The sequence below is a fragment of the Pagrus pagrus genome (genome assembly GCF_965226575.1).
Source record: "Pagrus pagrus genome assembly, chromosome: 18".
NCBI classification, from domain to species: Eukaryota; Metazoa; Chordata; class Actinopteri; order Spariformes; family Sparidae; genus Pagrus; species Pagrus pagrus.
In genome coordinates this window covers 26934610-27006698 of record NC_140202.1, presented here as the reverse complement: position 1 = coordinate 27006698, position 72089 = coordinate 26934610, and the positions used below count along the sequence as shown (strand labels likewise).

The window sequence follows — 72089 nt, the reverse complement described above, 5'->3', positions numbered from 1 at the left end:
AATGTCAGCCGATGTTTTGCAGATTCGTCAGGTTAATAATGTGTAATGTCCCTTTCCCCAAGATAAAACCACTGATACGTTCACATTTCCCTCCGTCACATAATGTCACTTCTAGATTATGTTTCATTTCATGTTCACGTTACATGTCGATGACCGTTGTCCTTTTCTTCTCCCCTCTTCTCCTCCTCCGTCCATCCTCTCTCCTCCTCTTTTACCTCCTGTTCCTGTCACTTTTGTTTCTTTTGATTTTCTCCGTCTCCCTCACTCTTCGTCTCGTATTCGTGTCGCCCTCCTCCTCCTCTCCGTCCCTCCCTGCTGCCCCCTCCTGCAGCTGATGATCAGTGTTGACAGTGATACCGTGGTTGGGTTGTGACCTGCAGCAGAGGTCTGCTTCCTCATGCTTGGCTAAGTGTGTGTTCGTGTTGTGTATGTGTGTGTCACAGTGTGTGTTCAGAGTTTAACCCCCCGGCGGCGGTGGCGGCGGCGTTCAGCCGGCTGCTGTGGACTGGGGTCGGTGCAGGTCAGGACGGAGGCGACTGATACCTCAGCTTCCTCTCCACCTCCATCTCCACATCGCTTACACTGTTTACTGTATCTTCCTCCTTCTTCTCCTCCACGTCCTTCCCTTCTTTCTTTCCTCTCCTCTCCGTTCTCTGTTTCCTCTCATCATCGATGATTCTCTACCCTCTTTCATTTTTTCCCTCTTTCCCATCTTTCCATCATCCTCTCATCCTTTGCTTTCCCATTTTCTCCATGTCTTTCTTTTCTCTCTCCACCTTTTCACCATCATGTTTATCTTCCTCCCTCCTCCCCTTCCTTCCTCCATCTTTCTTTTCCTCACCCTTCAATTATTATTCTCGTTATTACTCCATCCAAATCTCTCTCGCTCTCTCTCTTCTCGCCACCATTTTTCCTCTCCTCCTCCTCTCCTCCTCTGGTCCGGGTCATGTCGGCTCACCTCCCCGGGGTGCTGGTTATGTAAGAGCTTAGCGTGCTGATGTGATGTGAGGGGAAGTGGTTAGGCGGCCGTGCTGCTCAGACCCCCACTGCTTAACACACACACACACACACACACACACACACACACAAACACACACATGCACACACGCACACATGCACGCGCACACTCCTGCAAGCAAGAGCTGCATGCAAGCTGGCATTTCAGCGCGAGTTCGGCTGCTGCTCATCTTCTTATCTGTGTGATGAGGAAGCAGAACATGTGAGCAGCTCTCACGCACGCACACACACACACACACACACACACATGCACGCACACGCACGCACGCACACTCCTGGTTTTAACACCTTTTTACCATCATGATGTTAAATTTTAATTAAATTTCACCAGTTATCTCACTTTGCAGCACCATTTCCATTATGACACCTCATATATTTGTATTTTACACGATTATGTACCTTTTCTGTAGCTTCTCAGATGATATTTCTACTTTTCTTCACTTGCAAAATTGTGTTTTAACTCGACAGACATCATATTGACCGCTGCACACATTTTCTTCCAGAATAAGGTCCTGTTGGACTCACTGGAAGGGACGGGACTTCATCTCCTCCATAAACCAAATCTCCGTCATGAATTTGCCGTGTGGAGTTTTTAATGATGGGTTACTTTTGAGAGGAACCCTGCTGAAAACGTCCCTGAGCAACTTCCCGTGCCTGCTGCTGTGGCTTCCCCCCGCTCATTAATATTTAAAACGGGTCAAATACAGTTAAGGGACACAATAAATCACATTGATCCGGTATGAATTATCTCCTCTGTGTCTGCTTCTTACCTCCAGGCTTGAATCAAAACTGTTTCTTAGAACAGCTAACACACTTTGAATTTTAATCTGCTGCAGTTTGGTCGTCTTTGTCTCATCAGCACGCTGCAAAAGATGCTTTTTAAAATCTTTGCACCATAAAGTCTCCCATTTCTCGGATCCTCGGGTCCACTGCAGCACTCAAACCCTAAAAACCTGGCGCTGCCGGCGTCACGCGGACCCTCCTGAGCTGCACGTTTTTCTTTTAAATCACACGAACGAGACGCACTCACATGTGTGGAAGAAGGAAGCAAATAGTGGAAACCATGACTGCGGCTGCCTGGCGACCATACGGCCTCGATCCCACTCTAATAGGCCTATTAGTCACAGAAACAGACTGTGAGTGATTATGAGCAATCAGGCTGTACAGAGAAGGACCACTAAAGGGGGGATGGGGGGGGAGCGAGGAGGGTGAGGAGGGTGAGGAGGGCGAACAGAGAGAATAGGAGACGAAGAGAAAGAAGAGGAGAGAGAGAATCAAGATGGCAGCAGGTAGAAGAGGAAGGAAGGAAATGTGGAAGAGCAGAGGGTCCCCGAGCGGCCATTATCGCTCTGCACAAAAAAGGTTAATTAAGTCATTCAGGGAGGTAAAATAAAAAAAAAAAAACAGGAAACACGGAGCGGGCTGGACGGGCTCTCAGCGCCCCTCCATACGTCAGGCAAATCTAATGAAAGCGGGCCGGACGCTCCGATTCAGAAGGAGGACAAAGCTAATAGGCTGCACGGCTAAAGACGCTCATTTGTCAGCATCAGCGCGGCAGAGCGATATAGATCCATCCATCATGTGCATGCATGTGTGTGTGTGTGTGGTTAAACCCAATGCAATATGGCTGCGGTCGCCATGGCTACGGCGAACGCAGCTCGGGGGTTGGTTCTCATTAAGGAGTTAATTACCTGCTGTGAAATATTTTTCACCTTCGGCTGGCGAGGTCGCCGTCGGGAGGCGTCGCAAGAGCCGAGCTGCTGTTTCCACCGTCAGAGAGGCGACAAAATAAAATGTTTGTTTACTAATATTTTCAAAATAAAGTGAGACGGTGTGAATGTTAGATATCGTGAGATGAAATGTGAAACGGTGATTTGTGTAAATCTTTATATTCCTACGTTAAATAAAGGAAGTGTTATTTATTCATGCGCTGTGTTTATGCGTGTGTTTACAGTTACATAATTATTCATTGCAAATGTAAATATTTTAGACGTTGTTTCATATTCACCACTTTAAGACTGTGCATCTACAAACATTAATCAATAATGCATGTATGCACACATTTCATTTACCCTTTGACCTCCAGTTAACAGGAAGCCCCGCAGAGATCAGCCACCGCTCACATCACGTTTTCTAGTCAGGAAACAACATCATGATAAATGTAGACATTGACAACGAGGCTGCAAACCAAACTAAATGTTTAACCCCGTTAAAGCAAAAACAATATTTACATTTCTTACTGTATCGTCTTCCTCTGTGCCACAGAGCTCCAGACACCATTAAAAACACATCAGTGAGCCACACACCGTCCTGCTGCTACAAATACTCACCAGATTATTACGCCACTGAAAATAGTTCCACATGTGCAGACGTATGATGTGATGTTTGGCTTTTGAAATGGTGTTTTTTATGTGAAACTCTAAACTAGTGACCCACCTTTCAAAGATTTGCATGAATGAATCAAAGCACCCTGAGTCACAGCTTCCTCTCCAACTTTTTGTTTGCATTTATTTCTGGCTGATTTGAATACGTACGGTGCGAACACGCTGCTGTGTGCTGTGACAGTTTACAGCATGAGAGACTGTGAAAATTAAAGTTGCTGTAGGTGTTATTTCCTTATTAAAGTAACTATTAAAAGGCTCTGTGTTCCAACAGTAATCACCTCCTCCTGCTCATGCAGAAACGAGCTGGTGTCCCTGCTCACCTTGTCCAATCAGGACAGAGAGCTCCATGAAGAGGCGGTACCTACCTGCCTAGGTGAACAAAGAAAAAGCTCCCAGTGGAGAGGACGGAGAACAGGAAGTTAACTAAAACGATGCTGACAGCAACCTTAATGTTGTCATGTTCTCGTGTTTCCTGTTTTATTGTGAAATTTTGCCCTCATGTGTCGCGTCATGCTTTTCAGTTCCTTTTCCCTCACCTGTCCTTTTCCCGCCTCACTCCACCTGTACCTGGTCCCCTCGTTAGTGTGTCTGTATATAGTCTTTGTTCTCCCTCGTGTCTTTGTCAGCTGTGTTCCTCCCGTGATGCCGCCCTGTGTGTCCTCGCGTCTCCCCGTTGTATGTTTCTGGTTTTTGTTCCTTGCGTTTTCATTGATTTGTACTTTGCTTTTGTTTCTTTCGTCCTCTTGACTCGTCTTGGTTTTTGTTTCACTCAGCTTTTGTTGAATAAAACTCGCCCTTTGTTCCCCGCGCCTGCCTCCCCTTATTCTGGATTTGAAGGCAACAGCACGTTTCAAACACGTTGGGACAAAAGACTGTGACAGTTGTGAAATGCTCCAGAAACTCCTGTTTGGATCCCTCCACATGTAAACCGGTTCATTGGCATCGTGACTGAGGTCTAACGAAGCCTCCCAGCTCTCCTTGACACAGGATTGTACCTGCTCACCCTTTAACCTTCATCTAACAGGCAGTTAACTGAGTAAGAGTTTGTTCATCTGATCTACCTGCTCAGGAAAACAACATCAGACCAAACCTGACAGCTTGAACAGGACAATAAAGTGAAAACCCCTCATGTGACGTTAGCGCTCTCGTCCTCTCTCTAACAGATTGAGGTGTTTAGCGCGATGCGTCCCCGTTTCTTCTGAATGGCTCTCTAACCGCCGCCGCTCGTCCTCTCCCTCATCACTCGTGCTGTATCACGGTGAGGCGGTAAGTAGGCAGCAAATAATCACTGTAAACATGATCACAATAATAATGATGGTAATTGCCTCTGCTAACGCTGCCAGCAGCTCTCTAAAGCCCTGTTTGTTTTCTGATCCCTCTTCACAGGAGTCATTTTGGTCTAATGGTCCGTTTAATCTCTCCCTCTTTCTCTCGTTCTCCTCCCTCCATCTCGTTCCCTCCTTCTCTTTGTCTGAAATGGAGCGTGCGACACGCTAAATGGAGATAATAGAGGCTCCATTTTGCAGCTAAGAGGGTAATTTGCTAACTCTTTGAAAACATAATTCTCATAACGGCATAACAGAGCCGTTTGTTCCTTTGTCGCTCCATTTGTCCTGAGTCTAATTCAATAGGCCTTTCGCTGTTATTTCGCCTCTTTTTAAGGCTCGTTTTCAACTTTAAAAAGTTCCTAAATGTGACTTCAAGCATCTGAAAACGCTAACACCTCCAAACTGTGACCGATCCTGAGAAATCAAGATGTGTTTAAAGACGAGAACGACAAATAAATCCCCGTTTATTCAATGTGACAACGGATAAACAACTTTTAAAGCTTGGAAACTCTCAACAAATATAGATAGGGACACATACATTTGCTTTTATGTGTCAGATATTAATACTTTGCTCTGGTTTAAGGTTATTTAAAAGTCACTCCGTAAACAAAAAAGTACATAAAACATCTTGGAAACCAACAATAACCTGCGATATCCTCTGAAATACGACGTCTGAACCTGTAACTCTTCTGTTCAGCCTCTTGTTTATAAAAAGAAAGCACCGTGGAAGTCAAGGTGAAAGCTGCAACCTCATTATCTGTTCAGCCACCTCGCTAATGAACATCAGGTGAGGTGGTAAAAGGTTTGTGTGTTAAGATTCTGATTGGACGGATGCTTAATTACCTGTAACGAGCATTAATGTTTGTTTGCACCTGCACCTTCACTCCACGTAGGGTCTCGTTTGATAATTGTTGATGATGATTAACAGCTGACATGTTTGTGGACATTAATCAACTAATCGCAGAACCAGGCTCAGTATAAATCATCGTCTGATGGTTTTTGCAGATTTAATAGCATAAAATAAGAAACACCTAATCACCATTAACCCTTTCACTCCGAGCTGAGAGGAGAAAACAGGTCGGTTTGAGCTCTGTTTCCTTCCTCCTTTTACTCCTTTCTTCCTTGTCTCCTCTCCTCTCCTGTCGCATCGTCTCTTCCTTGTTTCCAGTTTTTCATGCTGTTTACGAGGTTTATTTTCAGAAGGTGGGTCATCTCAGCTTTAATGAGTTGTTATTGCTAAACTGCTCTCTGCTCCCGGCAGTCGTTCAAGTGGACAGACTGTTAAACCAAACTCCACTCTGAAAGCAGGTGTTTTATGGACGGGCCGTGTTTCATCATCACGAGGACTCTTCAGATCTGCTTCGATCCAACAGGCACGATCGGCACACGTCATTTACCCAGCGAGTAAACGGCTCCACCGAGCAGAGACGCCAACAAAACATGTCAATTTAATGTCTTTGTTGAGCGCTCAGAAGACGTCCACTGAAGTCAGTAAATCAGAAGTGAAAGTGAAAGTTTTACGACATCATCCTTGTACTTGTCCCTGTGGAGCTTCATCTTTAACTCACTTGTGTTGTTAAATGGTCACTTAGAGGTGCTGATCACAAGTTTTCATCACGTGAGTGCATTTCGATCGATTTATGATTTTTGGGTTTGGTTCAAGGCACTGAGCCCTGACCACTGGTGTTATTAAGCATTTAAGCTTCATTACATAAAAATCTATTGGAACGGCTGAATAAATGAAAACCACTCCATAATGTGCACGATTCACTTGTTGGTTTCTAAATGTCTTCACGCGTCTGTCGACTGACTGTCTGGATTTCCACCAACATGCCGCTCTGACTTGATGAAACTGAGACCTGAGCTGTGAGGCTGAAGCCCGGTTTCCAGAACGGTCTTTCTAATATTCTGCAGACACACCGAGGTGTTGGAGCAAAGCTACCGGGCCACTGACAGACTGTCAGGCTGGTTTCTGCTTTTTCCCCCAGGAGGAAACTTGTTCCTGAGTCAAATTAGATCCGCAGACATCTTCTCAGCTCTCCCTCTTCCTCGCTGTGCGTTCGGCTGAGCCTGCGCTACATCTAAGACCTCAGAAGACGAGTCGTGGGAACGGCAGAGCCGAGGAAAACGTGCGGCGCTCTGTCACAGATGGCGCCGCCAAATGCATCTGAGGACATCATGCTCTGCTGAGGGAGCGTCAAATTGAATTTGTTGGAGGAAAACAGGTGTGCTGAGTTAGGTGCTGTCGTTTTAATGTGGATTTCTGTCTCGCACACACACATTTATACTCGTGAGCGCACACACACACACACACACACACACACACACACACACACACACACACACACACACACACACACACACACGTATAGTTGTCATCAATCTACCCAAAGTCTCTCCTCCTTATTTTTAAGGAGACGTAGCGAGACGAAACAAAGACGTAAGAAGACGTGAACAGACAGAGAGGGAGGCTGGAACGGGGAGAAAAGGCGTGTTAGTGTCTCGTATCTGCAGAGATTTTCTTATGTTCTCTCTTTGTTGCTGCTCGGGACGCTTTACCAACCCAACATGTGGCTATTTGACGTCCTGGGAATGCGACTCAACAATCAACTTGTGGTGCGTTCAGGAGCAGCTGGCTCTGCCCTCTATAAGTCTTGTCTGAGGGGCAAGGGGGTAAAAATTGAAAGTTTCCTTTCCTGTAGAAGCAGAAAATAATGGAAATGTGTCGCCCGTCTTTCTTCAACTTTCTTGTCATTCATGCTGACAGGCTGTCATGTAGCACGCAGCTGAAGTCATCAGTGTGAAGCTGAAGAAACAGATGGCGGATGATGCCACTCAGCACAAAAACATATGGGGGGGAAGAAACCTGCTCTCACCGAGCTGATCGACTCGCAGATAAGATGAGATGATCCTTTATTGATAAAAGATAAGATAACAGACACTCTGCAGCTACTGAGTTTAATAAAATATAGTTACAGGCTGTGAAAAATGATAACTTTCATTATTGATTCAGGTACTTTTCAGAAAATAATGAATTTAGTCAAAATGTCAAAGCTAATATTAATCTAACGGCACCGGAGCCCAGAGGGCGGGCCTCTGAGCGCTCGGTCCACCCACGCAGGTGTTTTGAGTTATTCTGGCTGATTAGAACTTCTCAGCACCGTCTGGGACAATTAACTCAACCTGAGCAGCTCTAATCAGCCGGAGTAACTCAAAACACCTGCGTGGGTGTGCAGAGCCTTTATATTCTTCTTCTGAGCAACAGTCCAAAGAAAAAATGCATCTGGAAGTGGAAAATCAAGTCAACCGAACACCTGAGGAAGACATTTTTCTTTCTGTTTTTTCTCAACCCAGTCGCCAGGATTGGCTGAAAATGTTGGCATTGTACATTTCTTTGCAATTATATGTTTGATTTTATGTTCTGACAAAGTTTAGGCACAAAGGCCACTTGGTTAGTGTTTGCAAAACATCATGGTTTGGCTTAAAATGCCTGTTGGGTCACCACGCTCACGGAGGGAGATGATGATGGTTTTGATCGTCATAAAAAGGCTGGAAATGTCCACAGCTCTCCTTAAAAAACACCTAGAACAGATGGAAATGTCTCCAGGTGTCATTGAAAAGTTCCAGTGTTGTGACTTGTTGGCTGTGTTTGCTCCACCTGCACCTCCTGATGTGAATGTCAGCTAATAAGCACATGATGCGAGCGTGATATGTGTCGTTTGCGGCACGCGTCAACCTCAGATGTATCTGCGGTTTGCAGAAACATTAGCTGCTAACATTAAACCCTGGCGACTCGGCTGGATGTGTTTGAACGCTGAGGGGGAAAAAGCCAGTAAGCGTACGATGGATTAAACTCCATCTCCATTTATACTGAAGCAAACACGAGAGGAAGCCAGTGTTTTTTAACTCGTTCCATCTGTAAGAGGCAAAGTAATGAAATCTGTTTTTCAACGTAAGAGGGGAACAACAGGGAAAGCCTCAGAAGCACGTGTAATTAATTCACAAATAAATTTAATTAGCCGATTAAGAAAAGAAGGAGAGGAGAGAAGACGTGCACACACATCCTCGCTGCGCCTCACACACCGTGTTGGTATTCAGGAGCTCCAGCAGCCGGTTCAATACGTGTCAAGATTAGCACGCTCCCGTGAGTCGGCCAATCACGATTCACGGTACATGACTTGCCAAACTGAATCACCCAATCCTGAACGGGAGACGAGCCTGAGTGATGAAGCCGCGGTTGGAGTCTGACACATGTGTGTGTGTGTGTGTGTGTGTGTGTGTTTCTGTCTCACGCTTCCTGTTTGTGTTGTGTTTTTGTTTTCTATTAAAATGTGAATAAAAACACATTTTCTTTCTTCCTGCATGTGTGAGTGTGAATATTTTGTGTGTATTTCCTGGCTTGTGTTTTGTGTGTGTGTGTAACATCTCCTGTGTGTGTGTGTGTGTGTTTGTGTGTGTGTGTGCAGCCTATATCTTACCGCTGTCTGGCTACAGATGGGATGTGTCACATGCTGAGCGGACAGGCGTAGTGAGGCGGAGGAGGCGATGGATGGGTGGATTGATGGAGGTGGGGGAGGGTGGTTGGAGGTGGTTGGAGGGGGAGGTGTGGGGTGATGTGAGATGGGGGAGGGGAGGAGGGAGGGGAGGAGGGAGGGGAGGGTGGTCATTTTAACGTGAGTCAGCTTTCCTCTGACCTTCACCATACGACTGATGTCTGAAGTAGCCGGAGGAGGTCCGCTTCAAAAGGCGTTATGAATATTCAGCGCTTCCTCTCTCCTTCCTCCACCAGGCAATCCATCATTCATAAACATGCCTTCACAGCCGGATGGAGGTGTGTGTGTGTGTGTGTGTGTGTGTGTGTGTGTGTGTGTGTGTGTTTCCTATTTTTGTCAAATGCACTCATCGTACATGAGTATAAAATATTCCCTGGCAGGGGTAGTGAAGGATTCAGGTCATTTACTTTTAGGATAATTCTGTTATATTAAAGAAGTCATTTATCCGGCAGTTTAGTAAAAATGTACAATAATTCACTTTTAACTTGATGGTTGTTGACAGAACTGTCTGCCCAACATTTACATATCACATGTCATGGTTCATATCAGGCTATTTATTGTATTTACACTTCTGCAAAAAGCACCATATCACATTCAGGTTATATGTTAATTAACTGATTGCATGTCGGGAGGTGGAGTGGACTGTGGGTATTTCTGACGAGGGACGGCGAGGTTTCAACTTTTGTAAAGGTGACACTCCTGGAGATTTTGAAGTAGACCGTGTTTGTGGCCACAGGAGCGGGTGTTTTTAACGAGTCCTCAGCACATCTGCGACCAAAACACGATGTTTTCTGACTCTAGCGAAGAGGTATCTGTGCTTAAACTTAACCCTTTGTGAAAACAGAGAAATGGCAGCTTTTTTCTTTAAGTAAACTTATTTGCAAAGTAGCTCATCGCTGACTTCGGTCAGCCAGCACCACCAACGCACTCCCAGAGACTCGTGTACTGAGCACTAATGTGTGAGGAGGTGGAGGTTGGTTGGCAGTCGACCAAACCACTGTGAAACAACTGAATTATAAACTGACACTAACTGTTTCTTCTACTTTGTCCTTCTTCTTTAAATCCTACCTGCAGAACAGGAAGCCGAAGATAAAAAACCTCCCAGCGAGGATCCTGACTTCATCCTTTAAATATCTTATTACATAACCCTAAACTGCGTGGGGAAGGAGTAAAAGTATAAGCGGTAGGAACTGATTTTAATGTGATGTTGGGTCCATTTGTCAGCAGTAACTCTGCAGAACAGCGCCAGCGTACAGGTGCACCGGTGTGAAGGCGCGTGTGCGTGTGTGCGTCTGTATTTACATTTTTCTTTCACAGCACCGAGCCGCTGCAGACGTATTAGCTCAGTAAATCTTTGTACACAAACAGACTAAAAGCTAAATCTGTCCTGTCATCACGGTAAACAGAGCAGGAGGAGCTGAAACACGGCCGCTGCAAGACAAAACTATAACACCGATTCAAACAGAACAACAGCGACCCGTACCTCCAGATAAAAAGGTTCTGTTTCACTTCACACAGCTGAACATGCAGGTAGACGGCACCACTTATCAGACAATATGTGCCTCCAGGAACAGGTAATGGTGTTCATTTCTCATTCCAGGGGACCGAATACATCAACACATTATCGTGTTTTTACCTCGTGTGTTAGAGACGATGATGTGTGGATGTGATGTCAGATATTCACAGAAGGAAACAGACAGTTTCACTCGGTGCACCACAGTTAATGTACGCAAGTCTTTCAGTCAGGTCAGTCAAATGTGTCTACAGGCAAACAAATAAAACAAATAAAACCAAACAATTAGAGAATAAACTTTAACTTTAACTTACTTTAACCTCTGCTTTACACCTTCCTGTTGAGGTGGCGTGGCGTGGCCCGACATGACAAAAATAAAGAGGCAAGTTAGCTAAAGCGACGACAACGCTTACAGCAGCTATAAACAAGGAAAATACATTTTTTCATCATCATCCGTCACTTTGGACGGATCCAAACTGTTTCCCCATGTTTACAACTATTTCCTATGCTGAGCTCAACTCACAGAAAGCGGGTTGATGTCGATCTTCTTATCTAACTTATCAAAGCTTATGTCCCAAAATCTTCCAGCTATACGTTCATTTAATTTATATGAAACAAAGACGAACAGTGAGGCTGAAAAGACATTTGACGAAGAGGAATTAAAGTGCAACCGAGAGAAACGATGACAATCTGAGGTTTGAGGACTGAAACAATTCTTCAGTAGGATATTTCTGCTTGTCTGAACAAAAACGTGCGCTGACGGCGAAGCATCGTCTCTTTGATTTGACCTGAGACAGAATGAGACAGAGGACAGTGAGGACGAGGCTTCAGTGGACGAACAGGCGAAGAAGAAGCTGAGTCATGATCCAGGTCACGTGAGAGCGGACGCGACCGTCAGGGCTCATGTGTGTTACAGTCGGGTGGGTGGTGTGTTTTTGTTTTTAATCAGGCACATGTGTGGTCTGTACTGTGTGTGTGTGTGTGTGTGTGTAACAGTGTGTGACAGGAGATGAGTGTGTTTTGTGATGTTTATGCATGTGTCAGTAAATGTGACACGGAAGTGAGTCTGCGTCTGAGAATGTGTTTCATTACCGTCTGTGCATCTGCTGTTGTAGCGTGTGTTGAGCTTTTTAATTTGTGTGCATATGTATGTGCATGTATGTGTGTGTGTGTGTGTGTGTGTGTGTGTGTGTGTGTGTGTGTGTGACATGGATAGTTCCTGACAGCATGCAGAGAGCTGGCACACGGCTGTCCTCTCCTCCACCCACAGTCCTGTCTGACACGGTAAACGTATCCTCACTTTACGTCTGTTTTTCCCCAACGAGACTCAGGACGACCTGCGCACACACACACACACACACACACACACACACACACACACACGGTTCAGATGGTGCCGAGGCTGAAGTGACAGAGCGTGGACTGTAGACTGTCCTCTTCAATTCCCACATCGCCATCACGGCGGGAGCGTGGCTTTAATGGAGACGGGCATCTCTGGTGGAAAAACAAAAAAACAACAGAAGCTGAACTCGGGTCTGGATTCTGGAGAACGATGGGTCAGATATCGCCGCTGACATGCAAAGACTCAAAGTCTTCCCAAGTTTATTTGTCTAATTTATAACCTTTTTCGTGTTTCACAATACATCGTCATTGTATTACGGCCCTTTTCTTCAAAACAAGATTGAAGATACTTCTTCTCTAACATCAGTGCAGACTGGCAGGGCAGGCGCACAGGCTGCTAATGTTAGCCTATAAAGCACCACTGGTGTAATGAAGCTTTTTTTAATTTAACTACTTGATAGAAACCTGAAAATGGCATTTTTTCCAGTCCAATGAAGACTCAAACAGCAGCCCGTTCTCATGCATTGACGGGGCAAAGTCTCATTTTTGTTTTTGTCCTCGTCCTCTCGTTGGTTCAGTCCTGTTCCTTGTTCGAGCGTGAAACTTCATCCGTTGCCTCATTGCATTTGCGCCCACTGCCGTTTACAACAGATCACAAAACTTTCATAACTTTGCCCCCGTAGTGCACAAAGCTGCTCCCAAGGTTGTGTGATGATATTTTTCATATTTAATAATGTAATATACTTCGGTTTGTGCTGTGGTGCTGGGAATATTTGGTCCCTCACATCCTCCCTGTTATGTTCTGTGGCTGAATAAGCAGGAAAGTAAACTCCACCATGTCTTCTGGATAACACAACATGCTTGTTAGTTAATAAGTGTGCAGCTTCCTTATTAGGCTGACAAGAAAACATCATCCGGGCAGGATTATATTTCAGTTTATCTAATTATGAACTACAACTGAAGCACTTCAAAGACAAAGATGTTCATTTTCAGATTGCTTTCTTATAGTTACACGCTGCTAAATCCTGATTATGAGATTAGAGAGCGATAACTTTAATAATAAACACAAGTTATTTCTTTAGGAATCTGGTCACAGTTTTGTGTTTGAGCTGAAGCTGATAAGATGAATTCCAGGTTGACTTCTCAGCAATGATTTATTCAAACGCTATTTTATCAAAACGTCCTCACGGTGTTGATTTGAGCATCGGCTGAGGATGGACGAGCGTTTTATCTTTGAGATTATTCACCCTCCGCAGATGTCACAGGAAGTTTGAACAGTGGAAGTTTAGCAGAGGATAAAAGGAAGGAGTGTAATGCTTTGGCCTCTTCCTCCCCGATCGTTCTCCTCTTTGATCAGCGGCAGAATCGCTTTAATCACCGAGTACAAAGGCTGCATGCAGAAACACACTCGGTTAATTATCGCTGACACATTACGAGACAGTTATACAACACAGAACTGACAGCGCAGGACAGAAGTGAACACTCGCCAGTGCAGATAAAATGTACCGTGGGGTCGTCCAGGAAACATTAACAGCCTCTTTTATTAAATATGAATATGATGGAAACATGTGACTCACAAGACAAATCAAACAATAAATGGGATGAGACTTAAATGCCAAGAACAACTGCATGATGTTCAGTCAGACCCCAATAAAAAAAATCAAGGTTTTACGACTTGTCATTCTGGTTTTGCAAAAGGGAAATCATAATGTTTCTTCTGAAAATACACTGAGAGGTTTTATGAGATTCCACTTTTCCCGTCAGTGTTCGTGAAGAAATGGAAAATGAACAGATGCATCTACAGAACGTAACCGCAGTCTGCACGCCACAGCCAACGTCTTCTTCCACATTTAATTATCAACTTGTCTCGCAACAGGAGACGCTCACGTGTTCACCACAGCAGCTGAGTGTGTTTTCTCTCGACACAGTTTTCTGAAGTCATGGCAACAAATCGGACTCGGCGGGACGAGGAGAGGTGGACTCAGTGTGTGCGTCGCTGATGCTCGGCTCCAACGCAGGCGAAGTTGATGGACAGTGATGACCTGATGTCAGACTTTTAATGTGAAGATGCCGACCATATCGCCATCACCATGTTGTTGCTGCTGTTGACCTTAACACAGACGCAACTACAGAATTAATTCATGTACAGACTTTCATTTCGTTGATGAATGATGAATAAATCTTAAACACATTGGCTCTGCAGTATAATACGTGTATCTGGGCCGCCGCGCTGTGACTTTACCAAGTTTTGTTTAAAGTTTTCTTCACACTCGACTGCAAATCTACTGGTGGCATCAGAGGAAAAGTTATCATCCTCATCCTCTCAACACCGTACAGACATGAGATAGTGATTGATTGTTACTGTAATTTCCAGGACAAAATCTACTGTATCATCTTCTCACCAGGCTGAGAACAATCTGATCTACAAATATCAAACAAATCCAACTTTTCTGAGAGAGTCGCACTACTCGTTTCATCTTTTGCTGACGGAGGTAAGAATGTGTACGTCGGAGTTATTTTTGTCTTCCATAAATCATCATTCACCACGTCCTTGTTTAATTTTCCCTTGAGAGAGGGGTTCCCCGCGGTGAGGATGAGAGACAACACATTACAGCACAGCGGGGAGACAAAAAGATTAAAACTCAAAATGGAGATGAAAGGTTTCTTCAGGGCGAGGTGACGTCGTGCGTTCGAACATCACTCGTGTGGTTTCGCATGAGATCCGCCGACTGAACGTTCTGACAGCCGACTCCGTCAGAGGAGAAATCGCTTTCTGCGCTCTGTTATTTCTGACTTCAGATGTGGTTTATGGCGCAATGTCATCGTTTCCAACCCAGCTGCTTATTAGCTGCCCAGAGATGAAGCTGCCTGCCGGCGCTGACGGATGAAAAAAAACCAGTCGCTCACCTTATAAAAACTGGCTCAATGATCGGCTCTAATTTGCTGTCGGGGGAGGGACGCGCCCCGACCTGCTCGTCCCTGGAGTTTACAGAGGAATCAGACCTGCCCGGGCCTGATCAGAACTAGGCCACGACTGCCTCATTAAAACAGGATACAGAGCAACGGGTGGGGGTGGGGGAGGCGGGGAACACGTGCAGAAATCAAAAGAGTCATGCATGTGCAGCGCGAGAGAGCTGATGAACAAGATGCTTCAAATTAGCTCGTTGGATCAGCAGCCAACAGCAAAACCACTAGATTTTAAATGTAACCACCGCTCTGATATCGCTCCCGTCGCTTTCTTTTACTTTCAATAAACCTGAATCATCCCCGGAGGATGACTCCTGCAGACTCTGCGGATCCTCCATGCTCGTTCGCCTGTAGCGCCACCATGAGGTCGACGTGTAGTTTTTAATTAAACATCTCAACAAGCGTTGAACAAATTGCCGTGACGTTTGGTTCACAGGTTTCTGTTTCCTCCAGGAGGAACTGAAATGAGACTGGCGACTGTTTCTACAGCGCCATCATCAGATCAAAGTTGCAGATACGACGGCGGGAGGGTTCAGAACAAAAGGTGAGCTTTTTTAAATTCGGATGGATTCATAATAGTCAAACTTTATATATATTACCAATATAAACACTGGGTACACAAAGTGCTACATGTCAGCAAAATGATCAAACAAGAACGATCAACAGGATTCACACGAGACAGGCTGAGAGATGCGACGGGAACAGGATGAAACATGATGACGTTAACTTGTTTAAAGTGTCTAAAGAGGAGATTTAACAGCCGACGGGCTCCTGATAGGTCGACTCAGCATGTTTCATCTTTTCTCACCCGTCACCTTTTTGTTTCGTTCAGAGACACTCTGATCCCGGGACCGACTCTCACCTCCAACGAGAGGAATGAAGAATCAAACCCACACAGTTGTTTTTACGACCCAATTAAGGAACATTTGATTAAATTAAATCTGTAATTGGACTGGCACACACCGTCGTCTGACTTTACAGCAGTGATCCGGCCAAGAAATCTGATTTCTTTATTAGTTGCAGTTACGATGCGAGTGGTGGAAAAAACTGAAGGTCAACGGTTCAACGATAAAATACACTGTAAAAACACGTCCGGGGCGCCAAAACTACTGTAAAATAACAGAAATAACTATCTCATTGTCTGTAATTAAAATACAGATTTTTGCTTCAAGTTCACATGAGCTCTTGTTTATATTTTGGTCTTTTAATGTTTAATTAAGGATATTAACAGATAAAAACAATAAAATCAATTTAAATACAGTTGAATGAGGTTACAATCTGGTTTAAAACTGCAGAAGAGACCATATATATATTTTAATTATTAGTTTACCATCTCTTTTATGTATTCATATTATTTTCTGTATGTTAATTATGTGTTTTCTATAACTTTGTGATATCTTGAGGCCTGTGTGTTGTTTTCTATCCTTGTTATTTGTATATATTTGTTTTAAATTGTGCAAAATGAAAATAATAATATAATAATAATAATAATAATAACATCAGCTGTTGTTACCTCCTGGTTCTGTGTTTAGTCTCTAGATGCAGTTTGTCTCTGAAGACCAGGCTTCATTTTGTTTTAGCCCAGTTAGCGTAGCGCTTTTTTTATTACATCTGCTGTGCGACTTTGTTTTATTCTCCCGTTATTAATATCAGTTTTCTTTTGAAATGCAAAACTGTCTCATTTTGAAAGTGCACAGCTGTAATGACTTCGTGTTAGTGAGAGAAAACATAATATTTGAGAGTTACAGGGCAGAAAACACAGTGAGTAAATCATGAAGAGGGCTTGTGTTTGTTGTTCGCCGCGTTACAGTCGAGTTAATTGAGCGTTAGAGGAAATGGTGTGTGTTTTTATTAGACAGCTGATGGTGATTTAATTAAAGGAGGACGGTTATTTGAGGATGTGGCTTTTTCATCCGGTCACCACATGAACTTGACTTCATCATGTGCAAACACACCAGATAAATGTGATGTTGTTTCACTTCTTCTGACCTCACCAGACCTGAACCAGTGTTCACCAGCACTCCAGCTCCCAGTGGCTCCAGCTCCAGCAGCCCAGCTCTCTGCAGCCAGCAGCCAGCAGCCAGCAGCCCAGCTCTCTGCAGCCAGCAGCCCGGCCCTGCGTTCACCAGAGTCTCTACTCGCCACACTAACCACCAGCGCCACCCTGAGCAACCTCTCCTCCTCCTTCACGCTCCCGGGTGGAGACTCAGCCTGGGACTCACCTCATCTTCACCTTTGTGAAGTCAGTAAATGGCCTTGCACACTTCTCCCTGCCTCTCTGCAAACGAAGCGTAACACATCTGACTCCACGTGGACTCTCCCCTCATACTTGTGCTGTTGTGAATAACTTGACACGATCTTGTCTTGATCCTCGCAGACTCATGACGTCACCTTAACTTTAACTTGTCTTAAGTGACTTTAGACTTGACATGAACTTATTTTGACTGAGTTCAACTTGACTTGACTGTTGACGTGTCTCCTCGAACGACTTGAGACATGACCATTAAATGACTTATGTCTTAAATTGGACCCGTCTCAAATAACTTGACCTTTGACTTGGACACTTCTTGACTTCAAACTGGTTTCTACCAACTTTGACTTTGCAAGAACTTTTCTCAAATGACTTGAGACCTGACTTCACGAATAACTTGACTCGACTCGACACTGACTTGTGACGAATACTTCGTGTACACGTCTCTCTTTATACATCGTGACTGAAAAACACTGAACACATTTTAAGATTCTGCCTCTCTGCTCTCGGAGTTACTGAGCAGAGTGTGAGGCTGTCTGACGAGGCCTGAGTCACAGTGTGAAAGTCTGTCCTTGTTTATTTTTCCTTAAAGGTGTCAGTGTGTGTGTGAATGAGTGTGTGTGTGTGTGTGTGTGTGTGCCTGCACCTGCGTCCCTGTGTGTGTGTGTGTGTGTGTGAGTGTGTGTGTGGGCTGTCTGACTGAGAGGGACTCACAGAGCGAGCGAGTCAGTCTGCGTCTATTTTCCTGTCGAAGTGACGACTCTCTCTAAGACGTCTTCGCCTTATCTCATGTTGACTCACAGTGCGGCCCGACCGCGAGGTGTTTCCACCTGGGTTACACACACACACATACGCACGCACACACACACACACACACCCCTGACACCCTTCAGGCATGACACAATCACCTCAGCAGCTGCCTCATCAAGGCGAGAGGGGAAAATGAGAAAGAGATAAAAGAAGAAAGACGTTTGAGGACGAAGTCATCAGAGAGGGATGAACGGAAAGTATGCAGTGTGTGTTTGTGTGTGTGTCTGTGTGTGTGTGTGTGTGTGTGTTTGTGTGCTGGCTGGTCCTTGTCCCTGGTTACTTGCATGATAATTACCTGAGCAGCTCTGTGATTACGCTCACATCAGAGCATCACAATGGCAGCAAATGACAAGCGACTGGGACTTGTAAAAAGCACTAACTCATCCAAGCACACAGACTCAGAAGCACCGAGCGGCTCACAGAGGGACTTTGTGTCTCGCTCTGCTTCCCGTCTGCAGGAATAAACACAAGCTTTTAAGTGCTTAGTCACATCAGAACGCAGCGAAGCAAAGAGGCCGGCGAGGATCGCTCAGACTCAGAGGCAGCGCCACAAGTTAGCTCGCTGTATAGCACGCGAGCTAGCCAACTACAAATAAAGCAGATTCAAGCTCATCTACTGCAAACTGTCCCACAGGGTTTATGTGTGTATGTGAAGACACTGAAATGATATCAGCATTTCTTTGAGCTCTGCGGGAAATATTACCACCGCTGCTCCAACAGTCACTGTTTTACTATTTTGTGACCTACTTTAAGTTTCTAAGCCTGACCGAGCTGCTAGCGTACGACGAAGATCCAGTACGCCTGTCTCTGGCGAGCTGCAGCGGGCAGGGTGTTCTGGGAGTCGCAATCGACCTATTAAGTCGTTTAGACACGACGATGTGCTGGGAGTGAACATGCAAAAAAAAAAAAAAGATTTACTCCTTTAAAGAAGCAAACAGTAGCAAAAATGTCCTCTGCTCCAAAAAAACAAAAACCTTTTGGCCCAAAGACATGAAACAAAAACTGGCTGCAACAAGGACAGAAGTACAACACAACACACACACACACACACACACACACAAACACACACACAGACACAAACACACATACACACTGAGGAGACGCGCACACACACGTAATTGAAGGGGATGTCCTCAGTGTCCTGTTGTGGCTCCGCTCACTGAAGTTAAACAGAACAATCCACGACAGAGTCTGAGTCCACAACATCTGTCTCCTGTGTCTGAGGTAAACAAAGGTTACAGCGAGCACAGCATGAGCCGCACACACACACACGTACACACACACACGCATACACGAACACACACTAAGAGTCACGCATGCAGACTGTCACATACACAGCAGCAGCACATGTACTTAGACTACACACACAGAGGTCGCTCTCCCACCTACACACAGATGTGTTCAGGATGAGTCACACACACACACACACACACACACACACACACACACACACTGATTCTCTTCCTACGTTTACCAGAACGGCTGATGTTGTTTATTGACATATTACATTACAACGTTACAGTCGGGCTGCTGCTGGTTTCAGTCTGAGTCATTTTGAGCCTCGAGTGAAATCAAACCTCGTCTCTTCTTCACATTTTATTAACATGCAGAAATTTTTCAGCGGCAAAATTGAATTAGCCTGAAAAAAAGACGCGAGAGTGACCGAATGATCTGCAGCTACGAGCAGTTTACAGCTCGGTATTTTCCTTTCTGTGTGTTTCTACGCCAGGAAACTTGATAACTGCCTCCAGCTCCAACCTTCACTGGAAGTGTAGCTGTGTACCAACACGCAGGGATTTCTCCGTCATCACAGCTGCTCCTCAACGTAAATCACGTATCACTCATCAGTCATTTGTAATGGAAGGCCCATCATAAACAATGACACGTCGACATTTATCAAACTATCCATCAGAAGATTGCATCAGTAGATCTGTTGTGTCTGTCTGTACATGATTTTCTTTCCCATTTTATGCAACTTTACACTTTATTTCCACCACATCTCATGGCAAATATTGGACTTTTTACTCTAGCGAGACGAAACAAAGACATAAGAAGACGTAAACAGACAGAGAGGGAGACTGGAACGGGGAGAAAAGGCGTGTTAGTGTCTCATATCTGCAGAGATTTTCTTATTTTCTCACTTTGTGTCTGCTCAGGACGCTTTACCAACCCAAAATGTGGGTATTTGACGTCCTGGGAATGCGACTCAACAATCAACAGGCAGTAAAATGACATGAATGCAGAAACATCAGATATATAAGAGCCCGACACTGACAGGGAGCAGTTTCCACAGACATTAAGCAGGAAGATAAACCACTCCACCTTCAGGGAAACATGGACTCTCCAGTAAACATTTATTTTGCGCCCTCCTGTCGCTGTCAGAGTCACCGAGCTGTTACAGAAGTGTTTGTATTTGCTGACAAGAAATGCAAAACAGAAACTATGCTTCTGCTAACAAGCACCATGAGACCACTAGCTTGTTAGCTTGCAGGCCTGAAGCACCCGCCGGGGGTCCCATGCATGTGAGATAAAATAAGATACGATGAGATACGATTAACTTTATTGATCCCTGAAGGAAAATTCAGTCATCGCAGCAGCAAACGTTAGAGCGTAGATCGGACAACTGGGACCGGGAAGGTAATAAGAACTGAAACATAAAAGCTAATAAACCCTGAAAATAATATTCATAATGAGAATGTATCTGTGCTGATAACATTATATTTCTCCCCAATGAGTGAAATGGGATTTGTTCTCTGAACAGATTAGAATATAGTCAGAAAATACAACCTCCAATCATCAAAACGCTCCAATAAATAAGACATCGCTGAACGTTTCACCCCCTCCAACGACTCACTTCCTCTCTGCAGCCGACACAAAATAAACACTTAAGAAAAATTATATTACAAGAAACACAACATGCAGCAAAGTTTTCAGAATCTGATCACAGCTTTCATAAAAACTCACAGTCCCATAAATAAGCATTCGTCCATGAAAGATGAAGAAAGTAAGAAAACACCAATATCTTTAAATCTGTTGGAGTTCACTGACGACAGCTGGAAGCCGCAAGTGGCCATGATGTGTTTTTTATGCTCGACATCAAACTGCGACAGAAAAAAGCGTCCGCACACTCAAAAATCTGTTTAAAGTGTTGAGACCTTCTTCAACAGGCAGCTAGAGCTTGCTTTAGTGCAACAGGTTTAAAGAACATCACTTGATCACTTGTATCGATCAGTTGAACTCAACATCGAGGGAGTTGTAGTCCTAAGTCTACTGGACTACAATTTAAAGACACAGTGTAAACCTGACACAGAAGTTTTCTCATGATAAGAAAACCTGTTGCTGTTTTCTGTGAGTTAACATTTCATTATATTTTATCATGACATCTCATTTTCCTGGAAAACTACAAACTAAATCTCGCATCAATCTTGAAACAAGCATCAACCAACCGGCAGCGACAGTGTCAGCGTGTCTGTGGTGTGTCATCATGGAAAACTGTGGTCCTGGTGACACCTTGTGTGGCAGGAGCTGTGTGATATGTCTGCCTGTCAGTCAAAACACTACAGGTGTGTAGCTGAGATCAAAATGAAGGCTGACTTCAAAGATGGGCGTCGTCCGAGCAACTGGGCCGGAGCTGTGGAGGTATAGGTCCTCATTCTGCCCCTAACTCGTACAAACTGGACCTTTAAGTCGTCTGAACTCGTCAGATTCACCCTGATAGAAGTCACATTAAATATGAATCCCATCCAAAGCAGCTAATTTGGTTACATTCACATTTTACCTTATGTTTCTTCAATAAATCTTTGTTGACATCTCAACCCTCTCAAGGCCGAGCCTGACTCCCTCTGGAGGATCTGCAGCAGCTCCTCTGATTGGCTGAAACCAAAGCGAGGCTCTCAGTGACTCAGCAGGCTGTTTCCATTGAGCCCACTTAAACCCCTGCCTACATGTGAAGCGTGTAGATCTACAGCTGAGGTCGGAGGTCAGCCCGGCCCAGTCACCCAGTCACTCTGCCTTCTCCCGCCTCCTTTTGTCTCCTTTCGGACCTCCGGTGTTAAAAGTGACACATCTGTCGGGCCCCCGGCCGGGCCTCCTCTTTACTGGGGCAGCAGAGCAGAAGGCAGGAGAGGAGGAGGAGGACGAGGAAGAATGGAGCTCGTGCCTCCACACAAGACGCCTGACACACACTCCATCTGGCCCGTGCCTCAACAGATGCTCCTGACAGCGAACTCCTACGCACAGACACACACACACACACACACACACACACACACACACACAGACTGACACATACATACATACATACATACATACATTATACACAAGTGCTGTACACACAGGAAGATACTACACACACGTAGTGTAAATACAAGCAAACGCAAACTGATACACACACAGTCTGAAAGCACACGCAGGCATTTGCAGGTACACACACACACACACACACACACACACACACACACACACACACACAACCCTTGTGCCTGCAGGTTTTGTCCTTTTCATACCTCATAAGTCAATCAGTCCCTCCCACTCAGCCAGGAAAAGCAATTAAAGCGGTTCACAGTCAGCTCCCCTCCTCCTCCTCCTCCTCCTCCTCCTCGTCCGCCTCTCGCCAAATCACCATCACCTCCTCCCTCCTCTCCTCTCCTCTGCCTTCATTTTGTCTCCTCACATCGCCAGCATTATTAGAAACCAAACCAAAGGTCGCCATGCAAAGCCGGGCCCTCTCAGCCACGTCTGGTTATTGTGGCTCCCCGGTCCTGCATACCCTGCACACTCCCTGATCTCTGCAGAGATACCGACGTCAGCATTAACACTTTTTAACATCTGGTCTTTGTAATTACAGCAAAACAATGTAAACATGTGATGTGAATATTATTTGTTTCCTCTTTTCCACCTGAAACAACAAACAACAAACAAACAAACAAACAAACATGGAGAGGTTGCATGTCCGTACTGTGCTATAAAATGCATGGAGGTTATCCAAAATGGGACTCTGGACATGAGACTTTACTTTGATTATTAACAGCAGGTAAAACTTTAAAGCTGCAGTATTGAGGGTTTCTCGTCATCTGGGCTCTGATGTAGAATTCCCCAAACACAGCTACCACGGGTTACATATAGCTTCAAGGGTTGCCATACTACAATTTGAACTGAGCCTTAAAAATACCATTTACGGCACAAAAGTTTAACTTTTTTCTTAGGTAATTACTCTGAGAGACTCTGGCTAAACTAATTAGCAGTTAATTAGCAACGTTTGCCCCCATTTTTCTCCTCATTCTTGCCTGAAACAAAAATGGTTTTCTGTAAATTGTGGTAGTAAACACAACACTTTGGTTCCACCTAAAACCTTCAATTAAACTGACCTGCACCTTTAATTTGCTTTGTTTTTTAATTTTCAATTTAAATGAAACTCTAAAAGGGCAAACGTTGTCTTTCTGCACCTGCAGCAGCTCAGGTGAAGTGAATTTTATCATCTGCTGAACTCTGTGAATGTCTGTGTGGTCGACTGTGCAGCCAGACAGCTATGACTACTCTGTACACTGTCATCAAGTGCACACATCAGGAAAAGCAAAATGGACAACGTTAAGAAGTCACCTTCTGTTTTGTAGTGCCCATGTGAAAGCTGTTTGTCCATTTGGTTGCACATCAGGACTCACAAATGCATTTTTAAAAGACTGAAAGTGGCCTTTTAGATGTCACGCTGCTCCTCAGCAAACCAAAATGATCTGAACCTTGTGAGCGCACAAATAACCAAAACTGCTGCTGAAACGAGTCGAGTCTACATGTTTCCAGCTTGTTGCTAGGAAAAACAAAAAGGATGATTGCTCTACTTGCTCTTGAGGAGGTGAATGAGCTTGGAGCCTTTCTAAAATAAAAAGCATGTGGGTACACGATGTTCTCCCGGGGGAGAACAGAGCGCCGAGACATTTATCATCTCACTCCGCAGACATTTATCATCTCGTCAAAGCCTTTACCCACTAAGCAGTCACTCTGAGGTCTATTTCTGCCTCGTGTAGTGAAGCAGTTCAGCCTGTGAAACTGAGGACGCTGTCAGTGATTTAATGTGCAGCAAAGCTTTAAGTTGTTAGACTTTGAGTGCAAACAGGGTCCCTGAAAATCCAATTACCACATCCAAACAAGAACAGCTCACCCAAAAATTTAAATCCAGTCGTCACCAGTCTGTTACGTTGCGTTCTGTTGCATTGTGTTCTGTTACGCTGTGTTCAGTTAAGTTGTGTTCTGTTACACTGTGTTCTGTTACACTGTTCCGTTATGTTGTGTTCCATTAGACTGTGTTCTGTTACGTTGTGTTCTGTTACTTTGTGTTCTGTTACACTGTGTTCTGTTACACTGTTCCGTTATGTTGTGTTCCATTAGACTGTGTTCTGTTACGTTGTGTTCTGTTACGTTGTGTTCTGTTACTTTGTGTTCTGTTACGTTGTGTTCCGTTACGTTGTGTTCTGTTACACTGTGTTCAGTTAAGTTGTGTTCTGTTACGTTGTGTTCTGTTACTTTGTGTTCTGTTACGTTGTGTTCTGTTACACTGTTCCGTTATGTTGTGTTCCATTAGACTGTGTTCTGTTACACTGTGTTCTGTTACGTTGTGTTCCGTTACGTTGTGTTCTGTTACACTGTGTTCAGTTAAGTTGTGTTCTGTTACGTTGTGTTCTGTTACAGTGCTCTGTTACGTTGTGTTCCGTTACGTTGTGTTCTGTTACACTGTGTTCAGTTAAGTTGTGTTCTGTTACGTTGTGTTCTGTTACACTGTGTTCAGTTAAGTTGTGTTCTGTTACGTTGTGTTCTGTTACACTGTGTTCAGTTAAGTTGTGTTCTGTTACGTTGTGTTCTGTTACTTTGTGTTCTGTTACGTTGTGTTCTGTTACACTGTTCCGTTATGTTGTGTTCCATTAGACTGTGTTCTGTTACACTGTGTTCTGTTACGTTGTGTTCCGTTACGTTGTGTTCTGTTACACTGTGTTCAGTTAAGTTGTGTTCTGTTACGTTGTGTTCTGTTACAGTGCTCTGTTACGTTGTGTTCCGTTACGTTGTGTTCTGTTACACTGTGTTCAGTTAAGTTGTGTTCTGTTACGTTGTGTTCTGTTACACTGTGTTCTGTTACGTTGTGTTCTGTTATGCTGTGTTTTGTTACGTTGTGTTCCGTTAAGTTGTGTTCTGTTACACTGTGTTCTGTTACACTGTGTTCAGTTAAGTTGTGTTCTGTTACGTTGTGTTCTGTTACTTTGTGTTCTGTTACACTGTGTTCTGTTAAACTGTTCCGTTATGTGGTGTTCCATTAGACTGTGTTCTGTTACAGTGCTCTGTTACGTTGTGTTCCGTTACGTTGTGTTCTGTTATGCTGTGTTTTGTTATGTTGTGTTCCGTTAAGTTGTGTTCTGTTACACTGTGTTCTGTTAAGTTGTGTTCTGTTACACTGTGTTCTGTTACACTGTGTTCTGTTACACTGTGTTCTGTTAAGTTGTGTTCTGTTACACTGTGTTCTGTTGTGTTCTGTTACACTGTGTTCTGTTACAATGTGTTCTGTTACGTTGTGTTCCGTTATGTTGTGTTCCATTATGCTGTGTTCTGTTACACTGCGTTCTGTTACACTGGGTTCTGTTCCACTGCATCCTGTTACGTTGTGTTCCGTTGTGTTCTGTTCCATTATATCACATTGTGTAACGTTACATTGTGTTACAAACAGAACTTCTCCTGACTCTCCATCAGCACGGGGGTGAGGAGATAATGACTGAATTTCCACTTTCCGGCTGAACTGTTCCTTTAAAATGATCTCAAAGCGTGAAATCCTGTGTGGTTGTTGCCTTTAGAGATCAGTTGTGCGGGTAGCGTTCAGTTCTGTATTTATGTTGCAAAGATTCACGTCCCGCTGGGGCTTCACGCGCTGAAATAATAGTGTTGTAGAGAGGCCTGAAGGAGGAACAGCATGCTCGTGAAGAGTTGATGCTATTTAATGTGTGTGGAAGAGAAATGTAGGAACAAAGAGAAGCAGGAGAATATCTCAACTGTGGTGTTTTCCGTCCTCAGAGTGGCTCAATTAGCATGCTTCAGCAGGGCGAGAGCGAGGCTGTTACACGCTGAGCATCTAAATGTCGGAAATGGAAGCTTTAGAAGTTTTAATGGAGTGACTGTGTTTGTGTGTGAGAGGGAGCTTAGCGAGAGGGGAGGGAAATGGAGAGATAGGCGATAATGCTGAGTCATATTGTACCGAGTCGTTCTGACCCAGTTCTCACTCACATCCTATTTGCCATCACAATTTATTCATTCGACACAGCGCCGGTACATTCTCAGAGATGCAGCTCTTAATAATGCATGTCGACCTAAAGTGGAATTGGGAGAGCGGAGCCCGAAAGGCTGAGGGATATTGAAAACACATCCGCTTCTGTGTTTTTCTACACTCGACTCGCACTTTTAATAAAATCACAGAACGCTGTGCCGATCTGGGGATGTGTTTTATTCTGGAACATGAAATTGGAAAAGGTCAGAGTCTGAATCGTTTCAATTGTCTCGGATTTGTGCTGGTTGGACAACAGTGTCCTCACACACAGCCCGACAGCACGGCGGGAGATAAACGACTGACAGTAAACTGCAGAAGAAGAAGAAGAAGAAGAAGGAAAAGTCCATGTTGTTACTTGAATCAGAACAGTTTATCCTCTGCATGGAGGCCATTTCACACTCAGCACTAACAGACTTGACTCTACTTTATTTATTTTGAGCTCTGTGGAAAACTGCCCAATCGGAGGTTCAACCCAACTGCCAGAATAAATGTTGGAGATAAACTGGACGTTTTCTTTGAACCACAGATATGTTTAAGATTTACATTTCTTTATGTTGCAACTTAACGTGTCCTTAGGATCTGGTCTGGTCTGGTTAGGTTTAGGCACAAAAACACTCTGGTTAGGGTTAGAAAAAGATGATGTTTTGGCTTCAAATATCTGATTTTGTGGCCACGGACATGGCTGGAAAATGTCCCCATGTCTCGTTAAAAAATCTAGTTGGTTCTCGTGTTGAAACACCATCCTGAACAGTGGTCTCTGGCATGGCAGCTGTCTCGTGCAGCTGTAACGACACCACCATCCACTCCACCTCCAGACATGAAAGTCAGTTCATATGCATATATGTGAATATAAATGACACTTACAAATACATATCCATGGTTTGCAGAAACGTAAAATGCCAACATGTTATTTTTCCGACCCCTCATCTCACCTTTACTTAACCCTAATCATTTAATCCAGACCATGATCTTTTCCACTAAATCTAACCAAGTAGTCTTATTTCCTAAACCTAAAGTGCGTCTGTAAAGTGGAAATATTCTTTTTAATACTTGAACACCGTAAATTCACTAAATCTAATAGTAAAAAGCCATAAAACAAAGCTCATATTACATGGGGGATGCAAACGTATACCATCTAAAGGCCTGCTTCCCAAAAGGTTTTCCAGCAGAAGACTTCTCATAAAACCACCCAACAGTCTTATAGAATAAAGGCTTTCGTGCCACATAGATAGTTATACATACAGATTATTGAGAAACAACAGCTGAGATGGTCACGGTAGAAATATTAAGATTTAGGGAGCCGTTGTCACACATCTTCAGACCATTTTAAAAGTCTTTGTAGCTACGACGAGAAGCATCAATGAAGGTATATGGCAGGCGAGGGATTACAACTAAAGGCTCACAGAGGTCCCAACAAATCAGTAACTTCGCAATAAAAATGACAATTTCATAATTTTGGTAATGATTATGATTACATTTGCAGATGATTACTTTGGACCATGGTGCATGTTTTCAGCACATTTGAATAATTGAGGGATGTTTCCCTCCAAGTATATTTTATAATCACAGCTGTGACTTGAAAACCACAAACAAGGACACAATTAAAACCTATTACAGCTTTTTAAATTGGATCTCGTTGTCTTACCTGATGCTTTTCTATCTACAACACATTTTCACAGTTGACTCTGGCCTGTGAGCTCTTCATCAGACGCTGCTTATCCTGTTGATGTAGGCATCAGATCCTATTCAGATTTTCCAGGGGACTCTGGGTAAATGACTACAGTGTGTAAAATGAATGGGGAAGAACTGGGACATTTTCCGAGCCGACAACCGCCTCCCACGCCTCCCTTATCATAAGATCACAATGAAGAAAATCAAGCTGACGCGTAAAGAGGCTGCTGAGGAAACAAGACAGGCGCATCACATCGCTGCTTTATCCTCACCGGGTTCACACTCAGGTCTGGAAAAGTCTGGAGAAGTAAGAGAAACCAGGTTGATAACTTCAAGGACCTGAAAACTTTTGACACAATGAGAGTCGAGTATCTCTCATCTCTCATCTGCGTTCAGGATTCTGCCAACAAAACCGGCTCTTCAACTGCAGATTGGAAAATATGCGACAAATGAAATAGAAAGGTTTTTTTTCTAAATTGAAACTCAAAAGGGGCTCTGATCTTTCTGGACCTCAAAGGCTCCACAGAGACCAGAGTGTCGGTCGGTCCGATGAAGGTGCCGCTCTAAAGTCGGCCTTCGCTGTGTTCCTGTGAGGTTAACATTTTTGTTTGATAGAGAAACATCTGTCATCAACTTCTCCAATAGTTTGGTTACGTTACCTGCTTGAAAAAAGAAGCTGCTTCCTGAAATGTTTTACAGGTGAACTTCTAACAATTAACAGATGTTTGAAGTGATCAGTACTAATTTTTGTAATTCAACCCCTAACGTTTCATTCAGACGCTGTGCTGAAACACACATGTGAGGGACACTCTCAGGGTGACTGTGATTATACAGACTATCCTGCAGCTCTGGCGTGTCCATCAGCAGCTCTCTTCACCTTCAGAAAGGCCCTGGAGCAACACTCTCAATCTCTCACCTGCCGTCTTTGAAAAAACCAGCATCAGCCAAATGCTTGGAGTGTAAATGTGTCTCCAAAGTGTTTTCATCTGCTCCCACCAGAGTACCAGCTGTCTCCTCCAGGCTGGTGCAGAAGTACCTCATAGTTTTGGGGCCTTTGGGAACGAGATATTTGCTTATTGCGGAGGCCTGCAGGAGCTGAGCTCAGTAACGTACCGTGTAATATTTACTTAGTGTTGTAGAAGTCGTGTGAGGAAGCAGTTTAAAGACGCTGGACGGATTCAGCAGGGTCAGCTGCTGTGATTGTCTTTTTACTTTTCAGTCACCTCTTACTCCACAGCTGAGCGTTGTCCTCAATAAACTACCAAAACAGTCACATTTTGCGTTAACTCCTCACTTTCTTGACCTTTTTTGAGTGTCGGGTATTAAGAGTTTGTCGTTTTATCCTGTGTAGTTCGTCAAGTCTCGAGGTGGAACGTAGACAGAAAAATGCACATCTGTATCTTCTTAAACTATCCAGATATATTGCATTTACTCGTCATTATCGTGATTCTGTACAAGTCTTGATCAGTATTCAATACGATGCATATAAAAGGAAGGCAGAGCTGGTTGCAGGATAGTCTTTAGGGACAGATATGATGCGCAAGATGAGGGTGACTGCTTTTTGGCAGGCTGACACATCATAACACATAAGGATTGTAACCACTCGTCGTTTTTTGGCTTATTTAATAGCAGAAAGAGAACTAAGATTCACTGTCATCTTCTGCATATGGCCAGGAGTTAAATAAACATTAACACCTGTCTGAAATCCACCTCCAGATGTGGTCTGACATTTACACCTGCATTAATATGTGTTTTCTTATGCACATAATATATGTAGATACAGTTTGCATATTATTACCAAGTGTAAATGGGTTTTATTCACGCAGTAAATTCTGAATCAGGGGATGATTTTTCAAACCCGTCCAGCTGTTGTCGCCTCTTTTTAACTACCTGTATAATATATGGATTTTATTTTAAATACTGCTTTCAGTTCTGTGTGTTTGTGTTAGGATATCATGTCTGAATTGTATCATAGCAGAGCAGACATCTTTAACTCGCCTCTCTCTCCTGGAAGGCCGGAGTGGATTTAACCTCTGTAATCAATGGAGGGATCAGAGCCGTCAGAGGGAATCCCCCCGGTCAGCGTGTTTCACGAGACGAGCAGGTGCTCTTTATGTTTCGGGCTCTTTGCGTTACTCTTATCTGCTCTGCAGCTTTAACGCCTGATCAGACGGGATCATTCCTCTCTTGTGTTGTGATGTTTTTTTGTGTCTTGAAGCAAATCCCAGTCCAATCCCTTTGTACCAAACCTGTTGCACTAATGTGGTTTGACTGATTGATTATCAGAAGTTGTGGCAGGCAGCCCCCCCCCCCCTTCTGGTTCAACCAATCAGTATTCAGCTCTGGATCTGACCTGTCAGCGCTCGCTCAGCGGAGGCAATCCGTCTCCATGGCAACGCGAGATCCAGACATATTGAGGCATGTTGGGAGGATTTGGGATCCTCCTCTGTGAGTGTGTGTGGGGGTGCTGGGTGTAAGTGCTCTGTTGTGCTTCTCACAATAGGTCATAAATTCAGGAGACGCCTCCACAGGCCTCGCTTATGACAGCACACTTGGTATACACACACACACACACACACACACACATATTGTGCATGCCCACGCACATTTCCATGCATGCACGTGTCCACATGGACGCACACACACACACACACACACACACACACACACACTCACACCAGATGACCTCTGAAAGACAGAATTCAGCCTGCAGATGTCTGTTTGGAGTGTGTGTTGTTTGCATGTGTGTGTGTTACCCTCTGACCCCTGCACACACCCTGCAGACACACACACACTTTCACCTCCAGTAACCTCACTGACACACACTCACACAAAAGGCCGACCAGCCATCAAAAAGCTGCGGGGCTTTGTGCTTCTCGCTGCTTCACGTTTGGGTCAGTGGATCCCAACAGAACTGCGGCTGAAGGTCCAACTCTTTTGTTTTCATTTTGTTTTGAGTTGGAGTCATTTATTTTTAGACCTCATTTGCCAGGTGGTTAATTAAACCATGATGTTTTGATGCTTCAATTTTATTCAGTTCGATTTAGTCAAACTGAGGCAAAGGTGAAAGACTTCAGGAGCGTCAAAACTGCAACCTGCCCGCTGAAAATCACTTTTTCTTTGGATGTTTTGCTTCATTAACAGGCTCAGAGTCGGCTAGTTTGTTTAGCTTTACTGTGTTATCTATCTATCTATCTATCTATCTATCTATCTATCACAGAGGCGTGTGAAGAGGTACTCATCTAAGACAGAGGAGTACTCATAAATACTACATCAGATGTACCCACTGTACACGTGTTGCCTATAAATATGCAGAGCATCGCTGCGGGGGAATACTCACGGTCACAGTGCATCTGATGGTGTGAGATGAGTGTGTGCGTGTGTGTGTTACGACGTACTAATCTATGAACTATGAACCTCTTAACGATCTCGACCACTATCAGCATCCACACACTGTTCACACTGTAGCTCAGAATCATTCATGACTGAGTATCATGTTGTTAGTTCTAGTTCTGTATATGACACTTTGAATTATCATTAATACTTTATATATTTTAGGCCGCTACACTGTTTCAGATTTCACATATGTTGGGTTAAAATAATATTGTTACAGTTTAAACCAAGAAGGACACAAATGCAAGACACAGAAAGGTTGAAACAAAGTCGAGCTACAAAAATAAGATGATAGTCCCAAAAATACAAAGTTCAAAATGCAGGAATGCCTTAGGACACGGCATCTGTGATCGTGGTGACCAGAACAGGTATTTTAATCTGAACCATGATGTCCTCCTGTTTGTGCCTAAACCTAACCAGAGCATAAACGCAGCGCTGTGACGAGAGAGAGATAGAAAATATCAACCTCAATGGGCGGCTGTGTCTCGGGGTAGAGCCAGCGTCTTGTCATCGGAAGGTCGCTGGTTTGATTCCCCTGGTCTGCATGTTTTTGGGCAAGATACTGAACTGTAAGCTGCTCCTGATGTGCTGGTCGGCACCTTGCGTGGCAGCCACCGCCATCAGTGTATGAACGTCTGTATGAATTACTGTAAGTCGCTTTGGACTAAAGTGTCTGCTAAATGTAAACAAACGTTCAGTTTTAACTCATCTGAGCTAACATTAATTTTCTCTGGAGAAAGTAAGAGCCGTGAGTTCAGAGTGATAAATCACAACATGTGTTCCCAACGTCAAGAATCATCCTCAGTGCTCAAACTGTTGTATGTAACTGGATCTGTCATCGTACGAACACTTCACCCTCACAGTGTTCGTTAGCCCGGTTCACTCGCGGCCCTGCATATTTCTACATACTCTGAACAAGCAGTCGACTGTTGCGGGTGATTATGCGGCCGCGTTTGAAAGCCGCTGCAGGTTTGCCTTTGTTAGCCGTCGGTCCTCTGGGGGTTAATGACCCAGAATCCGTCATCTTCTAATCCTCGTCGAGATGAAAAGAGACATTGTTTACATACATCTGCCTTCAAAGGGGAAGGCGCCCAAATTAGAAGCAGCAAGTCAAACAGTATGCAGATGAGGCAGCTGAATGGGCTGAATAGACGACTCCCGACTGGAGGCACGCACGCCTTCCACCTCCTCGCCAGTCGTGTCCTGTGGGTGAGGAGAGAGGCTGGAGGGAGGGAGGCAGCCGAGGCAGGTGCTGTCTCCCCCCCTGCAGAGCTCCTCCATTGTGGTTCCCTCTCAGAAAAAGGGACAGCTGTTGTGTCTCGCACCCCCTCCAGTGTTGGCAGTCATGCGTGTGTTGGTATGTGTGTGTCTGGATGTTTATTAGTGTGTGTTTTAGAAAAGTTCATGTTTGGTTTCAACAGGCTGCTGTTTTATCGCCCTCAGCTGTTCAGACGCTCTCGCCTGGAATAAAATGCTAATTTTCTCTCGTCTCACGTCACTTTTCTGTCCCCTTCACTCGTTTAGCTGCTCCCTCATTCCTCACCTTCAACTGATTTCTGGCCTCTACTTCCACCACCAATCTTCAGCATCGCTTATATAAAACTTTTCTCAGGAGCCATAATCTCCATGCATGCGTTAAACTGCACTGGAAGAGCGAAAGCAATGATAAGGTTTGTTCCAGTTTCTGTTGGCCACTCCACTTCTGGTTTGCCCCATGCGTTGCATTTTGAGGCTATGAGCACTACTCTCAAAAAACAAGCCATTCTGTGCATGTTGGAAATAGTTAGATTATAGTTAATGTATTAGAAACCCAAAATGTAGACATAACCAATCATAATCTTTGTTTACAAAAACTTAGAAAGGTAGAACACCCCTGCATCACGCACTAGCTTAGTTTTTATATCTTATTCATCTAAAATGCTGCTTTAATGCATTAATACCTCATAAAAACACTTTCAGTGACCTAATTTATCCGTTGGGCTACTCCTTGTTAGCAAACAGTGGATTTACACATGTAGCAGACATGGTGCAACATTAGCCTTCATTTCATGAATGTTCTGGATCTTCTACGTGTTCTTGTTTCGTTACCAGTGAATCACTTTGGGCTTTGTGCTTCTGTTTGGTGCTTTGACGTGAGCGTGAGAAAACCACGCTGTAAATGTGTTGAAAAACCAGACGCTTACAAGCTTAGCAGAGCTGCAGAATTGGTGATGATTCTCTCTGGTTTTGTCACATTACATAATCATTTGATCCATAAAATCATTGATTAGTGTAGCTTAGATAATCATTGGCTTTGCCCAATCCGTCTCTTCCTTCTCAACCTGCTCCAGCACCCCCAACACTTCATTATTCCTTCCTCTGTCTTCTTTATCCCATCTCTCCTTCTCCCTCTCTCTCTTCTCAGATCTCCTTTTTAAAGAGCTTGAGGGGTAACAAGCATGTCCGGGGTTAAGAGGAGCCCCCCGGCAGGCCCGGCAGTCTGCCCTTTTGTCTCCTCCCAGAGCCCAGATGCCTCCATTCGCCGCTCCGGTTTGTTGGAATGACCACATCGGCATCAGTGGAATGGCACCAGGAATTCTTTTGTGCTCGCCCTGTTTGGCCTCCCCCATGCTGGCAGCCACCGTCCTCACCCCTCCACCTCGCTAATTTAATCAGCTCGGGGACGAAAAACACACGGCCTCGCTAAGAACTTCATTGTTTGTCCCAAATCTGAGCAGACAGCTGATGGGGTAATGGCTACATGTCTGTGGGAATGTGTGTGTGTGTGTGGTTTTTTTTTTAGGTCTCTGTCTGCTTTGTAACTTTTCTTTTGGTTTAAGTATGCAGATGAACTTTTAGGCATTTTTGTATGTGAATTGTTTGGGTTTGCTCTCCAGTTAAAAGCCAACCAGTGACCTGATTTATTAAACAAGCGCTGTACATCCAAATTCCAGACTATATTTTAGTTTAATCAGAAACAAAGTACTTTGTTTGTGTATTTAGAGCACTTAGTGTGCTATTGATGTACTCTACTGTCGGACTACACAAAGACAGAGGACCAACTCACATATTAGGAAATTAATGAAAGTTAGCGTCCACTTGCACTTGCATTGTTTAGATAAAATGGGTATGGGCTTGGTGGATGTTCTTCTTCTGTGGTGTTCACACCACTTAAAGAGAAAAACAATTGTCCTGAATGTTTCCAACAATGTAGACAAGAAAAATCCACGAGTTTCCTCAAGCTAACGCTGCTTTCATTAGGTTGCCGTGGCTTCTTTCTGGGACAAGGAAGTCGTTGAACAAGACTAAAGAGTAAAGGTGATTAAAACAGTAAAACATTACCTCGTCTGTGAACATCCGTGCCTGATGGTGCTTGTTTAATGGTGTATACATCACTGCTGCAGTCAGGTTGATAAACAGGAGTGAAGGTAACATCTCTGAGCTCTCCTCCCGTCTGTAAACGGCTCCGCGCTCGGAGGATCTGGCTCTAATCCAGAACCTGTAGCCGGTCTCGAGGTCGGCACGTATGGTTGTAATGTTTGCATCTGTAAAACTGTTTCATGTGGTCAAAGTTGTTGGTATTTGTTACGTAAATCATACACAAATTGAATATGAGACTACTTTATCTCCATACTTACACGTAGTATGTAAATAGACTAATTAAAGCTACCTTTAAATCTTCAACCCGTTGACCTCTGATTGATTTAATTAATATAAAACACACTGTGTGTTCTGCATCTTTCTACAGATAGCAGCTCAACAACGGGGATTTGAAGCCCTTCGCCTCGGTATACCATGGGGGGATTTATTACATTAATTTGATTAAGACAGTATTAGATGTCAATTGGCATTACCTTCACAGTTAATTACCTTCATATGACTCCATTACATTAACAGCTGTAACAAAGCTCTACAGAGCGTGAGCTAACGGGCCGTGATGGGAAAGTATTAAACTGTAAAACAGAAATCATTCACGTTTTTGTCATTTAATCACGTCGTAAAACTCCCTGGCAGAGCACCACCATTGTGCTCAGTGTTTAGATGAAAGCTGTCACTTTCAGGACTTCAGCACTGGCTTCATCTGTCAAAACACCATCCGCCTTCCAGCCACACAACCACGCCAGCCTTCATCCACCGCTGCCGCTCGTGATCGTCTCTGACAGCCCGATGGTTGATGTGTAAGCGAGCTTATAGCCCGACAATAGCTTTAATAACGGCCTCACATGCAGCCAGACAACAACTGCAAACTAAGAAGTGCGTGCGTGTGTGTGTGTGTGTGTGTGTGTCGGAGCGAATGGTCATTTTTTTTTTCTTTTGATGAATTGATTTTCGCCAGACGTCAGCCTTCAGCCCTGTGAGGTGATGAATGGGTGATTAATGTGGCAGCGATATGGAGCAAATCAATTTGTGGTGACCCGCCTTGTAGCGGTGACCCAGAAGGCAAGGCGCGTGGGAGTGTGTGTTCAGGGGGTGAGGAGGAGGGCAGGGACCCCCCGGAGAGGTGCACCTGCACTATAAGACCATTTACATGTTTAACATTTATTGTTTTTATTGATTGAACAGGAGGAGGTGCTGCGGCACAAACACACAGAATCACCAGTATAAGCCTTTTGTTTTTCCTCCTTCCTACGCTCTCTGGATCGATCCTGAATCCATCATGCATTAATAACCAGCAGTCAGTGCACCTAAATATCTGTGTGTGCACGATCCTTTATGAATACCATCCTTAAAGTCAATGGGAGATGCACTTCTGATGAAGAAACGCCTCCAGAGAGCAGGTTAATGACTGATTTATTCATCAACACGTTGTTCATCCCTCGATGTTGTTCAGGAAAGGCTCCTGTTCGCAGTGTTGCTGCAGTCACATCAGCGATATTTGGTCGGACCGGCCCCGTGTGGGTCATTAACCTACTTTATGAATTGCGTTCAGAAGTTGTACGACGTAGATATATTGTGTTTTAGTGTGTTTCTTCGTGCAGCGGTCACCACAGTCTGGCACCAAAGTGAGATTAACATAATGAACCAACCTAAGTTCGTTGTGTTAAACCAGGATGCACTTTTTGCTGGACAGTCCTGAGTTAACTCATTACTTTAGGTTTAATCTGACCACTTCTGTGTCACCATTAAAGCAGCGTTACCCCTAAAACTTTTTATAAAGGAGAACAAAAATGTTTCTTTGTTTCTTTTTCTAACACAGTTTGTTTGTAGCAGTCTCATCGTGTGGTACCTGCCATCTTTTTTTATTTAAGCTGAACTTTCCAACTCCCTCTGGATTGATCGCTGTGGATTCAGATCACCTGTGTGCAGGTGTGTGGAGACTGGCTCCTAATTAATGAGTGAAGGCAGCTTGGGACATTGCCCTCGTAGCCAATCAGGATGTGACGACGCCCATTTGTGAAGGCTTAAAGGAGGTGCGGAGCGGCTCTGAGGTCATTCAAGTTTGTTTTTGTAGCCTGAAACTAAAAGCAGCTTTTTCCAAACAACTTCAGGTTTGAGGAACGGGAAATCCCCCCCGAGCAGAACTGTGATGCAGGCTCCTTAAAAGTAGACTTGACTGTCTGCTTTTTGTCTGGAAACGCAGACCGAGTTCAGCAGTCCACACTGGGACACTGAAGTTTTTTACCCCCCCAAAATTAATTAACTACCATCAAGGTGCCCTTGAGCAAGGTGCTTAACCCCCCACTGCTGCTGTGCATCTGCTCAGTGGTCAACAGCACACGACTTTGGCTGCACCGGGCTCATCCCAGATGTAGGTGTTTGTGTGTTAATGAGTCTAACGAGCAGCAACCTCACAGAAATCATTCACAGCTACAGGCTGTAAACGAGCTCGTAAACCGTACAGAAAAACAGACTTTTTAAAAAATGCTTCCAGCCTGTTTACTCTCTGTCTGACTCACGGGGAGTTTTAATGCATGAATCGATCATCTGATAATCAGCCTCTGCTAACAGACTGAGAACTCACCAGCCAGGAACTCAAGTTGGTCTTTTTTATAAATCTAATTTGATTTCACCAACCTTTTTAAGAGCTACCTCGAGGAGAGAGACTATTTTGTTCACCAGCTAGTTGATCACTGGGTCTGTCTACCTTTTGGTGCTGATCGATAGCTTTATCAGATATTTATCAGTGAGAACAGCTGCCTGACATGGTTGGAAACAACGATGATGAGAGCGGGGAACCAAACAAAGTCCATCTTAACCGACCGTATGAGCCGAAAGATGTTAAATCACGACACGGAGCAGTGGAGCTGCAGCGATGGTGATATCACTCTGCGGGTCTGTCACCAAGAGCGACACGCTACACGTATATGATTATGTTTTATGTCACACTTTCCTGTGATATGGAGACAATGAATCATGAACTCTGACATTGTCTTTACATTACAGGCTATTTCTATAAACTCCAGCTGACACAGTCCGTCTGTGTTGGCGCTGGCCACTGTAACACTCCTCGTCCTGTCAGGACTTGGACTCGAACACTTCCTCACCGCGTCCTCTCTTTCCACTCTGCTGCTCCCGCCGACACAAACCAAGAGAAATCGACACCGCGGGAGACGATTAATGGGGTTCAGGCGCCGTTCTCTCGCTCTCTGTGTCTCATGACCAGAACTCCGCCCCGCCTGTTCTTCACAGGGGTGTGATGGAGACACGAGCTGGTTTATCAAAGTCACTTTACTTTTTACAAGGTCAGAAGTGAATGTATTGTGCACGCTTTATTTTGAAAGTCGCTTTTGTGCAGACTAAATCTGACAGTCAGTCATATTAAAAGCTACGCTAGAGAGGACAGAATGATTGGAACTGGGTTACAGTGATCTGCAACTTAAAACGAATGTGGGTCAGGGCTGAACAGTGAGGGCGAACGTCTCCTTTCCTACTTCCTACCTCCTTATTTCCTGCTCCCTTGCTTGGATCGCGTCCATCTTCAAACTCGGCCTTCGTTTTAATCTCAACTACACACGTGTGAAGTTTAGTGACTGCTCTTGAACAGATGTGATGCTGACAAAAACATGTGTTCAGACATTTAAACACGTGGCAAAATACTCAAAACTGCTCCCGTGTCACCAGGACCACATTTTGCCATGATGACACAAGACAAAACTGGACTGTTGTGGCTTTAAATACCTCGCTCTGTCAGCACAAACAGTGATTACAATTGTGCCGGCATCTGAAAAATCTCCAGTGGATTCACGCTTACAACAAACTTCCTCATTGAACTGTGGTCTCTGGCCGTCATCCCACGATCATCCCCTCCTGCTTCTGACATGAAACCCGGATCATGTGATTGATACGACACGTACAAATCTGAACACATCTGAAAAACACTACAGGTTGCAGGCTGGACTTCCTGTGGCTGTTTTTTTTTTCTTGTTGCTGTTATAATGACAGTGATTAGAGAAATGGCCTCGGCTGCTCACGTGTGAGGAGCCAGGGAGGAGAGGATTGCTCTGTAATTGAGTTAACCTGGAACATGAGAGCGAGGTGTTATGTCGAAGATGGAGAGAGGAGGAGGAGGAGGAGGAAGCGGAGGAGGTGGAGGAGGAGGAGGAGGTGTGAAAGGCTACATTAAGGGGTTTTTGTGTCCCAGAGAGTGAATCAGAGAATCAATCTGTCCTCTTTGAGACAACAACAATGGAGCAAAGAGTCACTTATTCCATCATTATGAAGCCGCGGGGCTTCTGACTGAGTGCCCTCCGATGGGCCGAGAGTCATCACACTGATATTATTTAATGATAATGTCGACTCGTAATTAGATTTTTCGGCCGTTTCCAGATATTAATGTTTCGTTGCTATGGTAACGTGAAATCCGGCAGGCACCGTAACTGTTATATCACAGTATTTATGTTTTAAACTTTTTTAATGATGGCACAGTGGTCTCATAATGAGCGAGCTCACTTCACAGAGGGTACATTATGTTTTCAGACTTCAGAGGAAGGAAGAGTAAATAACATGAAAACAATATCATACAAGGTAGTTAGTTATTATTGGACTATAAGGTCACAGAGGCTCATTTATTTTTCATTTATTCGTGAGTCTATTTAGTACGGTTGGGCAATATATTGACGATATCATCTTAGATTCTGGATATCGTTTTATTGTGATGACAATGTGTGATGATTAAGAGTTTTAAAGGCATACATACAACATATGTGATATTGTCCATATCGTCGAGCCCTATTACAACCTAATTAACACTAAGGGAGCAAATGGTAAATGTTTTATCCAATTAAAAACGGTGTGCGTCCACATGTGCATGTGTATTATTTATTGATCAAACATATATGAAGCATATATTGATAGGAAACTCCTCAGCCCCATGTCGATGGCAAGTCAGCTGAGGTTTCGTAGACTTTAAAACATTTCTGGAGCTTCGTGGTCACAACTGAAGGAGCTGGAGATTGTTTATAAGCAGAGGATTTGTTTTCCATGATGCCTTATTTCATATTTTTAAACCTTTTCAACCTTCACTACATGAGACAAAACCCTGAAACATGTAATTCATGATACGATTTGTCACGTAGACTCATCTCAACATATCATCTGTCTACCAGAACTAACATCCCCGATCAAAACCTTATCAACACTACAAACAGCACATACGGTGACACTACACTGCATGATGTCAGCAAAGGTGGTATCTCATTCATTATTCATACAGGGTCGGTCATACGAGCTGTGTTGAGAGGAGCAGGGACGCAGCTGAAGACACTACAGTGGTCATTCAGCTCCATCCAGTGGTGGAAGGACATCACTGCACCTTCTGTCAACAAACTCCAGTAAGCTGAGGTGTCTTCTTCTGTTTCTTTGCCTCACGCTCACTTTCGAATGAATGAATCCAGTTTTTCACATGAATGGGTGACAGCCTTCTTTCTTTTTTTCTTTCTTGTTTCTATTGTGCCTCCAACTTTACCTCTTTTGTTCTCTCCCTACCTGACCTTCGCAGCCTCCTCCTCCTCCTCCTCCTCCTCAGCTCAGTGTATATATATCAGAAGCACCTCCTCAGGCTGCAGGAAGACCAATTAATTAAAAACACTAATAACCCTTTCTCTACTGGGAGAGAGAGCGTTTCCTACTCATGCATTATTAATGTGGCTCTGTATGATCATTTGCAGGTAGTGTGTGTGTGTGTGTGTGTGAATAATTTATATCTTAACAAGTTGCTGCTTTGGACATGTGTGTGTGTGTGTGTGTGTGTGTGTGTGTGTGTGTGTGTGTGTGTGTGTGTGATAGTGATTTTCACTCAGCGATGCTCATTAAGAGCTGACCAGCTGAGAGCGAGCGAGTGAGTAAGTGAGTGAGATAGTGTGAGTGTGTGTGGTGGTTCGTGTCATTTGCATGGTAAGAGCTGGCCAGTGTGTGTGTGTGTGTGTGTGTGTGTGTGTGTGTGTGTGTGTGTGTGTGTGTGTTAGATCATTTGTGGCTCTTAAGTGGGGTCTGATTGGACCCCGGGGCCACTCAGATACAGCGAGGAGGAAATGAAGTTAACAGGTTAATGAAAAGGTTTTCTGCTCTGCTCCTCAACTCATCATCAACACTCCAGCAGAGAAAATAGTTTTGTTCGCACAACTTTTGATTTACTTTTTCATTTACTTGATTGTTGTTTAGCGAGATGCATAAAGGGGCTTAAACTGTCATCTGAAGTCCACAAGCAGGTGGAAAAAATCGGTAGAAAACACCAGCCAGTGCCTGTGGTCGGCTGACGATCCTGCAGTATGTTAGAAATGCAGCTTTAATTAGTAAAAGAGAATTACTGCACGTATGTTCAGTCAGAAGTGATCGTTCTTTAAGGATTTGGTATGAGGGGGAACAGTCTCATGATGGAAAGCTGAATGTTGTTTACTGGGACACCTGAGCTTACGACAAGTCAAAATGTCTGCTATATACCAAAAAGTGTTCTTGGATGTCAGAGACTGATTTTCTTCTGCTATAGACTCCCATTTTAAAACAAAGTGGACTTTAAAAAGTATCCAGCACCTACAGTGTTACTGTGTTACTACTCGTACTTTGCTCCTTGTTACACTGTAAAAAAAACACCCTTAATATGTTGAGAACTATAAACGAGCTTTAGTGCAGTGATTTATTTTAGATGTAGAGACTTTGACCTTTACATCTGGATGCGGAGGGGTGAACTTCTCCCGCTCTGACTGCAGCTGGGAGGGACTGTTGCTCAAGGTCGTTGGCTGCCTGTGAGTGCTTTGGGACGGGGGAGAGGCCCACGGCAGCAGTGATGGGAGGTCCGGCTCTTTGGACTCGGCTCTTATGGCTCTCTAATGACTCTTCATTTAGTATCACTCAGCCTTCTGTTTTAGCCTAATTTAGCAATTATGAGTGTTTTTTGTGTTGGTAAGCAATTTTTCATTCAGTGTTTTCATAAAAGCCTTATTTTTTTATTTTAGTTAGTATTGTTTTTAACATTTCAATCAAACCTTTAAATGAACAACTGAACACAGAACCACAGCAACCAAATCACATAAATAAAGGTCAAAGTCTTAACATTATGACACTTTAGATAAAAGTCTTTAGTGCAGGTTTGTTGTTGACCCTGCTCTGAAGGATATTTTCATTTCATGCCCTCAGCTTTGCAGTCTCCAGTATCATTGACCTGCAGCCAGATGCTGCGTCTTTTTCGGTTTTCGCTCATTTCTTCACTTTTTCCTGACACGCTTGCATTTAAATCCGGCTCCCCGTCTCTGTCGCTCCGTGTTTTTTATTTTATTTCATTGTTTATTTGACATTTTATAGAGTGTGAGATGATGTTTTTTCAATCTTAAGTAGGTGACTGATTAAATGGTGGATGTCTAACTTCTCATTTTAACATTGAGTGTTTGTAAGATTTCAAACATGCATGCTTGGAGCAGCCAATCAGAACAACAACCATGAAAATCTGTGCAAACACGTGGTGAATACACGCATGCTTTGCCTCTTGATATCTGTTATATACTGGTTTTCTTATCACTAATATGTTTGTATGGTAGAAAATATTGAAGAGTGGAAAAAGTAGGATTGTTGTGTCGCTCTGTTGTTACTGAGGAAAACTATCATTGATATTGTTTTTATCGAAATAAACAGATTTTGTAAGACTATATCTAGTGTTTTCTTTTAATCCAACAAAGATACAACATCTACACAACACAATAAGTGGCAACAAACAGTGATATGATTGAATAATATTGAATACAAATGGATTAATTACAAACACTGTCATAAAACAACAGCATAGAACTATACTATAATAACTGAGAGAGAGACATGAGAGAAAATCAGACTGGCCACTCGAGTAGTTCAGAGCTGTCTATCAGGATTTAATCAGGATTAATCAGAATCAAGAGCTGAAACAAGAGGTGGAGCAAAAGTGGAAAATCAGGTGAGCTCCAACGTCAGACTCCTCAACTGGGATTGAGAAATCATTCAGTAAGAAGAGTGTTGCAGTTGAGACACACCTTGTTGTTTCTCTCTGGACAGCGACACTTAAACTCAGTTCATCTCATCTTTCTTCATCTCATCTCTTATAACAGTCTCTGCAAACACGGTGAGTACAGCAGATTATATCTGATGTGTTTGTAATACCAGCATGAACACACACACACCTGTTTTCAATCAGAGCGTGTCTTTTTACATTTTTTATTTATTTAAATAACTTGTCAGATCCTGAAAGAACTTTCAGGAATGTAAAATGTAAACATATAAAACAAAACTGTCTCCTCACATTCTGGTAATGATTGTTTGATGTTTAATAATGAAAGATTCTGTCATTCTGCTTCTTCACACTTTCACTTTTGTCTTCAGTGAAAATGTCAGCTGCCAGCCTCACAGTAACATTACATGAGCTGTCTTTAGACAATGTGTGCTTCTTTTGTCATTTAATGAAACAAACTTGTCCAATAAAACTTTCATTTACGTAAAATGTAGCTATATGATACAAAAGTGTCTCCTAACATTTTGGTAATCAAAATCTAATACTAATAATAAAAAATCACACTTTCACTTTTGTTTTCAGTGAATATGTCAGCTGCCAGCAGTCTGCTCTCTGAGGATCAGTTTCTGTGCTCCATCTGTCTGGATGTGTTCACCGATCCTGTCAGCACACCATGTGGACACAACTTCTGCAAAAGCTGCATCTGTACACACTGGGATACTAATGTCCATTGCCAGTGTCCCAACTGTAAAAAGCTTTTCGTCATAAGACCTGAGCTGCAGGTCAATACTTTAATCTCTGAGATGGTTTCTCACTATAAACAGTCAGCTCAACAGAGAGCCAGCAGCAGCTCAGAGCAACAAGCTGCCAAACCAGGAGAAGTTCCCTGTGACATCTGCGCTGGAACCAAACTGAAGGCCCTGAAGTCCTGCCTGGTGTGTCTGGTGTCCTACTGTGAGACTCACCTTCAGCCTCATCTGACAAAGTCAGGCCTGAAAAGACATCAGCTGATCGACCCTGTGGAGAATCTGGAGGGCAGGATGTGTACGAAGCACGATAAACTGCTGGAGCTGTTCTGCAGAGATGACCAGACATGTGTCTGCATGGTCTGCACTATTTCAGACCACAAACCACATGATGTTGTTCCTCTGAAAGAAGAATATGAAGGAAGAAAGGCAGAGCTGGGGAAGACAGAGGCTGAACTTCAGCAGAAGGTCCAGCAGAGACAACTGAAGATTGAAGAGTTCAAACAGTCTGTCAAGGTCAGCAGGGGAAATGCAGACAGACAGATTGCAGGTAGTGTTCAGGTCTCGACTTGGCTGAAAGACGCCATTGAGAAAACGCAGGCCAAAGTCACTGAGATGACCGAAACAAAGCACACACTGATAGAGAAACAAGCCAAAGGCTTCATCAAAGAGCTGGAACAAGAAATCTCTGAGCTGAAGAAGAAAAGTGCTGAGCTGGAGAAGCTCTCACTCTCTGAAGACCACCTCCACCTCCTCCAAAACCTCCCGTCCCTGAATGCTGCTCCACCCACCAAGGACTGGACAGAGGTCAGAGTCTGTCCTCCATCACATGAGGGAAACCTGAGGGCAGCTCTTGTTCCGTTGGCGGAGATGCTCAAAATTAAATTGAAGAAACTGCTACCAAAGACTGAGCTCAAAACTGCCCAGCAGTTTGCAGTGGATGTGAGTCTTGATCCTGATACAGCTTATCCAACACTCATTCTGTCTGAAGATGATAAACAAGTACATCATGTTGATGCACAGAAGAAGCTCCCAGACAACCCAGAGAGATTTTCTGCTGCTCTGTGCCTCGTAGGGAAGCAGGTCATTTCTACTGGAAGATTTTACTTCGAGGTTCAGGTTAAAGGGAAGACTCAGTGGATTTTAGGAGTTGCCAGAGAGTCAGTAAATAGGCAGCAGTCAGTCATTATTGATCCTCGGAGTGGTTTGTGGACTGTTGGTTTAAGGAAAGACGATGAGTACTGCGCTCCTCCACTCCGTCTCTCTCTGAAGTCACAGCCTGATAAGGTGGGGGTGTTTGTGGATTACGAGGAGGGTCTGGTCTTGTTTTATGATGTGGATGCTGCAGATCTTATCTACGCCTTTACTGGCTGCTGCTTCACTGAGAGACTCCTGCCATTCTTCTGCCCCGCCTCTAATCTGGGTGGCAAAAACTCTGCTCCTCTGATCATCTGTCCTGTCAAACCTCCTGAGTAGAACAACTATCAAGAAAAAGACTCACTACTTTTTGGATGCAACAGACCTCCATGTTTAGTGATAACGTACAGAGCGCTTATGTTTGGTTCAGATTCTATTTAATGTGGATTTTTGCATCTTTATTATATCAACTCCACACTGCAACTTAATACTGTAACACAATAATTTAATTGATCTTGTATAATGTGGTTTATTTACTGTTTGTAAATATCAAAACATCAGTCCAATAGTCACAGGCCTTGCCTTCAGTTGTTTTGTATGTTTTTATGTAAGTTGATGTCTTTTTATGATTTTATGACAATCATGTAAAATGATACAAAACAGCAGGCAACCTTTTTTTGCCTTTCTTTTGCAGGTGACATTTATGTCTCAGTTCTGATCTCTAACTTCTCATTTGAATATTTTAGAAAGTTTGTAAAATGACTTGCAGTAGACAGAACAACAGAGCAACAACCATGAAAATCTGTTGCAACATATGTGGTGAATACACGCATGCGTCGCCTCTTATCTGTTATATACTGGTTTTCTAATTCTAATATGTTTGTAAAGAAAGTTTTAAGGAGTGGCAAAAGTGGGATTGTTGTTTCTCTGTTGTTACTGAGGAAAACTATCATAGATATTGTTTTTATACTGAAATAAACAGATGTTGTAAGACTATATTTAGTGTTTTCTTTAAATCCAACACAGATACAACATCTATACAACACAATAAGTGGCAACAAACAGTGATATGATTGCATAATATTGAATAAAAATAGATAGATTAACCACAAACACTGTCATAAAACAACAGCATAGAGGGCAGTGAAAGAGGGTTTGAAGGAAAAGCCTCACCTCCATGATAATGTGAGTTAATACATCTTGTTCTGTGTTTTCCTCTTCATCCACTGGTGTCTGTCAGGCTTAAATGTGACTCCAAAGCCATATTTCACTCTGCAGAACATTTTGTAAATACATCACAGGCAGAAGGCTAACTTTATCAGAACATTATACACAACATTGATTAACAATGAATTTTCATTATTGTTACAATTTAAAATATTGTTTTCAAATAAAGCAGCACTGTTAGTGAAATTATTGTTAAAAATATACTAAACTGGTTTCCTGTAACACATTTTGAGTGCTAATGTGTGATGAATTGATTTGACAGAAATATTTAAAATCTACATTTTTTAAAATAACTTCCAGGTCATGTGACTCATTGACTCAATGCCAAATGTCTTCCTGTGCTGTTTGAATGAGACACACCTGTTTTAATTGGACTTTTTAGTTTTAGTCATCAAGGAGGAAAGAAACCAGGAAATATTCACATCTAAAAACTTGGATTCAAACTATTCTTGTAATACTTGGCAACTATTTACTGTTGAGCTCTATGATTAACTTGTAAGTTTAATTACAACAATAGTTAACAGTGCTGCTGTTCTGCTGTGCTAAATCACAACTGACACTAATTATAACAATGCAAATACATGTTGACACTTATTTAAAGTAAATAAATGCAGTCATGTTGCAGAGCAAAGTTGATAACATTAAAAAAGGGCTGTGTCCTGTAGACATCGTCCACTAGAGGTCACCCTATCTCAGTTAAACCTGCTTCAGACCTCTTCTAGCAGCTCTCAGGCCACAGAGGTCAGTGCACAGTGAGATTATTATGGCTCACATCATTGTGATAAAGTCTTGAACTTAAAATGTTTCACTATGTGAGTGTAAAATGATAATAACTGAGAGAGAGACATGAGAGAAAATCAGACTGGCCACGTGAGTAGTTCCAGAGGTGTCTGCATATCATGATTTAATTAACACCCTGCAGCCACACCTCGTTGTTTCTCTCTGGACAGCAACACTTAAACTCAGTTCATCTCATCTTTCTTCATCTTATCTCTTATAACAGTCTCTGCAAACACGGTGAGTACAGCAGATTATATCTGATGTGTTTATAATACCAGCATGAACACACACACACACACACACACACACACACACCTGTGTTCGGACCGTCCACATGGTTCTGGCATCAGATCGGCCTCCTTAAAGGATAAGTACCGTTTTTTACAACCTGGACCTTATTTCTGGCAAAAGATATGGTCATTTACTCACCCAGATAACTTTGGTGTCATTCGGCGTCGTTCGGACGAAATTAGATCCAGTGTAGCGGCGATATATCCATATAATGGGAGAGACGGGGCATCGACACACAGCCTCTATATAACGCATTATCTGCCACGAAACTAGTTCATTTCATCAATATTTTGTTACGATATGCTAGCGCTATTAGCCTCTGAGTCCGGGCTCGTCTATTGTCAACATCCGGGGTCTGTAGGCTGATCTACTACCTCTGACCTGGAAGATGTCGTCTCTGAGCTGCGCGCGCACCCGCGACAGCGCGCCTTGTTTACCTGTAGCTGCTGCTGCTAGTTTGACCCCGGATGTTGATAACGGACGAGCCCGGACTCAGAGGCTAATAGCGCTAGCGTATCATGACAAAATATTAGTGAAATTAACTAGTTTCGTGGCAGATAATGCGTTATATAGAGGCTGTGTGTCGCTGCCCCGTCTCTCCCATTATATGGATATATCGCCGCTACACTGGATCTAATTTCGTCCGAACGACGCCGAATGACACCAAAGTTATCTGGGTGAGTAAATGACCATATCTTTTGCCAGAAATAAGGTCCAGGTTGTAAAAAACGGTAGTTATCCTTTAACTAACAAAGCCTGGTAAACAAAGGAAAGTGCAACGACCCTGATGTCCAGTAGGTGGCGCCTGCTTGTCACAGTCCCCCCAGGTTGGAAACCTCCCATCGCCCATTGTCTGTGAGCGCACCTGAACGCATCGGTTGCGCCACGGGAGGAGATAAATACAGCTGCAGTCTCTTCTCATCGTCCCAGATGTTACATGTTGTGGGAGCATCAGCTTTTGTCTGCGCAACTGTACTCGAAGGGAGCAACCAGACGTTTGGACCTTTTCCCGCCCAGGCCGCAGTCTTTCATCTCGCTGGAGAGCCAAAGAAAAGCCCAGGTGGACTCCGCTGTTTTAACAGCCAACGCAGGACACCGAAACCGCCTTTAATCCAGGCCGAGGAAGCGAGCTGGATTAAGACACGACTACAAGTGAGGCTTCTTTAGTGTCTGGGCAGATACTAGGAGTTAGCGTATTGTATGCTAGTGAGCTACATTGTTTGTGAGTTTGTGGACGCGTGTCCCTCTTTAATTGCTGTTAGTTTTACGTTGTAAAACTTGTTGTTGGTTTCTCCTTTCCGCTCATCACGAGCTGATTTAGCTCCTCCACTCTGTGGAGCGGAGTGTTAGCTTAGCCGCGGCTAAGGGCGTTAGCCCTTTGTCTCCGTCTTTGTCTCTTTCTAACTAACCCACATGTACACATGAGGGGTTACGCACACACATGTAATGTTATGAGCGACCTGTTGGTTGATGACCTCGCTATAACATAAGATACGTGTGTCTCCTGCTATCTCTCTTTTGTGACTTCAGAGATGGACGCCTCGTGGTAGCACGACTACCTTTTGTGGAACAGCCGGTCACTGTCCCTACAAATCCATCTGTGTGTAATCAAAGCGCACAGGAACCTAACGGCGGTGTGACCACTGCCATTGTTCAAATCTCGCGCGTTTGTTCATTTGACTACCTTTAGGTGACTATTCACGTCCACCATTTTGGGAATTCTAGACACACGATTCAGCAAAATCATTATCATTTGTGAATTCGTATCCACACGTGACTTCTCCAAGTCACGTTTCGGCCATTTTTGTAGTCGAACGAACGTGAGTTCCCCAATTCCGGTTCGGCCATTTTTGTAGTCCTTTCGACGTAACATTCCGTGACGTCACCCTCCGTGAGAACGTGCCCGCCATTTTGGTTCTCCGCCATCTTGTTTCTTTGACTACGACCGCCATCTTCGCTCCTCTTTCGTTGTCTCCCCGACACACACGTACACATCGAGGCTTGTTTGTTTATTTGTGCTCGAGTTTTTCTGAGTTTAGTTTCATAGTTTAGCTGCTTCAGTTAAGTGATTGATTTTTGTTTATTGAAAGTATTATTGATTTGATCAATTTGCTAACGATAATAAAGTCGATAGCAGTTTTCTGTGATTATTTTGTGCATATGTTTTGTGGCATTTACTGGGTGTGACAGTCAGTGCTCGGATTCATTTTCTTCACTGTTCCTTTAATTGTAAATATTTTACAAATATTTACATTTGAAGTGAACCCTTCTTACGAGACTAATTTTGGTCTGGACAAGTATCTGGTGGAGTTTAGCCGGAACACTAACATGAGCTGTCCTAAGTCAATGTGCTTCTTTTGTCATTTCATGGAAAAAATAAATAAATAAAACTTTCACATGTAAAATTTAGCAATATGATATGAAAGTGTCTTCTATCACAGTTTGATTAAAAAAAATAAATGAATAATTACAGTTCTGCTTCTTCACACTTTCACTTTTGTTTTCAGTGAATATGTCAGCTGCCAGCAGTCTGCTCTCTGAGGATCAGTTTCTGTGCTCCATCTGTCTGGATGTGTTCACCGATCCTGTCAGCACACCATGTGGACACAACTTCTGCAAAAACTGCATCTGTACACACTGGGTTATCAGACCCCATCGTGAGTGTCCATACTGTAAAAAACGTTTCAAAAGAACACCTGAGCTTCAGGTCAATACTTTCATCTCTGAGATGGTTTCTCACTATAAACAGTCAGCTCAACAGAGAGCCAACAGCAGCTCAGAGCAACAAGCTGCCAAACCAGGAGAGGTTCCCTGTGACATTTGCGCTGGAACCAAACTGAAGGCCCTGAAGTCCTGCCTGGTGTGTCTGGTCTCCTACTGTGAGACTCACCTTCAGCCTCATCTGACAAAGTCAGGCCTGAAAAGACATCAGCTGATCAACCCTTTGGAGAATCTGGAGGGCAGGATGTGTACGAAGCACGATAAACTGCTGGAGCTGTTCTGCAGAGATGACCAGACATGTGTCTGCATGCTCTGCACTATTTCAGATCACAAACCACATGATGTTGTTCCTCTGAAAGAAGAATATGAAGGAAGAAAGGCAGAGCTGGGGAAGACAGAGGCTGAACTTCAGCAGATGGTCCAGCAGAGACAACTGAAGATTGAAGAGTTCAAACAGTCTGTCAAGGTCAGCAGGGGAAATGCAGACAGACAGATTGCAGGTAGTGTTCAGGTCTCGACTTGGCTGAAAGACGCTATTGAGAAAACGCAGGCCAAAGTCACTGAGATGATTGAAGCAAAGCACACACTGATAGAGAAACAGGCTGAAGGCTTCACCAAAGAGCTGGAACAAGAAATCTCTGAGCTGAAGAAGAAAAGTGCTGAGCTGGAGCAGCTCTCACTCTCTGAAGACCACCTCCACCTCCTCCAAAACCTCCTGTCCCTGAATGCTGCTCCACCCACCAAGGACTGGACAGAGGTCAGAGTCCGTCCTCCATCTTATGAGGGAAACCTGAGGGCAGCTCTTGTTCCGTTGGCGGAGATGCTCAAAATTGAGTTGAAGAAACTGCAACCAAAGACTGAGCTCAAAACTGCCCAGCAGTTTGCAGTGGATGTGAGTCTTGATCCTAATAAAGCAGATCCCACACTCATTGTGTCTGAAGATGGTAAACAAGTACATCATGGTGATGCCAAGAAGAGTCTCCTACATGGTATTCCTGTCAGTCCATCTGTCTTAGGGAAGCAGATAATTTCTACTGGAAGATTTTACTTCGAGGTTCAGGTTAAAAGAAAGACCCAGTGGATTTTAGGAGTTGCCAAAGAGTCAGTCAATAGGAAGGGGCCAATCACTATTGATCCTCAGAGTGGTTTCTGGACTGTTGGTTTGAGGAATGAAAATGAGTACTACGCTCCTTCATTCCTTCTCTCTCTGAAGTCAAAGCCAAAGAAGGTGGGGGTGTTTGTGGATTACGAGGATGGTCTGGTCTTGTTTTATGATGTGGATGCTGCAGATCTTATCTACGCCTATACTGGCTGCTGCTTCACTGAGAGACTCCTGCCATTCTTCAGCCCCTCCTCTAATCTGGGTGGTAAAAACTCTGCTCCTCTGATCATCTGTCCTGTCAAACCTCCTGAGTAGAACAACTATCAAGAAAAAGACTCACTACTTTTTGGATGTAACAAATCTCCATATTTAGTGATAACGTACAGAGTGCTTATGTTTGGTTCAGATTCTATTGATTTTGTATTTTTGCATCTTTATTATATCAACTCCACACTGCAACTTACTACTGTAACACAATAATTTAAATGATCCTGTATAATGTGGTTTAATTGAAGTTAATAAAAGTGTTAAACTCTTTGTAAATATCATCAGTCCAGTCGTCACAGGCCTTACCTTAAGGTGTTTTGCATTCTTTTCATGTTGACCTCTATTTTTACAAGCTTGTCCAAATGACATCTTCTGGGATTTAATTAACATATTTTAAAATGATATGAAACAGCAAGTGAATGTTTTTGCCATTTGTATTTTTTATTTTATTTCATTGTTTATTTTGACATTTTATAGAGTGTGAGATGATGTTTTTTCAATCTTAAGTAGGTGACTGATTAAATGGTGGATGTCTAACTTCTCATTTTAACATTGAGTGTTTGTAAGATTTCAAACATGCATGCTTGGAGCAGCCAATCAGAACAACAACCATGAAAATCTGTGCAAACACGTGGTGAATACACGCATGCTTTGCCTCTTGATATCTGTTATATACTGGTTTTCTTATCACTAATATGTTTGTACGGTAGAAAATATTGAAGAGTGGAAAAAGTGGGATTGTTGTGTCACTCTGTTGTTACTGAGGAAAACTGTCATTGATATTGTTTTTATACTGAAATAAACAGATGTTGTAAGACTATATCTAGTGTTTTCTTTAAATCCAACGAAGATACAACATCTATACAACACAATAAGTGGCAACAAACAGTGATATGATTGAATAGTAAAGAATAAAAATAGATAGATTAACCACAAACACTGTCATAAAACAACAGCATAGAGGGCAGTGAAAGAGGGTTTGAAGGAAAAGCTTCACCTCCATGATAATGTGAGTTAATACATCTTGTTCTGTGTTTTCCTCTTCATCCACTGGTGTCTGTCAGGCTTAAATGTCACTCCAAAGCCATATTTCACTCTGCAGAACATTTTGCAAATAAAAACAGGCAGAAGGTCTAACTTTATCAGAACATTATACACAACATTGATTAACAATGAATTTTCATCATTGTTACAATTCAAAATATTGTTTTCAAATAAAGCAGCACTGTGTTAGTGAAAATTATTGTTAAAAATATACTAAACTGGTTTCCTGTAACACATTTTGAGTGCTAATGTGTGATGAATTGATTTGACAGAAATATTTGAATAGGATATAATTGTCATGTGACCCAGTGACTTCAGACCAGTGCTGCATTGTATTAATACTCTGGATGACGAGGACGCACCTCTTTGTATTGAATTAAAGCGCTCTTTATATTTTATATTGTTTTTAGAATATATATTAAAAAATCAGCATTTTTTAGTCAATAGCTTCCAGCTTGTTTGATCAATTGACTCAAAATTGAAGCCAAGTTACATTATTACACTTAGTTTAATATTTAATGTAATAATCTAGTGCTTTTGTACATTTTTTATTTATATTTGTTTGAATGAAAAATCAGTATTTTTTCAGTAAATTCCTTTACATGTGACCCATTGACTCAAAATCAATTTTATGTTTACTATGTTTATGAAAAATTTACATTTTTAAAAATATCTTTCAGGCCATGTGACTCATTGACTCAATGCCAAATGTCTAACTGCTGGTTGAATGAGACACACCTCTTAGTATTTTATTTTAGTGATCTTCATATATATATATATATATTTTAAATGTCTTTAAATGAAAAAGTTTTTTCAGTTTACTATCATCCAGGAGGGAAGAAACCAGAAAATATTCACATTTAAAAAGTTGGAATTAAACTATAATTGTATTGTTCAGCTCTATGATTAACTTGTAAGTTTAATTACAACAATAATTAACAGTGCTGCTGTTCTGTTGTGCTAAATCACAACTGACACTAATTATTACAATGTGAATACATGTTGACATTTATTTAAAGAAAATACATGCAGTCATGTTGCAGAGCAAAGTTGATAACATTAAAAAAGGGCTGTGTCCTGTAGACATCGTCCACTAGAGGTCACCCTATCTCAGTTAAACCTGCTTCAGACCTCTTCTAGCAGCTCTCAGGCCACAGAGGTCAGTGCACAGTGAGATTATTATGGCTCACATCATTGAGATAATGTCTTAAAGTTAAAATCTTTCACAATACGAGTGTAAAACTATAATAACTGAGAGAGAGAAATGAGAAAAAATCAGACTGGCCACTCGAGTAGTTCCAGAGCTGTCTATCAGGATTTAATTAACACCCTGCAGCCTATCAGAATCAAGAGCTGAAACAAGAGGTGGAGCCAAAGTGGAGAGACAGGTGAGCTCCAACATCAGACTCCTCAACTGGGATTGAGAAATCATTCAGTAAGAAGAGTGTTGCAGTTGAGACACACCTTGTTGTTTCACTCTGGACAGCGACACTTAAACTCAGTTCATCTCATCTTTCTTCATCTCATCTCTTATAACAGTCTCTGCAAACACCGGTGAGTACAGCAGATTATATCTGATGTGTTTATAATACCAGCATGAACACACACACACACACACACACACGTGTTCGGACCGTCCACATGGTTCTGACATCAGATCGGCCGACTGTAGCTCAACAAAGCCTGGTAAACAAAGGAAAGTGCAACGACCCCAATGTCCAGTAGGTGGCGCCTGCTTGTCACAGTCCCCCCAGGTTGGAAACCTCCCATCGCCCATTGTCTGTGAGCGCACCTGAACGCATCGGCTGCGCCACGGGAGGAGATAAATACAGCTGCAGTCTCTTCTCATCGTCCCAGATGTTACATGTTGTGGGAGCATCAGCATTTGTCTGCGCAACTGTACTCGAAGGGAGCAACCAGACATTTGGACCTTTTCCCGCCCAGGCCGCAGTCTTTCATCTCGCTGGAGAGCCAAAGAAAAGCCCAGGACGACTCCGCTGTTTTAACAGCCAACGCAGGACACCGAAACCGCCTTTAATCCAGGCCGAGGAAGCGAGCTGGATTAAGACACGACTACAAGTGAGGCTTCTTTAGTGTCTGGGCAGATACTAGGAGTTAGCGTATTGTATGCTAGTGAGCTACATTGTTCGTGGACCGCCGTGTCCCTCTTTAATTGCTGTTAGTTTTACTTTGTAAAACTTGGTTTCTCCTTTCCGCTCATCACGAGCTGATTTAGCTCCTCTACTCTGTGGAGCGGAGTGTTAGCTTAGCCGCCGCTAAGGGCGTTAGCCCTTTGTCTTTGTCTTTGTCTCTTTCTAACTAACCCACATGTACACATGAGGGGTTTATTTGTGCACACATGTAATGTTATGAGCGACCTGTTGCAGACTTATGGTTGATGACCTCTGTAACATAAGATACATGTGTCTCCTGCTATCTCTCTTTTGTGCCATAGCAAATCTCGCGCCTTCGTTCATTTGACTACCTTTAGGTGACGTATTCACGTTCACCATTTTGGAAATTCTAGTCACACGATTCAGCAAAATCATTATGATTTGTGAATTCGTATCCACACGTGACTTCTCCAAGTCACGTTTCGGCCATTTCTGTAGTCGAACGAACGTGAGTTCCCCAATTACGGTTCGGCCTTTTTTGTAGTCCTTTCAACGCAACACTCCGTGACGTCATCCTCCGTGAGAGTCCGACCGCCATTTTGGCTTTCCGCCATCTTGTTTCTTTGACTACGACCGCCATCTTGGCTCCTCTTTCGTTGTCTCCCTGACACACACATACACACCGAGGCTTGTTTGTTAATTTGTGCTTGAGTTTGTCTGAGTTTAGTTTCATAGTTTAGCTGCTTTAGTTGAGTGATTGATTTTTGTTTATTGAAAGTATTATTGATTTGATCAATTTGCTGACAATAATATCTACAGCAGTTTTCTGTGATTATTTTGTGCATATGTTTTGTGACATTTACTGGGTGTGACGGTCAGTGCTTGGATTCATTTTCTTCACTTTTCCTTTAATTGTAAGTATTTTACAAATATTTACATTTAAAGTGAACCCTTCTTACGAGACTAATTTTGGTCTGGACAAGTATCTGGTGGATTTTAGCCGGAACACTGAACACTGTTTTTTTGTCATTAAATGGAAAAAATGAATAAATAAAACTTTCACATGTAAGATCTAGGTATTTGATACAAAAGTGTCTTCTATCATAATTTGATTAAAAAAAATAAATGAATAATTACAGTTCTGCTTCTTCAAACTTTCACTTCCGTTTCCAGTGAATATGTCAGCTGCCAGCAGTCCGCTCTCTGAGGATCAGTTTCTGTGCTCCATCTGTCTGGATGTGTTCACCGATCCTGTCAGCACACCATGTGGACACAACTTCTGCAAAACCTGCATCTCTGAACACTGGGATATGAGACCCCGTCGTGAGTGTCCATACTGTAAAAAACGCTTCAAAGGAGGACCTGAGCTGCAGGTCAATACTTTCATCTCTGAGATGGTTTCTCACTATAAACAGTCAGCTCAACAGAGAGCCAACAGCAGCTCAGAGCAACAAGCTGCCAAACCAGTAGAAGTTCCCTGTGACATCTGCACTGGAACCAAACTGAAGGCCCTGAAGTCCTGCCTGGTGTGTCTGGTGTCCTACTGTGAGACTCACCTTCAGCCTCATCTGACAAAGTCAGGCCTGAAAAGACATCAGCTGATCGACCCTGTGGAGAACCTGGAGGGCAGGATGTGTACAAAGCACGATAAACTGCTGGAGCTGTTCTGCAGAGATGACCAGACATGTGTCTGCATGGTCTGCACTATTTCAGATCACAAACCACATAATGTTGTTCCTCTGAAAGAAGAATATGAAGGAAGAAAGGCAGAGCTGGGGAAGACAGAGGCTGAACTTCAGCAGATGGTCCAGCAGAGACAACTGAAGATTGAAGAGTTCAAACAGTCTGTCAAGGTCAGCAGGGGAAATGCAGACAGACAGATTGCAGGTAGTGTTCAGGTCTCGACTTGGCTGAAAGACGCTATTGAGAAAACGCAGGCCAAAGTCACTGAGATGACCGAAACAAAGCACACACTGATAGAGAAACAAGCCAAAGGCTTCATCAAAGAGCTGGAACAAGAAATCTCTGAGCTGAAGAAGAAAAGTGCTGAGCTGGAGAAGCTCTCACTCTCTGAAGACCACCTCCACCTCCTCCAAAACCTCCCGTCCCTGAATGCTGCTTCACCCACCAAGGACTGGACAGAGGTCAGAGTCTGTCCTCCATCTTATGAGGGAAACCTGAGGGCAGCTCTTGTTCCGTTGGTGGAGATGCTCACAATTAAATTGAAGAAACTGCTACCAAAGACTGAGCTCAAAACTGCCCAGCAGTTTGCAGTGGATGTGACTCTTGCTCCTGATACAGCTTATCCAACACTCATTCTGTCTGAAGATGATAAACAAGTACATCATGTTGATGCACAGAAGAAGCTCCCAGACAACCCAGAGAGATTTTCTGCTAGTCTGTCTGTCTTAGGGAAGCAGGTCATTTCTACTGGAAGATTTTACTTCGAGGTTCAGGTTAAAGGGAAGACTCGGTGGGCTTTAGGAGTTGCCAGAGAGTCAATCAACAGGAAGCAGCCAATCAGTATTGGTCCTCACAATGGTTTTTGGGCTCTTGGTTTGAGGAATGAAAATGAGTACTGCGCTCCTCCAGTCCATCTGTCTCTGAAGTCACAACCTAAGAAGGTGGGGGTGTTTGTGGATTACGAGGATGGTCTGGTCTTGTTTTATGATGTGGATGCTGCAGATCTCATCTACGCCTATACTGGCTGCTGCTTCACTGAGAGACTCCTGCCATTCTTCAGCCCCTCCTCTAATCTGGGTGGCAAAAACTCTGCTCCTCTGATCATCTGTCCTGTCAAACCTCCTGAGTAGAACAACTATCAAGAAAAAGACTCACTACTTTTTGGATGTAGAAAATCTCCATGTTTAGTGATAATGTACAGAGCGCTTATGTTTTGTTCAGATTCTATTTAATGTGGTTTTTTGCATCTTTATTATATCAACTCCACACTGCAACTTACTACTGTAACACAATCATTTAATTGATCTTGTATAATGTAGTTTGATCAAGTGTTAAACTGTTTGTAAATATCAATATATCAGTCCAGTCGTCACAGAGCTTACCTTAAGTTATTTGTATATTTTTATGTAAGTTGACAATAATGTAAAATGATATTTGCCTTCCTTTGATCTACCATCAGTTGCAAAATAAGTGTGAGATGAGGACATTTTCTTTTGCAGGTGACATTTATGTCTCAGTTCTGATCTCTAACTTCTCATTTGAATATTTTAGAGAGTTTGTAAAACGACTTGCAGTAGACAGAACAACAGAGCAACAACCGTGAAAATCTGTTGCAACATATGTGGTGAATACACGCATGCTTTGCCTCTTAATATCTGTTATATACTGGTTTACTTATTATAATATGTTTGTCAGTAAAAAAAATATTGAAGAGTGGAAAAAGTGGGATTGTTGTGTCTCTCTGTCATTAATGAGGAAAACTACCATTGATATTGTTTTTATACTGAAATAAACATATTGTAAGACTATGTCTACTGTTTTCTTTAGATCCAACAAAGATACAACATCTTTACAACACAATAAGTGGCAACAAGCAGTGATATGATTGCATAATATTGAATAAAAATAGATGGATTAACCACAAACACTTTCATAAAACAACAGCATGGAAGGCAGTGAAAGAGGGTTGTTGATAACATTATAATAAGGGCTGTGTCCTGTAGACATCGTCCCATAGAGGTCACCCTATCTCAGTTAAACCTGCTTCAGACCTCTTCTAGCAGCTCTCAGGCCACAGAGGTCAGTGCACAGTGAGATTATTATGGCTCACATCATGGTAATAATTTATTGTGTGTGATTTATGAGTGTAAAACTATCTTAACTGTGAACCTGAAGTGATCTCGGGGTTGTGGAGACTTGTTTTAAATGTTAAAAAAACAACCAAAGAAAACATTAAATGGCTCCATACAGCTCGTCTGGTTTAATCCAAGTCTCCAGCTACTTTAGTTGTTTAGGAGAACGCTGTTTTGCTGTGAAGCTCCAGAAATGTTTGTGAAAAGTGGGATTATTGCACCTCCGTGTGGTTATTCAAACTAATGAGAAAAAATAGTTTGTTTAACTTGCAGTTTCTAGTGTTTCCTTCTTATCAAACAACAACAGAGACAAAAAACATCCAACCCCTTGCAGTCAGAGCAAAAACAGTACAATGAAAATGGAATGAGATGATTGGTCTGTTTAAAAAGTGAAACAAAGTGAGAACAAAAAAGGATCAAGACGTGGAAACAGCCAGTCAGTGCGGTCAAACATGGTGCTGCACCTTTAAGGAGGTGTGCTGAAGAAAAGGTGAAGTTGACACCTTTTTTAAAACAAAGCTGTTCAGTCAAGCTGCTGTGAAACTGAGAATGGATGGGTGTCTTAAAAAGAAACCCTGAAATGAATGCTGAAGTCAGTAATCTGGACTCAAAACACAGCATATGAAATATACAAGATGCTGTCCAGTAACAGAGAACTTTATTCTAAGATTTGTTTAAGTGAGGTTGAAAGAAGGTCCTGTCTGTAACCCGGTGCAGTTTTGGAGAAAATGTAAGAGAGTTATTTTATGGTTATTGTTTAATTATAAACAGACACATGTTTGTTTTTGCTGTCAATTAAACTTTGAGAGAAAATCAGACTCGGCCACTTGAGTAGTTCCAGAGGTGTCTGCATATCAGCATTTAATTAACACCTGCAGCCTATCAGAATCAAGTATTCACTGAGACCATGGTGTAAACCCAAAGATGCAATACTCTGGATGTTTTAAACTGGCTTCTTCTGTTGTCTTTTTGTAAATGTATTTACTATTGACTGCTGTAGACTCTCACTGCAGAACATTTTAAAATTAAAGCTGCAAGCAGCGATGAACAGGCCCTCGCCCCCCCCACGTACGTCGGGCCGCGGCGCCGTCGGAGGGCAGACGCAGAGGGCAAGTTTGTCCACTATGTGGCCCGAGAGCTCACCCATCAATTATATGTCATGTTGTAATGTATGATTTGGAGAAAACAGCCTGTGAATGTCATGTAAATTGGATGATGTTTGTCGTCACAGCACATAGCTGAGCGAAAGATAGCGCCTCAGTAAGCTTCTGTCAGAAATGCATGTATGTGTTGTGTGAGAGAAAGTGTGTGTGTGTGTCTTTTGGTTTCACTTCTGTTTTGTTGTGCTTGCTTTTATTGTGTGAAGCTCTTTGTGCTACATTGTATTTGTATTAAATGTGCGATATAAATGACGATTGATTGATATCAGGTTGACCCACAACACAACACAACATAGCCACCTAGTGGACAGTTTGTGTCCAACACACACCACACATTGACGTGGCTTGTACAGTGGCCAAGCATTGAAAGTTCAGACTGTCATGCCCACCAGGAATAACGTAGGCGAAAGCTTTTTACAACTTTTCATCGTCAAGGTATGAGGATGAGTCTTAGTGACTGTGAAGTCTGTGGCGTTAAATCTGTAGGACAAGTTAATTAAAGTACGAGCCGTGGAAATGGGTGGAAATGGCGGCAACATCTCAACTTTGAACCAAAATGGCAAACTTCCCGTTGGACTGAGGTTATGGGTCCAAGAGGCTTTTTTGTGCGTTTGGTCACGATACTTATGCGTGCCGAAATTCGTTAGTGTATGTGCATGTAGGAGGCGGGGCTTCAAGTTTGACAAAATGGCCACTGTGAACCAAAGTGGCCGACTTCCTGTTGAAATAAAAAATATTTAGAGATGTAAAATGTAAAAACAAGAGGTGTATCTCATGCAGCCAGTGTAGTTACATGATCCCAACATGATTTTGAGTCAATTGATCACATGACCTGGAAGCTATTGAGCTAACATGCTAATATTTACATATCAAAATTAATAAAAAATATTTAGTGATGTAAAATGTAAAAACAAGAGGTGTATCTCATCCAGCCAGTGTAGTTACATGATCCCACACTGATTTTGAGTCAATTGATCACATGACCTGGAAGCTATTGAGCTGACATGCTAATATTTACATATACAAATTAATAAAACATAATAAAACATAATAAAAAATATTTAGTGATGTAAAATGTAAAAACAAGAGGCGTATCTCATGCAGCCAGTGTAGTAACATGATCCCACACTGATTTTGAGTCAATTGATCACATGACCTGGAAGCTATTGAGCTAACATGCTAATATTTACATATACAAATTAATAAAACATAATAAAAATTAATAAAAAATATTTAGAGATGTAAAATGTAAAAACAAGAGATGTATCTCATCCAGCCAGTGTAGTTACATGATCCCACACTGATTTTGAGTCAATTGATCACATGACCTGGAAGCTATTGAGCTAACATGCTAATATTTACATATACAAATTAATAAAACATAATAAGAATTAATAAAAAATATTTAGAGATGTAAAATGTAAAAACAAGAGGCGTATCTCATGCAGCCAGTGTAGTTACATGATCCCAACATGATTTTGAGTCAATTGATCACATGACCTGGAAGCTATTGAGCTAACAATAAAATTTAGCAATAAAAGCGCCACCTATTGGCCGACTGGCACCAAATTTTGCAGAAACTGTCACCGGGCCATGGAACACAATTAGCAAAAGTTTAGTGGTAATGGGATCGTATTTCACCAAGATATGGAAGACTGTGTGTTTGACCACAATGTGCTGGAAATTGTTGTTTCATATTTTGGGCATTCTTTGGACTATCACAATTCTTTCAATAACTTTTTGTCAGGAGGGTCCACAGATGCTGTGTGCAAAGTTTCATGCAAATAGGTTTCATACAAAGTATGAAAAACGCACTTTCCTTGATTATAGCGCCACCTAGTGATGGAAATTCACAACGACAACAGATTATAAAATTTTTCGGCAGTTGGGACGTATATTCCAAGTTTGGTGAGTTTTGGGGTATGTTCAGGCAGTGAAAAATGCGATCATTTGGGACAAAAAATGATCACTACAAAAACAATAGGGTCCTTGCTAGGTTCCCTGCTCGGGCTGTAATAAATAGTCTCCAGATAGCTCACAGTGCACATACACAGCTTCCGTACTTTGCTTCCCTAATATTTTTTTTCATGTGCCACAAATATGTCACTATCATTAATCTGAGGGAGGGAACATAGAGTCAGGATAAGAGCTGAAACAAGAGGCGGAGCAAAATAGGAAAATCAGGTGAGCTCCAACGTCAGACTCCTCAACTGGGATTGAGAAATCATTCAGTAAGAAGAGTGTTGCAGTTGAGACACACCTTGTTTCTTTCTGAACAGCGAGACTTAAACTCAGCTCATCTCATCTTTCTTCATCTCATTACTACACAACAGTCTCTGCAAACACCGGTGAGTACAGCAGATTGTGTCTGATGTGTTTATAATACCAGCATGAACACTTACTTGAGCTGTTTTCAATCAGGGCGTGTCTTCTTTTCTTTTTTTTTTTTACATTTAAATAACTTGTCAGATGAATCTTTCACTAATGTAAAATGTAAACATATAATACAAAAGTGTCTCCTCACATTCTAGTAATGATTCTTTGATGTTTAATAATGAGAGATTCTGTCATCACAGTTCTGCTTCTTCACACTTTCACTTCTGTTTTCAGTGAAAATGTTGCTGCCAGCCTCACAGTAACATTGCATGAGCTGTCTTTAGTCAATGTGTTCTTCTTTTGACATTTAATGAAAAAAAAACGTATTTGTCTGCTAACATTTAGAAATCACAGACATTTTTAAAGTATTCTTTTGGCCTTTTTATGGCTTTAATGGATAGGACAGCTTGAGAGTTGACAAGAGAAGAAGCAGCAAAGGGCCAGAGGTCAGACTCGAGCCCTGGGCCGCTGCAGCGAGGACACAGCCTCTCCACCAACTGAGTTACTGTGGCACCCGTAGTTTGATACTGATTATTTAATTAACGTTCTGCTTCTTCACACTTTCACTTTTGTTTTCAGTGAATATGTCAGCTGCCAGCAGTCTGCTCTCTGAGGATCAGTTTCTGTGCTCCATCTGTCTGGATGTTCTCACCGATCCTGTCAGCACACCATGTGGACACAACTTCTGCAAAACCTGCATCTCTAAACACTGGGATATGAGACCCCATTGTGAGTGTCCATACTGTAAAAAACGTTTCAAAAGAACACCTGAGCTGCAGGTCAATACTTTAATCTCTGAGATGGTTTCTCACTATAAACCGTCAGCTCAACAGAGAGCCAACAGCAGCTCAGAGCAACAAGCTGCCAAACCAGGAGAAGTTCCCTGTGACTTCTGCACTGGAACCAAACTGAAGGCCCTGAAGTCCTGCCTGGTGTGTCTGGTGTCCTACTGTGAGACTCACCTTCAGCCTCATCTGACAAAGTCAGGCCTGAAAAGACATCAGCTGATCGACCCTGTGGAGAACCTGGAGGGCAGGATGTGTACGAAGCACGATAAACTGCTGGAGCTGTTCTGCAGAGATGACCAGACATGTGTCTGCGTGCTCTGCACTATTTCAGATCACAAACCACATGATGTTGTTCCTCTGAAAGAAGAATATGAAGGAAGAAAGGCAGAGCTGGGGAAGACAGAGGCTGAACTTCAGCAGATGGTCCAGCAGAGACAACTGAAGATTAAAGAGATCAAACAGTCTGTCAAGGTCAGCAGAGAAAATGCAAACAGGAAAATAGAAGAAGGTGTTCAGGTCTTGACTAGGCTGAAAAACGCTATTGAGAAAACGCAGGCCAAAGTCACTGAGATGATTGAAACAAAGCACACACTGATAGAGAAACAAGCCAAAGGCTTCATCAAAGAGCTGGAACTGGAAATATCTGAGCTGAAGAAGAAAAGTGCTGAGCTGGAGAAGCTCTCACTCTCTGAAGACCACCTCCACCTCCTCCAAAACCTCCCGTCCCTGAATGCTGCTCCACCCACCAAGGACTGGACAGAGGTCAGAGTCTGTCCTCCATCTTATGAGGGAAACCTGAGGGCAGCTCTTGTTCCGTTGGTGGAGATGCTCACAATTAAATTGAAGAAACTGCAACCAAAGACTGAGCTCAAAACTGCCCAGCAGTTTGCAGCGGATGTGACTCTTGATCCTGATACAGCAAATCCAACACTCATTCTGTCTGGAGATGGTAAACAAGTACATCATGGTGATGCCAAGAAGAAGCTCCCAGACAACCCAGAGAGATTTTCCACTGCTCTGTGCCTCGTAGGGAAGCAGGTCATTTCTACAGGAAGATTTTACTTCGAGGTTCAGGTTAAAGGGAAGACTCGGTGGGCTTTAGGAGTTGCCAGACAGTCAATCGATAGGAAGTGGCCAATCAGTATTGGTCCTCAGAATGGATTCTGGACTCTTAGTTTGAAGAATGAAAATGAGTACTGCGCTCCTCCAGTCCGTCTGTCTCTGAAGTCAAAGCCTAAGAAGGTGGGGGTGTTTGTGGATTACGAGGAGGGTCTGGTCAGGTTTTATGATGTGGATGCTGCAGATCTTATCTACGCCTATACTGGCTGCTGCTTCACTGAGAGACTCCTCCCATTCTTCAACCCCGCCTCTAATCTGGGTGGCAAAAACTCTGCTCCTCTGATCATCTGTCCTGTCAAACCTCCTGAGTAGAACAACTATCTGGAAAAAGACTCACTACTTTTTGGATGTAACAAATCTCCATATTTAGTGATAATGTACAGAGTGCTTATGTTTGGTTCAGATTCTATTTAATGTGGATTTTTGCATCTTTATTATATCAACTCCACATTGCAACTTACTACTGTAACACAATAATTGAATTGATCTTGTATAATGTGGTTTGATTAAGTGTTAAACTGTTTGTAAATATCATCAGTCCAGTCGTCACAGGCCTTACCTTAAGTTGTTTTGTGTTCTTTTCATGTTGACCTCTACTTTTACAAGCTTGTCCAAATGACATCTTCTGGGATTTAATTAACATGTTTTAAAATGATATGAAACAGCAAGTGAATGTTTTTTCCATTTGCATTTTTTAAATTTCATTGTTTATTTTGACATTTTATAGAGTGCGTGATGATGATGATGTTTTTTCAATCTTAAGTAGGTGACTTTTTTAAATGGTGGATGTCTAACTTCTCATTTTAACATTGAGTGTTTATAAGATTTCAAACATGCATGCTTGGAGCAGCCAATCAGAGCAACAACCATGAAAATCACAACATATGTGGTGAATACACGCATGCTTTGCCTCTTTATCTGTTATATACTGGTTTTCTTATCACTAATATGTTTGTACGGTAGAAAATATTTAAGAATGGAAAAAGTAGGATTGTTGTGTCTCGTTAATGAGGAAAACTATCATTGATATTGTTTTTATACTGAAATAAACAGATTGTGTAAGACTATATCTAGTGTTTTCTTTTAATCCAACACAGATACAACATCTATACAACACAATAAGTGGCAACAAACAGTGATATGATTGCATAATATTGAATAAAAATAGATAGATTAACCACAAACACTGTCATAAAACAACAGCATAGAAGGCAGTGAAAGAGGGTTTGAAGGAAAAGCTTCACCTCCATGATAATGTGAGTTAATACATCTTGTTCTGTGTTTTTCCCTTCATCCACTGGTGTCTGTCAGGCTTAAATGTGACTCCAAAGCCACATTTCCAGCTCATGTGAATCATTGACTCAATGCCGAAATGTCTTCCTGCACTGGCTGAATGAGACATACCATACGTTGTTTTTTTTATTATAGTGCACCTCATGTATATATATATGTATGTGTGTATATGTTTGTATATATGTATATATGTATATATGTGTATATATATACGTATGTGTATATATGTAGGGGAGACCAGGGCTTGTTGTCACACTTTACACTCATATATTTCTTGGAATCAATACATCATGTAAAAAAAAAAAAGTGTACCAGATGAAAGACCAAAGTCTCAGGTATATATTTTGTATTCATGCCATTTTCATATCTTGTGTCAGTGCAGAGTTATAGGCAATCAAATGGAGAGTGTGAACATGTGACATGTTGCCCCATCATCGGGTAAGTTGTCTCACTATACGGGGTAAGATGTCACACTGGATTCTGCAACTAGTAAAACAAGGACAAAATTATTGTTGTTCTTTTTTTTTTTTATACTTGAAAGTGAACATTGAAGTCAGGCACAGACAATGTTTATCATTTAGTTTGAAAAAGTCATTGAACATGGCCATTGAACAAACGTTAACACAAAATATTATGTAACATGCACTGGATTAAAGTCCTTAGGAACTGCTGGCATGTAGGCTATGGCTCTCAGCCTCAAATGCCTGTTTTACCTTTCTTAAACTTAAAATTCCAGATTGAATTGAACTACATAAAAGAAAGCATTGGTTCATTATGATATGGTTCATTACATGTGACAACTAACCCCAAAATGACTGAGACATGTTGTCCCAAACTACCATGTTTTAGTTTAAAGTTAGCTTAAAACAGAACAATGATTGAGGTATGACAGGATGCCTTAATCTCTCCTCTAAGTCCACATGTATCACTGTTAGGATTTTTAGCTGAAAGAAGCTTATTTTGAAATATATCAAGTTGATATTTTTTACTTCGGGTTGTGCAAAATGGTTAATTGGTGCTCATCTCAGCTCACAATGTGCTATTCTCTTCTCAGACAGGACATGACACCTGACCATGTAAAGGAAGAAAACTAGTATTCCACTTTTTAGTTGCACCCTCTGGTGGAGAAGATAATTGCAATGTGAAAACTTACCCGTGTGACAACAAGCCCCGGTCTCCCCTATATATATATATATATATATATATATATATATATATTCTTTCTTTTTAATGAAAAAGTTCTGTCATCAAGGAGGGAAGAAACCAGAAAATATTCACATTTAAAAAGTTGGAATTAAGCTATTATTGTATTGTTCAGCTCTATGATTAACTTGAACTACATTAAATCACAACTTACATTAATTATTACAATGTGAATACATGTTGACACTTAAAGTAAATACATGCAGTTATGTTGCAGAGCAAAGTTGATAACATTAAAATAAGGGCTGTGTCCTGTAGACATCGTCCACTAGAGGTCACCCTATCTCAGTTAAACCTGCTTCAGACCTCTTCTAGCAGCTCTCAGGCCACAGAGGTCAGTGCACAGTGAGATTATTATGGCTCACATCATTGTGATAATGTCTTAAAGTTAAAATCTTTCACCATGTGAGTGTAAAACTATCATAACTGTGAACCTGATGTGATCTCTGGGTTGTGGAGATTTGATTGGTCTCCAGCTACTTCAGTTGTTTAGGAGAACGCTGTTTTGCTGTGAAGCTCCACAAGTGTTTGGTGGACTATGAAACTTTACCTGACTTTCCATCAGCATGTAGATGATGACTGGATTTTCATTTTGGGGTGAAACACTTTTACCATTTCAGTTTTCGTGGTGCTTTCATGGTCCGTATTTACAAAAAACAACAACAAGTATAATCAATCAACCATCCACGTAATAACTGCAACAACTTTTTTTGCCCCCTCCACAAACTGTATCACACAGATGGAAGTAGTTTCCTTCCGACTCTTCGCTCGTCTTGTTGCTCTGGAGAGAACGAGAGCGGTCGGTTAGTCTCGATCATCCCCCTTAAGGCTCCCAGCTGGGATTCAAGGGGACGTTGAGGGGCCCTGAAGGAGGCTTGTCTCGTCTCCTCTCCCCTCCTGAGTCAGACTAATCCAATATGGCTTCTAATTAGATCATTCAAGTGTCTGCCACCCTGTCTGCAGCCCCGCTAATGCATTACCAATACCTGCCTGAACTGTTAGGATGAAGAGGCGACAGGAAATAGGAGAGATGACGGGTTTCTTTGAAGCACGTCGGCAGCTGAGGAAGAGGAATTAGATGTTGCAAGGATGAAGATCAGAGTCACATGGTGGCTGAGGGTTGGGTAGTGAAGCCGAGGGTCTGCAGCAGCTGTACAGCTGTCAGAAATGGAGCTCTGAAGTGTTTGAGGCCTCGTGACATTCAATGATGCGTCATTTCATGTTTCATGTTTCTTCAAAGTGTCTCTGTGAAACTTGTGTGTTGTGCTGGAAGCTCAACAGTCACAAGTCACAGACACAGTCACATCCTTTGCGTAAAATCCACAGTCCAGCAGCGTCAAGGCAACCGAGAGAGACGGGGAAGTCTTTTTTCATGTCATGTTACAGTCTGCTCACATATGGCTGATAAGTAAGTGATCAAAACAGAAAGTGTTTTTACTGTGCAGCTCTTAGCTTGGAGAAATTGTCTTAATCCATTGACACTGATGGTCAGACACATATATCTATCAGCTGTCTTGAACGTTACACTGAGTGAAACATTAAAATCCAATTCTACACAAATGTCTCAAAAATCCAACATCTCCACTTTTAAATGAATTCTGTGTTTTATATTTCTGTGCCTTTATTTTATAAGACAGCTCAAGACTGTGGGGTTTAACAGTTTGTTGCACAGCAGTTAGACTGATGCTCCTTAGTTGGTTTGCATGAAATTAAAGAAACAATGGACTCTATTGGGAGTAATATTGAGGTTTTACTTCACTTTGTTTTTGTTTGTTCACTTCCCACATTTGATACAAATCCAGTTAAACGAATGTGTTGGACTGGAAGAATAAAGTACAGTACTTGAGTGGATGTACTTAGTTACATTTCACTACTGGTGCCAACTAAACTGAAGTTTTATTGTCAGTATTAATGTTATTAATAGAAAGTATTGCAGCTGCCAGCAGGTGGCACTGTTGTCCAGGCAAACGTCCTCAGGTCACATGGAGCTGATTAATGTTTTACTCTATGCAGCCTGTGAATCCATCCACACACACACACACACACACACACACACACACTGCTTGCTTGTTGTCAGGTATCAGGTGTCAAACTACCAACCATACACACTTGAGGGAGTGTCGCCACAACACCTGAGAAGCTGAGAAACCCCCTCAGAGCTCAGAGAGAGAGCAGGACGGATAATGACACAAATGTAACGTCCAAATCAGGCATTTAATGATTTCGTGAACCTTTGAAAGTTTCTCTCTGACAGCTTTGGAATAAAGAAACAAATCTTTTCTTGCTGTTTGGGTTTGAACAAGTTCTGCTCCAGAATGTACCGGTACACCGGTGATCCAGTGGGTCGCAGAGGTTGTTTGATAAGCGGTTCTGCCGCTAACGATTATTCAGTTGACTCCCACTGAAGAAACCAGCAGATGGTCATATTTTAGAAACCAGTGCAGTTTGCCTAAAAATGACTTACATGATGAAGAGATGATCAAAATCATTTCCTGTTGATCAACTAATTGATTATTTGTTTCGACTGAGTGTTAAGACTCAGTTAATGTAATGTGTTTTAGCTGCATTTTATGACATCATCGACAAAATAATAGACAATAAAAACAGTTGGTAGACAGACACGTTTTACCTGACAGTGTGTGGACGCACAGAAGAGTCTTGTTGTGGTGTTGATGTTTGACATGTAGCGTGTCCTGTGATCCCACGTGGGACAGACTAACGAGCTGATTGGGATCATGGCTGCAACCAACACTTATTTTCATTGTCGATTAATCTGTAGATTATATTCTCGATTAATTAATTAGTTGTTTGGTCTATAAAATGTAAGAAAATGGTATTTCAAATGTCTTGTTTTGTCCACAACTCAAATATATTCAGTTTATTGTCATAGAAGAAGAAAGAAAACAGACAATATTTTAAACTTTATCTGTTATTGATGCGTGCATGTGTGTATCTGTGTGCACAGTATAAGTGTGAGTGTTTGCAGTATAATATCATCCACCTCTCCACAGCTGACCACATGAAAAGCTGAATTTCTGTCACTCTGTGAAAAAAGGAGTTAATCTCACCCACTCAGGCCTACCTGCTGTCGCCGGGGCCAACGCTACAGCGAACGTACTGATTGGCCGTCGGCCTCCGGCTCCATTGTTGTGGCCGCGCTTCTGTTGTCTCATACCTCAACAGCTGTAATGAGAGAGGGGAGGCCGGGAGGAGGGGGAGGTGGGGGAGGCCTTTTTCCCCTCCTGTAGGGAAGCTGTTGAGCTTAATGTTTAATAAGCCACTGGACACAGAAGGAAACCTGATCCTCTCCGGAGAGGCTGCCCTGTGTGTGTGTGTGTGTGTGTGTGTGTGTGTTTGTGTGTGTTTGTGTGTGTGCACTCTCGGTGCATTTGTTGTGTGAGTATCCAAGCGTGCTTCATTATTCTCTGGTCAGTGTGTGAATCAGATGCACTGTGTTGATTGGGCTCAGTTGTAATCGACTCTTTGTTCAACTCAAGGCTGGCTAGTGTTTCTCCCTGGAGCGAAACACAAGATTCCCTTTTTTCTTTATGTCTTTTAAAGCTCGAGCGATCGATATTTTTATTAAATGAGTGTATAATGTGAAATATGCTGCAGCATGATTCGAAAAACCTGCAAGAAATTTGACATTTACACCCATTTACACCCATTTACACCTGGTGTTAGCATGCAAACAAAGTAACCAACACGTCCTCGAGTGTACGATGAAGCCGGCGTGGAGGGGACACACTACCTTTTCATGCTCTCTGGTGAGGGCCTTTCAATTCACGAGTCATGACGGTACATAACTGTAGCTCCTTAAAGAGCAGGAATACACAGCACAGGCTACTCAGCTTCACATGTTTCTTGTTTATTACGAGTCGACTTGCATCCTGTTTGGAGGAAAAAGTGAAAATGAACCTTCTTTTCCAGCAGCTGCAGGTTGACTCATGCTGTTTATTGTTTCCCTGCTCGTCACAGCCCTGCTGCACCTCTTACTTTATATCTCAATGAAACTCTTTCATTGTTTGATCTCCAACTGTGGAACGAACCTCTCACTCCAGCTGAAAGACGCTCGCTTCCCCTTGTCCTGAAGGATTGTAGGATGAAACGTAATTGCCATCCTTCTCCGATGAATCATATCCCCGTATTCACCTCCGTCTAATTCTGCCATTAAAAAATGTCCGTGTAGCCTCGGTAGATTATTCAGAAAGTTAAGTTTAGTCTCCCTGAAGTTAAAGCAGCAGGCGGCCACATGAAATGTTTTGAACATTGCTGGAAACATTTGGGATAATGTAGAGACACACAGGTCCAGTCGGTTTGGGAGATTTTAATGCAGAAATCTTACATATCAGCTCTTTCAGTCACGGAGATGAACTGATGCATAAGGTCAAGTGACAACAGATACCTCACACACAGTCTAAACTGCGAGCAGCCAGCGGATCACACACATCGCTCTGCCTCCACAGCTGTGTGCAGCCGAGCAGCTGGAGGCACACTGAGGCTACAGTTGTAGGCACCGGCCAGTTAAGCGTTCATATCAACCACATGCTGTTTCACTGGCACTCATAATACAGCTTTTACTCATCAACGGTCACACTGAATGGCTATTCTGCTGCGGTCACGTGTCCTCTGTTGGCTGAAGCCGCTGGCCTGCCTCCTGTCCTGCGACTCGGGTAGAGTTACGGGGCAGCTAAAGCCTCTGATGTATTATTCATCTACTCATGTCAGATATTACAGGGGGACAGGGTGACGTGGGGAGGGGGCGGCATGCACTGCTGCACCACGGGGTCAGGAAGTGGACACAAACAGACTGGCAAGTGAGCAGGCTGGCAACCAGAGAGACACACAGGCAGGGCTCTGTCCCTTATGATGCATCTGTCACGGTGTCCTCGAAAAAACACTGCCGTCCTCTTCTACAAACATCCCATCTGTCTCCCTGTTGTTGCTCTCAGTCCAGACTTCAAGACCGGCGGCAAACTTCACTCTAAATTCAATAAAAACCTGCAGTAATCCCTGAGTGACTGTAACTTAACTGCTGCAGATCTGGAGTGTTGGACGGATCAAGAGTGTTATTTGTTATTTGCTTCTGCACATTTAGGTGTTTCCTGTCAAGGCAGGGAGAGACTTTAGAGCGGCCGGTAGCGTGAGTTACACACCTCGCGATCAAGATGTCAAATAACCCAAAGCTAGCCACTGTGAGCGGTTACTTTTGCATCAAGTAGAGCCAGCTGATGATCAGGAAACTCATCAGAGAGGGCTCAGTGGGCATTTAACAATTAAATTCTGGATACAGCGTTGGAGATGGTGCTTCATCATTCCTGTGAAAGCTGCTCAGTGGTGCATGAAGCCAAAAAAGCTTGAAAAAGACCTGGATCTTCCACGCTGTGGGACTCGAGCCGGCTAACTTGCAGTTGAGCGCCCGGCTAACTTGAAAAGAGATAAAATGATTTAATCCTGCAGCTCTTGTCGACTCGTAGTTTATTGGACCAAATGGATCAGCGATGTACAACATTTCATCGGGTTTGTGGCGCTCAATAAAATGTATCTAGAGTTTTATATCCGCTTCTTTCACAATGTAAGCTCACGGGCCCCAGTGGATCATGTGACCTTGTAGTTGCAGTTTGGCCAAAACAAAAATTGGCTTCAAAGCCGGTGAACACTTCCTGGGGGCAGAGCAGCCGGAGGACATTAAAGAGAAATATCCATAATATATAAACCAGTTTCACCCAAATCAGGAAATTTAATTATATGTTTGTATGAATCTTGATGAAAAGAAATCAGGCGTATGTAGGTGGCTGGTATCTGAGAGTGAGTGGAGGTATACGCTCTACTTGGTGCCATTGTATCGGCATCACTGCAGTGGAATCCAGACCAATAATGGGCCGTTCACCCACCAGACGCCCTCCTGTGTTCCCAGTGAGACCGTGTGCCGGTGTGATCCAGTACTCTGTACGCAACAGCATGTGGAGGAGGGGAAGAAAGGACGGTTCTGA

At 42.8% G+C, this 72089-nt stretch overlaps 2 protein-coding genes across 2 annotated transcripts; both read left to right on the top strand.

The window, feature by feature from the left end:
* Window positions 1-43500: 43500 nt before the first annotated feature.
* On the top strand, window positions 43501-52004 carry LOC311274086 (uncharacterized protein; the record flags this gene model as incomplete). Its single annotated transcript, XM_084381502.1, has 3 exons — window positions 43501-45131; window positions 48625-48698; window positions 49602-52004. The coding sequence occupies 3 exons, from the start codon at window positions 43501-43503 to the stop codon at window positions 51230-51232; spliced, it is 3336 nt and encodes a 1111-aa protein (XP_084237628.1). The 3' UTR covers window positions 51233-52004.
* Window positions 52005-54105: 2101 nt separating this feature from the next.
* On the top strand, window positions 54106-64596 carry LOC311274085 (uncharacterized protein). The gene is made up of 4 exons (XM_084381501.1): window positions 54106-54307; window positions 55516-57151; window positions 58029-58108; window positions 62273-64596. Coding segments are annotated over exons 1-4 (3357 nt in total). The 5' UTR covers window positions 54106-54306; the 3' UTR covers window positions 63913-64596.
* The last annotated feature ends 7493 nt before the right edge of the window (window positions 64597-72089 follow it).

Excerpts from the sequence above, each read along its gene's own strand:
- LOC311274085 (XM_084381501.1), top strand. Across the intron at positions 57,152-58,028 it reads TGTCCTGTCAAACCTCCTGA|ACATCGTCCCATAGAGGTCA; the intron begins GTAGAACAACTA and ends TGTGTCCTGTAG. Across the intron at positions 58,109-62,272 it reads CTCTCAGGCCACAGAGGTCA|TGAATATGTCAGCTGCCAGC; the intron begins GTGCACAGTGAG and ends TTTTGTTTTCAG.